Source organism: Phocoena sinus, chromosome 1 (genome assembly GCF_008692025.1).
Source record: "Phocoena sinus isolate mPhoSin1 chromosome 1, mPhoSin1.pri, whole genome shotgun sequence".
Classification (NCBI taxonomy): Eukaryota; Metazoa; Chordata; class Mammalia; order Artiodactyla; family Phocoenidae; genus Phocoena; species Phocoena sinus.
In genome coordinates this window covers 32,557,860-32,614,220 of record NC_045763.1, presented here as the reverse complement: position 1 = coordinate 32,614,220, position 56,361 = coordinate 32,557,860, and the positions used below count along the sequence as shown (strand labels likewise).

General features: G+C 45.7%; 1 protein-coding gene and 1 pseudogene across 8 annotated transcripts; one reads left to right on the top strand and one right to left on the bottom strand.

Annotated features, from left to right (window-relative positions):
* Nucleotides 1–25,952: 25,952 nt before the first annotated feature.
* LOC116756105 lies at nucleotides 25,953–28,016 on the top strand (annotated as a pseudogene).
* A 15,797-nt stretch (nucleotides 28,017–43,813) lies between these two features.
* Nucleotides 43,814–55,411, bottom strand: MFSD2A (major facilitator superfamily domain containing 2A). 8 transcript variants are annotated; one of them, XR_004346983.1, is made up of 15 exons: nucleotides 55,153–55,374; nucleotides 53,593–53,724; nucleotides 52,253–52,377; nucleotides 48,566–48,689; nucleotides 48,377–48,455; nucleotides 47,854–48,011; nucleotides 47,309–47,399; nucleotides 47,069–47,190; nucleotides 46,762–46,845; nucleotides 46,134–46,217; nucleotides 45,928–46,040; nucleotides 45,341–45,484; nucleotides 45,074–45,250; nucleotides 44,564–44,689; nucleotides 43,825–44,291 (listed from the first exon to the last, which is right to left on the bottom strand). XR_004346983.1 is itself a non-coding variant. In XM_032613599.1 (14 exons), the coding sequence occupies exons 1-14, from the start codon at nucleotides 55,243–55,245 to the stop codon at nucleotides 44,228–44,230; spliced, it is 1,590 nt and encodes a 529-aa protein (XP_032469490.1). In that variant the 5' UTR covers nucleotides 55,246–55,411; the 3' UTR covers nucleotides 43,814–44,227. The 8 variants fall into 8 exon arrangements, 7 of the variants coding, with proteins under 7 accessions (XP_032469490.1, XP_032469511.1, XP_032469500.1 ...); XM_032613599.1 differs by lacking the exon at nucleotides 44,564–44,689 and having other exon boundaries at nucleotides 43,814–44,291; nucleotides 55,153–55,411; XM_032613620.1 differs by lacking the exon at nucleotides 44,564–44,689 and having other exon boundaries at nucleotides 43,814–44,291; nucleotides 55,159–55,411.
* Between the last annotated feature and the right edge of the window lie 950 nt (nucleotides 55,412–56,361).

Here is a 56,361-nt window from a genome sequence, read left to right as displayed (position 1 = left end):
TTTCTGGGAAAGGACCCCCTTTCCTCTCTTTCCTTTGTGTCCCCCAACAACCCCCTTCAGGCCCTTTAGGTTTCAGCTCACACTCTTACTGAAGCTCTTTGAAAGCCTCTTCCCTCAAGGCCCTTCCAGCCTCTCTGCCAGGCAGTTCCAAAGCCAATAGTTTAGGCTTTTGTTATGGCAGCACCCACACCAAGCTGTTTCATTATCTATTGTTGTACAATGACTCACCCCAAACTAAATCTGAGTCCTCTAGCAAGCAGATGCCGAAGATGGAATTAGAAGTTCCATGAAAGGAGGAATGAGTAAGAAGAGCCTCAGAAGGCCGTGTAGACAGCTCTGAGAAAGCCTTGGCCAGGCTGATTTCCCATTAGAGGGGCCCTACATGAGGCAGAAATGGCCCAGCTTCAGGCCCACTGGACTCAGTCATGGACTGGGACTAATCCAGGGAGAGTGTGCCTTGGCATGAATATGTGGCACATCCCAGCAGTATATTAGCTGGAAGCTGTCAGCCACCTACACTCCTCACAGCACTTCTCTTTTTGAATGTAGATCTGAGAGGTCATGCACACAGTCCACCTCTTACTGACACAGTCCATTCCTTGTACGGTTCGGGGATCCACTCTTCCACACAGGTTTGGAAAGCAGCTCCTCCTCTGCGCTTCTCACAGGCCCCTCCTACTGAGGGCAAACTTAGAAGAGGGGGGTTAATGGGAAGAAATGTAGCCCCCATTGCTGCAGAGGGTTGACTTGCCTTTTTTAAAACAATTAATTTATAGACTCTCATTGTATACTGCAGGTATTAATCCATTTTCAATTCCATGCATTGCAAACATTTTTCCAATCTATATTTTGGCTTTGTTATCTTTTCCCATTAAAAAAAAAGAATTTTTATGAGTTCAAATAAACCTAATTTTTTCTTGATCTGAATTTTTCTCTTGTTTAAAAGGTTTTTCTACTCACAGTCATAGAGAATAGATTTGTGGTTGCCAAGGCGGCATGGGGAGGGAGGGATTGGGAGTTTGGGATTAGCAGATGCAAACTATTACATATAGGGTGGATAAACAACAAGGTCCTACTGTATAGCACAGGGAATTATATTCAATATCCTGTGATAAACCATAATGGAAAAGAATATGAAAAAGAATATATATATGTATAACTGAATCACTTTGCTGTACAGCAAAAATTAACACATTTTAAATCAACTATACTTCAATAAAATAAATAAATAAATGGTCTTTCTAAATCTTAAATTATATGTTTAGACTCCAAAATATTATTTAAAAAATTTTTTTCTTACCTTTGTTTCATGTATCCAGAATTTATTTCTGAATGTAGTGAGTTTGGGAGTCCGATTATATTTTTTTTCTGATGGATGGCTAATTGTGCCAGTGCCATTTATTAAATAAACTATACCTTCCTCCCTGAGGAAGGATGACCATTTTGTGATTCCTAAAATTCCCATGTACACTGAAATGTACATCCGAATTCAGTCTATTTCTATGCTACTGTATACTTTTTTATAACCAATTTTTTATTATTTTTGTTTGATGATCAGAACATAGACACTATGACTGGTTTGCACATAATTCTTTTTTTTTTAAATAAATTTATTTATTTATTTTTGGCTGCGTTGGGTCCTCATTGCTGCATGCAGGCTTTCCTCTAGTTGCAGCGAGCAGGGACTACTCCTCGTTGCGGTGCACCGGCTTCTCATTGCAGTGGCTTCTCTTGTTGCAGAGCATAGGCTCTAGGCACACAGGCTTCAGTAGTTGTGGCTCACGGGCTCTAGAGCGCAGGCTCAGTAGTTGCGGCATGGGCTTAGTTGCTCCGCAGCATGTGGGATCCTCCCCAACCAGGGCTCGAACCCATGACCCCTGCATTGGCAGGCGGACTCTCAACCACTGCACCACCAGGGAAGCCCCTGCACATAACTCTAAATCTAAATATTGAAAAGTGCTATAAGTTACATGGTTGTAATATTTTTTGTACAATTTTGCAATGACTTTCCAGCTTAAAATTTGGAATCAACTTTTTCATATAAAGGGGATATCAGGGGAATACCCTAGTGGTCAGTGGTTAGGACTCCAGGCTTCCACAGCAGGGGACCCAGGTTTGATCCCTAGTCGGGGAAAGAAGATCCTGCAAGTCGCGCAGTGCAGCCAAAAAAAAAAAGATATCAAATACCAGTATCTTAAAATATTAACAAACTATTAAGTGTAAAACTCCATAAATTCATAGTTTAATATCAAGCATACTGCCTACACCATAAATTTTTGAAATATTTTATATCGCATTAACAAAAAAAGGAAAACTGGATTACCCCCTGAAAAAGATGTCACAAATGGCATACAATCATGACAGGGGACCCAAGACTAAGACACAGTTCTTTTTTAAGGTGTGATTTAATAGATTTTATTTAGAAAACGTACCCAATATTAGAGAGTATATATTTTCATTGATCATTTCCATGGAACTTCTGTAAATATTGACCATACTCTAGGCCATGCTCTAGCCTTGTTGAAAAACAAATCTCAAATACCAAAGAATAAGTATTATACTTACCACATTGTGTGTCTAAATCATAATTAGAGGACAATAACAGCAGCTACTAAAAATGCCCTGTATGTTTGGAAAATTTTAAACATACTGCTTAGCTGATCACGGAAGACATCGGGCAGGAAATCAGAAAACACTTAGAATGAAATGACTTTGAAACTTGTAGGATGTACTTCATGCAAAGCCTTGAGTGCTTATATTAGAAAAGAAGATAAGCTAAAATTTAAAGAGCTAAATGTTAAAGTCAAGAAGTTAGACAAAGAGGGAGCTCCCTGGTGGCCTAGTGGTTAGGATTCGGGGCTTTCACTGATGTGGCCTGGGTTCAATCCATGGTGGGGGAACTGAGGTCCTGCAAGCCTCGGGGCATGGCCGAGAGAAAGAGAGAGAGAGAGAGAGAGAGAGAGAGAGAGAAGTTAGGCAAAGAACAACAGAACTAACCCAAAGAAAATGGAAGTAATGAGTTAATAAAAGAGGAGAAACTAAATAAGCAAGAAACAAACACATGTGAATTTTAAAAGATTGACATAAACGAAAGTTGATTCTTTGAGAAGAATAATGAAATAGATAAATCTCTGGTGAAATGATGAAGAAAAGTCACACAAAATTTTTGGAGTAAAAAAGAAGCTACAGGAGAGACTGATGGTGTAACATATGTAAAGACTACCTACCACAGCCCACCCTCTGGACAACACAATTCACGTCCATTGAATGTGCAAAATACACTCACCCTTCTCCCACAACTCCCAAAATCTCATTTGATTATAGCATCAGCTCAAAGTTCAGGATCTCATCATCTAAATGAGGTCTAGGTGTAGATGAGGCTCTTTAGATGTGGCTCTTTGGGTGTGGTTCCTCTTGATCTGAAGATCTATGAAAAAATAATCAAGTTGTCTGCAACACAAACACAACATACAATGATGTAGGGATAAGATAACTGCAATAAATACTTCTGTTCAAAAGGGAGAAACAGGGCACACATAACAGTCAGTGTTCCACAGCAATTCTGAAACCCCAGCCAGGTACATGTTTCCATTTCTTTGATTGGGACTCAGTCCTGCTCCCAGGGAGTGATTCTCTGTGACTTTGAGCTCTGCCTTCTAGACTCTTGGTTCTTCACATTAAGTCATCCTTCCTTTCCCATCAAAAGTGGCTTCTATTTCCTGCTGTGTAGCTTTTTTTTTTTTTTTTTTTTTTGCTGTATGCGGGCCTCTCACTGTTGAGGCCTCTCCCGTTGTGGAGCGCAGGCTCAGTGGCCATGGCTCACGGGCCTAGCCACTCCGCAGCATGTGGGATCCTCCCAGACCAGGGCACAAACCCGTGTCCCCTGCATCGGCAGGCGGACTCTCAACCACTGTGTCACCAGAGAAGCCCACTGTGTAGCTTTTACAGCCTGCTTCCTGCCCATAGGAATTTGGGTGTTCCAAGGGCTCTTTTCATTTTGAACCGTCCTTTTTACTTGAAGCTGGTGGTACTTCTAAAAATGCAGTTCTCCTGAACATTGTGTTTTCTGGGAATTTTATTTAGGTTCTCAAAAGTCACATCCACAAATATCTTCAAGATATGCCCTTCTCTACCTTGGTCTGAGATTCAGTATGCTACAGGAAACACCCTTAAGATTCTTAAAAGCTCTCTTGTCTAGTAAAAAAAAAGTCTAAGAGGCATTCTACCATTCTTAGAAGCCACTTCATGTACTTGAGAGAACCTATAAAACATGCACTTAAAACTTTCTAAGGTCTTAACAAAAAGTCTTACAAACGCACTCTTGACCTCTTCTTTATTTGAACAGTATTCTTCCTTTGAGAAACTTTTAATGGCTGGAAAAACTGTCCTGAGCCCTTCATATAGCCTCTAAATTTTTCTAAAAAGCCGACTAGTTCCCTTTTAACGTATCTCTCTCTTTCAGTACCTTATCATTGACAGCTAAAAGAAGCCAGTTGGCACTTGGAACAGTCTACCTAGCAATCTCCTTAGCCAAATTCACCTATGCATTAACTACATTTTCTATTTTGTGTTTTACCACAGGTGACGTTCTTCTGAACTTTTTGCTACTACCTAACAGGAGTTATCTTTTCTCTGGCCTCCAATAACAATTTCCTTTCTCTCCTTCAAGTCTTCACTAACGGTTTCCCTGAGGCCCTTCCAGCTTCCAAACACTCCTTGGCCCCAAGCCATTGCCACATGTTTTAGGTTTTTGTCACAGCAGGATAACACTTCTGGTATCAATTTCTTTTCCAGTTATCTATTACTGCATAACAAATCACACTAAAACTTAGTAAATTAAAACAATAATTTATTAGCTCTCATGCTCCAGTGAGTTGCCTGGGCCCAGCTGGGCATTCCTCACTTGGGCGGTCTCTCATGTGATTACTGTCAGATGATGGCTGGGGCTGGAGCCATCTGAAGACTTGACTGGGCTGGATATCCAAGATGGCTCGTTCACATAACTGGGAATTCATGTTGACTCTCTACTGGGAGCTTAGTTGGGGCTGTTAATCAAAGTGCCTACAAGTGACCTATCTGTGTGGCTTGGGATTCTCACACCATGGTGTCTGGGTTCTAAGGGGGAGTGTCTGAAGAGAAAACATTCCAAGAGATCCCCATGGATGCTGCAGTATTTCTTATGATCTAACTTTGGAAGTCCCAGAATGATACTTTCTCTGCATTCTATTGATTAAGCAAGTCAGCATTCCATTCTTTTGATTAAATGACTCCTTAAGTCCAGTCCAGGTTTAAGGGGAGAGATAACTCTGCATCATCAAGGGAAGGAATTGATCACATTCATCTCTGGAGACTGTCTACAAAATCAGGTTAAAAATTATTTTGTCCATTTCAAAAAAATATTGTTTATAATTCTAACTGTATTAAATGTATCAATTTTGACAGACTGGACATTTCAAGTCTTCCCTTCCAAGAACAGGAGATGTTTTTCTGTTTGTTTAGATTTTGTCTTATAACTCAGTCGTATTTAACTGGTGAGAGAAACTTTCTTTTTGGAACAAGAATGTAAAAGAAACAAAGCATTGTGTATACTTGGAATACATTATATTCATCCGAGTTCCTATATGAGGCTACATTGTACAGATTTATAATTATTATGTTTAAGAAATTTTTTAAATTATAGAATAAATCTATCAGTATCCTTGTGGGAATAAATGTCTGCATGAATTGAAATTATGGCTGATGGCTAAAGCAGTGGCTTAAAGTCAGAAAAATCCAGTGACTTCTAGATTTTCATTCATTCATAAGTTGACTGAACTGAGAAATAGTCCACTCTCCTCTACTCGACCTGACTTCCTTTTTTCAGCCCATAAAATTAAACCAAAGTCAGATTATTGGTCTTTGAGGGCAAAGATAGGCAGTCTCTACCATAATCAATATCGTTTAATGAGTACCTACTATATGATAGGTAATGGCTAGATACTTTGCACCTATTTTCTCACTTAAGATTAAATTAGGCCAGTAGGCCAAATAGAACAAAAGAGAGATCTCAGAGATAGACCTATGTATAAATATGGGAATTTAATATATGATAAAAGTATAGCACAAATAAATGAGAATATGACTGTATCAGTCAGGGTCCAAGCAAGAGACAGACACCATACAGTAATATGAACAGGAAAATTTTAACATAGAGAACTATTAACTATAACACGGGATGAAATAACAGGAGATTGAGTAGTAAGAAATAAAAAGAGAACCTAAAGAATACAAGAATCTCAGATGTAAGGAACAGATACTACCTCTAGGACAATGCCCACAGAAGAGTGGGCAGCCTGAGACCCAGAATGGGTTGACAAAGGAGTGTCCTCTTCACCGGACGATGAAGTTGCACCAGTGAATTTTTCTGGAAATCTACCCAAGAGGGTGCCAGGGGAAGCTGCTGCATACTGGGCACTGCAGGCCACTGCACAATCTAGGACCCAGGTGCTGGAGAAGTTATGTGCTGCAAGCCCAGTGTCACAGAAACTGCATACTGCAAGAGCCTGATGAGAGAAGGAATCAGGAAAAATCTTTTTCCTCAGTGTTCCTCCAGCATCCTCTACTGACTAGCTTAACATTATGCCAAATGCTAATAGAGAATGGAGAAATATTTAAAGGGATCATCTTAAGTTTTGCTGAGCAGGCAATGACGGGTAGATTTGGAACTGTGAGGCAGTACATTGAAAACTGGCACAGAGGCCAGCTGGATTGTTTAGTAGAGAGTTTTTGATAAATTGGCTCACTATATGGAGAAAAATACTAGATCTCTATTTAACACCCTGTATAAAGGTGAGTTCCAAATGGGTTAAACACCTAAACATAAAAGGTAAAGTTATGGGGCTTCCCTGGTGGCGCAGTGGTTGAGTCCGCCTGCCGATGCAGGGGACACCGGTTCGTGCCCCGGTCCGGGAAGATCCCACATGCCACGGAGTGGCTGGGCCCGCGAGCCATGGCCGCTGAGCCTGCGCATCCGGAGCCTGTGTTCCGCAACGGGAGAGGCCACAGCAGTGAGGGGCCCACGTACCGCAAAAAAAAAAAAGGTAAAGTTATGAATTTACTAAGAAAAACAGTAGGAAGATATTTTGTAACCTAGAGGCAGAACAGAAATTGTTTTTTAAACTTCAGAAAAGTGTAACTTGAGGTAAAAAAGAAAAATCAATGGATTTGATTACATTAAATCAAGATTCTTTTTGGTTCAATAAAGGACTGTATAAACAAAGTCAAAAGAGAGATGACAAAATGGGAAAAGATATTTGTCTTGTCTCACACCAGTAAGAGATTATTAACTAGAACAGGATTTGGCAAACTCTTTCTGTAAAAGACCAAATACTGAAAATTTAAGCTGGCTTTGTCGTCCAGATGATCTTTGACACAACTATTCACCTCTACTGTTGTAGTAGGAAAGCAGCCATACACAGTAAGTGAATGGGTGTGACTGTGTTCTAATAAAACTTTATTTACGAAAACCAAAGGTGTGCCACATTTGGTCTATGGGCTATAGTTTACTGGTCCTTAATCTAGAAAAGACAAGGAACTCCTGCATACTAACAAAAAAAATACAGCAATTTTTTTCAACGTTTAAAATGGAAAGGGGACTTCCCTGGCGGCACAGTGTTTAAGAATCCGCCTGCCAATCCAGGGGACACAAGTTCGAGCCCTGGTCTGGGAAGATGCCACATGCTGCGGAGCAACTATGCCTGTGCACCACAACTACTGAGCCTGCGTGCTGCAACTACTGAAGCCCAAGTGCCTAGAGCCTGTGCTCTGCAACAAGAGAAGCCACCACAATGAGAAGCCCGCGCACAGCAAGGAAGAGTAGCCCCCGCTCGCCACAACTAGAGAAAGCCCACGCGAGCAATGAAGACCCAACGCACCAAAAATAAATAAATAAATAAACTTTTATTTTATTAGACTTGAGATGTCAGGATGTGTTAAACTACCACCATACATTAGCTCATAAAATAGGATTTAGGAGACTTTAACTTTCTACGTTATGCATTTAGGTATTGTTTATATTTTGTAGAATTTTATATGGCATTTATAATTAGCCTTGTATACAGTATAAATCTTTTTTAAATTAATATTCTGTAGCTTATAACCAATTCTTTCTCCTTATTCTCTGAGTAATTCCTTCTTGCGTTTTGGTAGAAAATGCAAAGTTGGATGGTGTTACCAAATGGCTGACTGTCCAAGATCTATAAGTATAGAAGTCAGCTTGCTATCCTTTCTGGTTTTCTTTATAGAGATATAATTCACATAGTATAAAATTCACCCTTCTAAGTGTACAATTCAGTCATTTTTAGTATATTTAAGAGAGTTTGCAGCCATCACTACTATCTAATTCCAGAACATTTTCATCACCCCAAGTAGAAACCCCATACTGGGACTTCCCTGGCGGTCCAATGGTTAAGACTCCACGCAGGGGGGAACGGGTTCGATCCTGGTTGGGGAACTAGATCCCGCATGCTGTGCGGCCAAAAAAAAGAAAAAGCCCCACACCTCTTAGCAGTCATCCCCCATGACTCCCACCCAGCATCTGACAACCACTAAGCTACTTCCTGTCTATGAATTTGCTTATTCTGATTTTTTTTTTTTTGGCCACACTCAGCGTGGCATGCAGGATGTCATTTTCCTGACCAGGGATCGAACCCACATCCACTGCAGTGGAAGAACAGAGTTTTCACCTCTGGATCGCCAGGGAAGTCCCTGAGCATTTCATACAAATGGAATCATACAACATGTGGCCTTTTGCATCTGGCTTCTTTCACTAAGCAGAATGTTTTTGAAGTTTATCCATGTTGCAGCATATATCAGTAGTTCATTCTTTTTTGTAGCTGAATATTATTGCATTTATGGATGTACCATATTTTGTTCATTCATTCATCAGTTAATGGACATTTGTTTTTTTTTCCCACTTTTTGGTTATTATGAATAATGCTGCTATATCTTTTAAAAAATTTTTTTTAATTATTATTATTACTAAAACAAAAATTATTATTATTACTGACTCTTGGCTGTGTTGGGTCTTCGTTGCTACACACGGGCTTTCTCTAGTTGTGGCAAGTGGGGGCTACTCTTCATTGTAGTGCATGGGCTTCTCATTGCAGTGGCTTGTTGTGGAGAACAGGCTTTAGGCATGTGGGCTTCAGTAGTTGTGGCGCATGGGCTTAGTTTCTCTGTGGCATGTGGGATCTCCCCAGACCAGGGATCGAACCCATGTTCCCTGAATTGAAAGGCTGATTCTTAACCGCTGCCCCACCAGGGAAGTCCCAATAGTGTTGCTATGAACATTTGTGTACAAGTTGCAGTATGAACATATGTTTTCAACTTTCTTGGGTATACCTAGGAGTAAAATTGCTGGATCACTTGGCAACTCTGTGTTTAACTTTTTGAAAAACTGCTAAAGTATTTTCCACAGCAGCTTCACCATTTTACATTCCCACCAGCAATGGATCAGTGTTCCAATTTCTCAATATTCTCTCTAAAACTTGTCACTGTCTGTCTTTTTTATTATAACCATCTTAGTGGGTGTGAAGTGGTATTTCATTGTTGTTTTGATTTGCACCTCCCTGATGATTAATACAATTTCTGTTCTAATGCTTATGTGTGTGTGATTGTGGTGGTAGTCATGGTATAATAATTACTTTGCTATAGTGACAAGGTATTTATGGATTGTATGTTGAAGAAAATATAAAACATAAAAAAATTTGATTCTATTCTCTCCCACATTTTCCATTCATCTGTCCTCCCCCACAACAAACAAAAAGACACCCAATCAACTCATTTTATCTTCTTCATGTAGCAAAGCGGCTAGATTGGACACAGTTTGGGAGTCAGTATTTCTGATAAGTGAAAGTCATTAATGCTCTTCTCTCCACCTCCACATACCTATTTAAATCTGTCTTAGTCGGCTTGAGTTGCCATAACAAAATACCACAGACTTGGGTGACTTAAAAAACAGAAATTAATTTTCTCACAAGTCTAGAGGCTGGAAAGTCTAAGATCAAGGTGCCAGCCAATTCAGTTTCTAGTGAAGATCAAGGAGCCAGCTAATTCACTTTCTTGTGAGGACTCTCTTCCTGGCTTGCAGACAACCACCTTCTTGCTACCTCCTCACATGGCCTTTCCTCAGTGTATGTGTGTGGAGAGAGAGAGAATGAGAGTTCTCTGGTATCTCTTCTTAAAAGGACACTAATCCTATTGGATCATGAACCCACTTTCATGATCTCATTTAACTTTAATGACTTCTTTAGAGGCCCCATCATCAAATACAGCCATACCTGAGTTTAGGGCTTCAGTATATGAATTTCAGGGGGATATAAATAGTCAGTGTATCCTCTGATTTCCTAGGAACCTCCTGAGAATCAGTCTTGATCTATGTCCACTATTTGATTCGTACACATGCAAACTCATCTGATGGATTGGTTTAGCCCTGACTGGTTGGAAGGAAATTTAACTGTGCACTTGGGGGAAAATTCAAGAGGAGGAGACCGTATGGGGCTTACGCAAAAAGCCAAATCCAGCAACAGGGACTATGAGAGGAGAGTAATAGGTCACTGCACTACACAACATCAAGGGCACCGTTCACATCATAATCTACGTGAATGGCACTCCCTGGAATTTTTTGTACTGCAAAACCTATAAGGCCATATCCTAAGTAGTGGTTCTGAATATAACGTATCAGCAAGTACTGGTACTCTTCCTGAAATCTTTTTCAGTCCAGACACTATGGAGGTATGCCCGGGGAGGAAATTGCTATATGCATGTGTTGAAAGAGCTGGATCTCTAAGTATCAGCTTATTTGGGGGTCCTCTTTGCTACAAAACCATTCTAACTGAATTTAGTGTTCTTTTTTAGTGGGATTCTTCTAACTGAGCTTAACACTCAGGAATCAACTACCAAATAAAGTTCTTTGGCTACAAGCAGCAGAAACCAACTCTGGCTAACTTAAGGGGGAACATCAAAGGATTTGTCAAAAGAAAATGTGAAAATTCACAAAATCAAAAGACGGTCTGAACAGTTAAGTATCAAGATAATCGGGAATCCGGGCAGTTCTGCATAGGTAGGTAATAGAAACAATCAGAAAGGCCCTTCAGGATACTGCCCCAGAATGAATCAACTTGAAGAGTTTTTTGTTCTCTTGTCTCCCTCTAAAATATTCTTCCAGAGAAAGCACTTCCAAGTGGCCTAGTCGGGATTAGGCGCCATCCCTGACTAAGGAAGGGCAGAGAACCATGACTGACAGCCCCACCAAGCCAGCATATAGCGGGGGAGGAGGCATTCTCCGAAAGAAGGAGATAGAGGAAAACAACAGATGTCCTCTGCATTCCAACCATGGTTGCCAAGCAACGTCCTCCCACTTTTTTTCATACCATATACAATTTTTAAATGCCTCTGCCTAACATAATGTAATTATCTCACATGCAAACAAAGAATACACTCAACTCCTTCCAAAAGGTGATAACCCATGTCCAGTTACAGCATCCATTTCTCCCCTGGTTCCATCATGATTGCCCTCCATATTTTGCAACTTGTGGACAAAATGACAAATTTAACCATCACAATTCACATCATACATGAGTCTAGGGGAAGGGAAAAGGAAAGAGAAGGATAATTACTTTCTAAATATATCTGACTTTCTGCATATTACTCTATGTCAGCTTGAGAAGGAAAAACCCAGTTTTCCTCCTGTGTTTCTCCTTTACTTTCATACCACTACCACACTCAAAACATTTCTGACACCAGATGTGTGGGGTTTATCCCCACAACAAGCAATTCTCTGTGATGCTAGCTGGACATCCTACAGTCTAACTCAATCCTGACACTATCTACCTGGAGTCAGCTTCAGATTCCATAGGTTAAGGGCTCAGTCCTACAAGACTTCTCCTCCCCCCATAATTCATCTGCCAATTGCAAGTCCAGGTTGTCACCTGTGCTTCTGGCCAGCTGGCTGTCAGTTGGAGGTTCCCATGACCTCCTCATCGGGTTTGATTAATTTACTAGAGTGGCTCACAGGACTCAGGAAAACTGTTCGCTTACTGTTTACCAGTTTATTATAAAAGGTATGATAAAGGACACAGATGAACATCCAGATAGAAGAGATGCACAGAACAAAGCACCAGGGAAGAGGCACAGAGCTTCCACGCCCCCTTTGGGCATGCCCCTCTCCCTATATCTCCACATGTTCACCAACCTGGAAGCACTCAGAACCTCATACTATTGGGATTTTTATGGAGGCTTCATCACATAGACGTGATCAATTATTGACTCCATTTCAAGCCCCTCTTTCCTCTCTAGAGAGTGGAAGGTAAACTGAAAATACCAAGATTCTAATCACGGCTTGGTCTTTCTGGTGATCAGCCCCCATCCAGGAGCCCACTGAGTCACCTCATTAGAACAAAGGCATTGCTATCTCTCAGGAAATTCCAAGGAACTCTTTGTCAGGATCTGGGGTCAAAGACCAAATATTAGAATGAAAGATGCTCCTGGTGCTCTTATTAATTAGGAATTAATTAATTCCTTGAGATTAGGAAATTACAAGGGTTTTAGAGCTCGGTATCAAGAACCAGGGGCAAAGAACAGTATATATATTTTCTGTTATCTCACAAAGTTATATCTAAATAAAAGAGAAAAAATATCCATGGCACAGCAAGGAAGGAAACGTAAGTAGAGGCAGCAGTCCTCACTTAATGGAGCTGATTGTGGTATTTATGACTTCTCTCCTCTCCCACCAATCCAGATTGTCTTGTCACTGGCCAGCACCTTGGTTGGACTAGTGCTTTGCCAGATGGGTTGTGGTAGTCAGCCTTCAAGGTAGCACCCAGTGATTCTCACCTCTGGGGTTCATGTCCTTGTTTAGTCCTTTCTCACATTGAATAGATCCTAGAATATTTTAGATTATTGCGATTGAGCCTTCCCCCAGGGTAGCTACATCATCTGCTCTCATGCTTACCACTCTGGTTTTCAGCTCTCTCTTTACTTTGGACCCTGGAAACTACTCTTTCTTCTTACCAGTTCAGTTATGCATTTCCTTAAATTTTAGTCAGCATTTCTAAGTGTTTATCATCTGACCACTTTCAGGTTATCTAGTATTCCAGATTGCTGAAGTTGAAAGTTGCCATGTGTTTACATTTCTATCTCCCCAACTAGACTACAAGCTCCACAGAGACAAGGAAGATGTTTTCTTCATAATTATGTTCGATAACTTTACAATGTGCCTGGTACATAATAGACATTCATTACATGTTTGTTAAATGAGCACATGTAACCCGGGAAGGAATGGATGCCATAACTGGACATGGATTGTCTCCTTTTGGAAGGAGTTGAATGCATTTTTTGTTTGCATGTGAGATTATTAATAATTTATTAATCAATCAATTAATGAGAAGACATATAAAAAACTTTCCCCATTAAAAAAAATTATTTATTTAATTTAGTTTTGGCTGCGTTGGGTCTTCGTTGCTACGCATGGGCTTTCTCTAGTTGCGGCAAGCGGGGGCTAATCTTCGTTGCAGTGTGCAGGCTTCTCATTGCAGTGGCTTCTCTTGTTGAAGAGCACAGGCTCTAGGCAAACGGGCTTCAGTAGTTGCAGCGCACCGGCTTCAGTAGTTGTGGCGCACAGGCTTAGTTGCTCCGCAGCATGTGGGATCCTCCCAGGCCAGGGATCGAACCCATGTCCCCTGCATTGGCAGGTGGATTCTTAACCACTGTGCCACCAGGGAAGTCCCAAGACTTTCCCCATTTAACAAAATTCTCTTTCAGAATTCTCTGTTGTTGATAATTAAACCTTGAGACTTGCCTTTTAGATATTATTGTTTGGCCTGCAAACATGGTGGTCATTTGAGTTTTACTTCTTTTTTTAAAAATTTTATTTCATGAAGTATAGTTGATTTACAGTGTTGTGTTAATTTCTCCTGTAGTTTTACTTCTTCTTATACTTATTATTTTTTTAACCTTGAAAGTCTCCAGAGGATGTGGAATTTGGTTATGTTGACCTAGTTATAACACTGACAGGACATGAACTTCTCTGTGTCAGAGTAAAAGAAACAAAATTTATTCATATAAATATGGTATTTGCATTGTTTTTTTTGTTTTTTTTGGCTGTGTGTGCCTTCGTTTCTGCGCGAGGGCTTTCTCCAGTTGCAGCAAGCGGGGGCCACTCTTCATCGCGGTGCATGGACCTCTCACTATCGTAGCCACTCTTGTTGCAGAGCACAGGCTCCAGACACGCAGGCTCAGTAGTTGTGGCTCACGGGCCCAGTTGCTCCGTGGCATGTGGGATCTTCCCAGACCAGGGCTCGAACCCGTGTCCCCTGCATTGGCAGGCAGATTCTCAACACTGCGCCACCAAGGAAGCCCCTGCATTGGTTTTTGTAGAGCTTGCTCTTTAATGGATGGATATTTTAGTGAATGACTTGAAATTTTTCATCGTTTAGAATGAAAAATTCCATAGTCTGTGGATCAATTTCATGATCAAAAGAGAATTCTTGATTCTTTTTTTCTACACTTGCCCCCATCTTCCCCTTTTCCGAAATCTTATCTAGTAGTTCAGGCCAAAACCTTAGGAAGCAATTGCGAATCCTCTTTTCCTTCCCATCCTACAGCCCTCACCCCACATCCGATTCATTAGCAATCCTGTTGACTCTCCTTTTTCAAGACTCTAACTTCTTCTCTGAAGTCCCACCTATCAAGTCTAAACCCCCATCATTTCTTGCCTAGACTACTGCAGAGCCCCCAACTCACCTGCCTGCTATCACTCATGTCCCCGCTATCAGTTCTCCACACAACAGCCAGAGAGAACTTTTCAAAATATAAATCAGATCACATCAGATATACAGTCATGGACTAATTTAAAAGACAACTGGAAAACATATCCTCTTGTGTCATCCCTGGCTATGTTGTAGGAAGCCAGGGGCCATCTCAAAAAAATGGTGTGACTTTCCATCCCTAACAAATAGAAAAAAAAAAGAGGGAAGTGATTGCAGAGCTTGGCCTGATCATCTTGGCTGTCCTCTATCCATTGTGCAGCTAGCGCAAACAACCTCTGAGCAATCAGCACGAGAATGCTAAAAAGATAGTCACAATAACCTGATGTTTTCCAGATACATCCCTGCTGTTCTACTTGCTTCTCTCATTACAAAGCTGACCTTTGATGAGCTAGAGAAAGGCTAGTTTCGATGATGGCCCAGGGTTGCTGCTCTGATGTTACGCCATCACTCGGCAGCAATGAACATGATGGATTTTGATCCTTTTCTATGATGCCTTCCAGAAGGACCAATGGCCAGAAATACAGTGGGCAGAAAAATGTTCTCTGACTCAGGTCAAAATAGATACACATTTAACATAAAATTAGTGAAGCTTAAGATTTAGAACCCCTTCCTAGTGTGAGAGCCTTCCAAAATCCTGTACCCAATTTTACGTTCATACATATGTATTCTTTTGCTCCCCGCCATTTGCAACCAAGTTTATGTTCACAAAACCTTATTCCCAGGTTTTGTGACAGCTACCAGGAAAAGGAGATTCAGGTATGATATGAGCTCATATCATATGATGATATGAGCTGGGGGAAAAGAGCAGCAAATACTGTGTCCCTGGGACCTTCTATTTTGCTGACACCCCGAGAGAACTTCTGTCCCAACCATTCCAAGCCACTCAACATCCACACCCTTAACTCAGCAATCACCACTTTTTGTCATTCCCAAGAATCCTGGCAGATTGCCAGCTGTGTGGTTATCCGTGAGACCCCATTGAAAAAAAAATGATCCTAAATATCTTTATTAGGAATTTCTATGTCAGCTTGACTATCTCTTCTCCACAGAACAGAGAGAGACCAGTTTGTAATAGGTAGTTCCACTTAGCCCTCTCTCTCTACCATCTAAGATACGAATTGTGATGAACTGAAGTCTGGGCAGGATGTATCAATATTTGAACTTCTTGGAGCACAGCAGACTCTCTGACTTATTAAACTTAACTAGAAGTAAGATTTTTTCTTTGATCTCTGTCCCCAAGTCATGGACAATCAAAATACTCTGGATTTGCATTGACTTCGATAGCTCCATCTTTAGGCAAAATTGCACAAAGTGAGTTAACTTGTGTCAGTCAGCACTTCCCCACTTCCCCTCTCCTTCATCATCTCCAACGCAGGACATTGAAGTCTCACTGAGTTATATTTATACTAATAATTTTTTAATGTTTAAGAACCACCATTTAAAAAAGCACCCAGGGCTTCCCTGGTGGCACAGTGGTTGAGAGTCCGCCTGCCGATGCAGGGGACGCGGGCTCGTGGCCCGGTCCGGGAGGATCCCACATGCCGCGGAGCGGCTGGGCCCGTGAGCCATGGCTGCTGAGGCTGCGCGTCCGGAGCCTGTGCTCCGCAACGGGAGAGGCCACAACAGTGAGAGGCCCGCGTACCGCAAAAAAAAAAAAAGTACCCAGTAAAACTATATAATCCTCAGGGCCCACAAAACCGATCTTTGTCTTCAGGGAGTGGCAATTTGAAGGCTTCATTATTGAGAGACCTTAATTTCTATTTAAAGATCGAGTTAATAGAAGATCAGTATATTTCTGACTAAGCTAGATATGCAGAATATTTCACATTTCCCAGCAATGTGGAGGTCCAGGTAACAACTCAAGTTTTCAGTCTGGCTTAAAAAAAAAAGAAAAAATCACTCTACTTCAACTTTACCTGATATTCTATGCCTCCTATTTACTAAGCATCACATTACCCAGGAGGTTCACCAGCATTTCATGGTAAATGAAGCTAACATTTTTTCCCCCTTAGGTTCTCACAACTGTATCACATGTATGGTGTTATACGAAGGGTGGATTCCATTAAATATAAGACCCCCCACTTGATGAGTTTAGATATCCATGTTGCAGATTCAGAGTTGGGGAGAGCTGAATTGGTCTGCATAATAGAGGAAGGCAAATTGGAGTACAGAAGGTAATTCTAGAGGGAAGGATATATGGGAAAGGGAGAGTGAGGGGAGCCAGCAAAATTCTGGAAGACTGGAGTACATGGGGTTAAATGTCAGTGAGAAACCCATAGAATGGCAGGATAACTGAAAAGAATTTTAAGACTGGGGGACTCCCCAGGCTTCCCTGGTGGCGCAGTTAAGAATCCGCCTGCCAATGCAGGGGACACGGGTTCAAGCCCTGGTCTGGGAAGATCCCACATGCCACAGAGCAACTAAGCCCATGAGCCACAACGATTGAGCCTGTGCTCTAGAGCCTGCGAGCCACAACTACTGAGCCCGCATGCCACAACTACTGAAGCCACGCACCTACAGCCCCTACTCCACAACGAGAAGCCACCACAATGGGAAGCCAGCACACCACAACAAAGAGTAGGCCCCGATCACCACAACTAGAGAAAGCCCGTGTGCGTCAACAAAGACCCAACACAGCCAAAAATAAATAAATAAATAAAAAAGATCGGGGGACTTCCGTTGTGGCCCAGTGGCTAAGACTCTGAGCTCCCAATTCAGGGGGCCCAGGTTTGATCCCTGGTCAGGGAACTAGATCCCGTGTGCCACAACTAAGACCCGGCACAGCCAAATAAATAAATATTTAAGATTGGAGCTTTCCCTTCTTCAATGTAAATACTTCCCTGCCTGCCTCTAATCTTATACCTACTACTCAAATTAATGTTTAGTATGAGTAGTTTTTGTAAAACTTGGAGAAAGAAGTGAGGTCATACATGCAGAAGGGATCAGAAATCCAGTGGGATAACCTGAGAATGTAATCCCTAGGGATTCACAGGATTCTTAGGAAGGCTGTGGATTTCCTTCACAGGGTTTGGGATTGGAGGCTAGAGGCAATTGCTGGTTTGTTTGTTTTGTTTTTTACTTTTATTTTTTTATTTTTATTTTTTTTGCAGTACGCGGGCCTCTCACTGTTGTGGCCTCTCCCGTTGCAGAGCACAGGCTCTGGACGCACAGGCTCAGCGGCCATGGCTCACAGGCCCAGCCGCTCCACGGCATGTGGGATCTTCCCAGACCGGGGCACGAACCCGCGTCCCCTGCATCGGCAGGCGGACTCTCAACCACTGCGCCACCAGGGAAGCCCTGTTTTTTACTTTTTAAAAATGTTTGTTTATTTATTTGTTTGTTTATTTTTGTAGAGGCAATTTTACGTAATCTCAGAGGGTAGGGAGCTGGGCTGCATGCTTGGCCTCTCCTTTTCTCATCCCACCAGGTGTGTCTTGAGATGAGGGGAGAGCTCTGGGCATCACCCTTGTTCGGGCTCGTCTGTCCTCTCAGCTGACCTTCCTTGCAGCTCACTAGTCTACATTGAGGAATGGCACTCAGGGTTGCTGAGTGTAGCCTTGGAGACCATGAACGCGTGTAAGGTGTGCAGCTCACACTCCACTCACCGAACCCTGCACCCTGGCACAGAGCTGCATCCACTCAGAGAGGGGGCGCCCTTTACTAATTTCCTCTAAGGGGCTCTTTTAGATTAGATTAGAGGTGGCCTGCTGCCACTGACTGGGTCAGAACAGGAAGGGGAAACCTACCCCTCCCATACTTGTCCTAGTGGCCTACCTTTCCTTAGAGGTTTATACAATTCTCTGCTCTTGGGTTTCACTAATTGTCCCTGACTTAGCTACCTCACCTCCTCTACCCCCGCAATTTGCAAGGCCACCTCTCTCACAATGGGTAGGACTTCTATCTGCAATGCAGAACAGTTTTATTTTCCTTCTTTGATCCTTGGCCTCCCAAACTGTGTTCACTCAGGCCACTGGGAATAGTGAGCAAGGCTATTGAAGAGCCAGGTACTTCTTAATGGCTTTTCCTTTTTCTACAAAGACACAAAGGCCCTGCCAAAGCTTTGAAACTAAACCCTTAGACTCCTCCCATCTGTGCCTGTGTGTGTTACATCAAAAGGAGCCTAGTAAAAGGGAGAAAGAAGGGGACAAAGAGGGTGGTTTTCTTTTTCTAGTTATAACTGTTTGCATTTTCTGATTTTTCTGAAATGAGTACACAGAGGCTCAGGGAGCTTATATAACTTGTCTGAGGTCACATAGTCAGTAAGCGGTGACCTGGATGTCGATCCCATCCCAGGACTTCAGGTTGCATGGAAGGCTCTTTCCACTATAACTGAGCTGTCCCTGGAAGATTGAGGCTGGCTGCCAGGCTTGGAGAAGGAAGAGATTTTTCCGTAAGGACAGAGACATATTACTGTCCTTGAGCTGGTGAAAAAGGACCTAAATATCTCTATAGTCCAGCAAGTGAACGTACCACCTCCAAGTGATTGGAGAGCAGTCATTTCCAGATTCTAGCTGGGCTAATAGGGTCTCTCTCTCTCTCTCTCTCTCTCTCTCTCTCTCTCTCTCTCTCTCTCTCTCTTTCTCTCTCTCTCTCTCTCAGGGAAATCCATAATTAGAATCAGGAGTGTCCAACTCAATCAGCAGAGGTCACTTGAACAGAGAAATACGCTTCAGAGCTATGGGTTGGTCGTCTTCTACCTGCCAGTGGAACAAAACACTGAGCAAAGAAAGTTATGCAGAGTCACACGAGAGGAAGACACAGGACAATTCCTAATGTCTTTAGTTCCTGGATCCAGTGAATTCCTACTTTGTTTGGGAGGCCAAAGAACTTGGGACAAAGGCCAGTACATCCCAAACTAGTCATTTCCAAACTGTAAATCGATTGCCATTTATCACACATTTTCATGAAACAAGAGGCCAAATAGCTTAATGGCTCAAAGCCCCAACAAGGACACAGACTTCCTGGGTAAGTTTCTTAGTATCTGTTTCCCCAAATGTAAGATATAAATGGTACCTTTCTCATATGATTTTTATGATGATTCAATGAGTGGCTATATGAAAAGTCTTCAGAATAATGACTGGAACATAGAAAGTACTGTGTAAATGTTAACTATGACTCAAATTTGTTTTCTTCTTCTTTCTCCCATTTTATAAATGGGGAAAGTAAGACCCCAAAAGTCAAGGGTTTTGTCCAAGGCCATGTAGTAATCCCATAGTTAGGCTAGGCCTAGAACTAAAGTCTTCCAATCCTATGTGCAATGTTTAATTCATCACCCTAAATGTCCTGCAACCAACCACCAGTGCAGAGTTTCCCTGGGAAAAATGTTAGAACCCAAGCCTTGAGGGTATTATGAAAGCTGATGAGAAACAGCTCTCTTCCTCTGCTCCCAGTTGGAGAACTAGGCTACTGCAACTTGGCCTGCCCAGCTGGGCCTCCATGCCTGTATAATCGAGGGAGAAGAAGAGGGCTTGGTAATGATAATACATGATTTTGAGAAGTATCTTGCAAAGAATCCTGCAGCCAAAAATATGTCTGCTAATGTTTAGGCAATCAGGAAGTGCAGAAATCATAAGGAACCAACACCAATGATCTCAGTTACCAGAGACACAAAGTGGGTCATTCACAGGAGGATGCCTGAAGCTACACTCCAAACCTCCACCTGCCGCCTGCAGAAGCCCTAGCCTGGTCACCACTGACAGAGTAATAATGGTCTCTCCTTTCCTCTGCTTTGAAAATCTCACACGTGCACCTCTCATTTGCAGGACACAACCCAGAACTGTGCTGTCGAGGGAATCTGGGAAACATAGTCTTGAGGCTTCCAGCCTCCAAAATATAGGGGAAGTAAGGATGAATCTTAGAAGGAAGTGAGAATGGTGCTGAGATGCCAACAATCTGATACGGACTACCCCTTTACCTAGTCAGTGAAATTCATATACATTCTTCTGTCCATATTTAACTTTCAAAGAACAGTAATGTTTTCCTTAATACAATGCAACTATCCCTCATATGAATAGGGATGTTGTTATAGGCTGAATTGTGTTTCTCCAAAATTCATATGTTGAAGCTCAATCCCCAGTACCTCAGAATGGACTACTTTGAAAGAGGTGTTTAAGTTAAAAGAGACTGTTCGGATGGGCCCTAATCCAATCTGACTGGCCTCCTTACAGGAAGAAGGAATTTGGAGACACAGAGATACCAGAGGTTCCCATTTCACTTAGAACTTTGCATGGTTTTGAGTAGAGGTGGGAGCTGATCTAACTCACATTTTTTTTTTTTTTTTTTTTTAACTCACATTTTTTAAGTGATCTCACTGGCTGCCATGTTGCAGATAGAAAGTAGAGGCCAGGGTGGAAACAGGGAGACCCTTTTGGAGGCTGTTGTAACAGTTTTGGGAGATGACAATGGCTTGGACCAAAGTGGTGGTGGGGATGGTAAAATTGATCAGATTGGAATGTATTTCGGAGGTGGACCCAACTGAATTGATGATGGATCCCATGTGGAGCATGAGAAAAAGAGAGGTGTTGGGAATGATTCTAATATTTTTGGCCTGAACAACTAGAAGAACTAAATTGTTACTAAACTAAAATAAATCTTGGGACTTCTCTGGTGGCGTAGTGGTTAAGAATCCGCCTGCCAGTGCAGGGGACATAGGTTCAAGCCCTGGTCTGGGAAGATCCCACATGCCTCGGAGCAACTAAGCCCATGCGCCACAACTGCTGAACCTGCGCTCTAGAGCCCACGAACCGTAACTATTGAGCCCGTGTGCCACAACTATTAAAGCCCGCACGCCTAGAGCCCGTGCTCTGCAGCAAGAGAAGCCACTGCAATGAGAAGCCCGCGCACCGCAATGAAGAGAAAGCCCATGCGCAGCAACGAAGACACAACGCAGCAAAAAAAAAAAAAATCTGGGGGAGGAGAAGGTTGGAGGTGCCTGCGTTCAGGAGTAGGTTCAAGGTTTTGGTTGTAACATGTAAACTCTGAGGTGCCAGTTAGTGATGTAAACAGAGACATGAAGTAGAAATTTAATCTACAAGTGTACACTCAGGAGAGAGGATGAGACAATGAATAATTTGGAAGCCGTCAGTGTACTTAAATCCATGAGACCAGAGGAGATCACTTAAGCCAATGATTCTCCAACAGGATGATCCACCCACTAGAAAAAATTTTGGAAAATTGCCAGGACGTTTTTGCTGGGGGAGGTTATGTATTCATGATTAGGGTGGGGCACACTATGAGGCTTTAGTGGGTGGGGCCGGGGCTCCTCGGCATCCTGCAATGCACGGGACAGTCCTGCATAACAGAAATTGTCCCGCATTCCATATGATCTTCAAATGTTCTATCAGGGGCTTCCCTGGTGGCGCAGTGGTTGAGAGTCCGCCTGCCGATACAGGGGACACGGGTTCGTGCCCCGGTCCGGGAACATCCCACATGCTGCGGAGCAGCTGGACCCGTGAGCCATGGCTGCTGGGCCTTCGCGCCTGGAGCCTGTGCTCCACAACGGGAGAGGCCACAACAGTGAGAGGCTCGCGTACCACAAATAAATTAATTAATTAACTTAAAATGTTCTATCAGACATTCATTTGGTAAAAAATATGTTTATTATTTATCTCAGCATAGAGCCTAAATCTATTCTCCACATAAACACCGAGTATTCGGGGTATTGTTTTTTTTTTTGTTTGTTTGTTTGTTTGTTTGCGGTACGCGGGCCTCTCACTGTTGTGGCCTCTCCCGTTGCGGAGCACAGGCTCCGGACGCGCAGGCTCAGCGGCCATGGCTCACGGGCCCAGCCGCTCTGCGGCATGTGGGATCTTCCCGGACCGGGGCACGAACCTGTGTCCCCTGCTTCGGCAGGCGGACTCTCAACCACTGCGCCACCAGGGAAGCCCCCGGGGTATTGTTTTAATATACACCAAGTTTCCCAGGAACGCCATTTCCCTGTAATTGATGCAAGAGGGTGCTTGGTCTTGATTCGAAAATCAACAACATGGCTTCTCTCTGTATTTGAGATGCCACTCCAGTTCTCCTGGATCAGTCTGCATGTGCAGCTTTGGCAGACACAGTGATTCTAGGAACGGCTGCAAGCATCTGAGGATTCCATTAGGGCTTCTGGTGAAGTTGTGCAAAATTTTTGCATATTCAAATATATAATACTTTATACATTAGTTTCCTCTTCTTTTTCCTTGTAATACAGGAAATTCAATTCATTATTTTGAAATTATGTGTGTAGACTGCTTTGAGGGATATACTTCATTTGTCCCTCTCGACCCAATCTACTCTCTGCTCTACTGCACCCTGCTACCTGCCCCAGGAGGCCAACTTTCATAAATGACATCAACCAGCTCCCTTGCCCAGTGGCTTCCTGTGGGGTTCAGCCAAAGGGAGATACCACTCCCTCCTCTTGGTCCTTCAGGCCCAGGGATGGCAGACACATCCTCTAGTGCTTCCTCATTTCTTGTTGGTTCCCTTAACTTTGCCCAATCTTTGTCAATAATCCCTTCATAAAACTGGCCTTGATTGGACTCGGCTTGAGTGTGCCATCTGTTTCCTGCCAGACCCTAACTAATACAGTAGCTACATTATTTCTCAATTTCATTTCAGGACAGTAAAGGGCAAATTACAAAAGATTTGTTATAAAAAAGGAATAAATCCAGAATGTGGAACATTCTACAGGACAATTGAGCTGGTTTCTGCAATAAGTCAATGATATGAAAAATAAAGGGAAGAGGAGGACTGCTGGCAATGAATAAAGTTGAAAGGATAGGGAGCAAAATATAATGAGACATGTTTGGATCCAAGTTTGAACAAATCCACTGTAATAACACGTATCTGAGACATTAAGGAAAGTGTAATTATGGACTGGATATTAAATGATACCAAAGAACTATTTTAAATGCTGTTAGGTATGGTCATGGCATTGTGGTTTTGCAAGACAATGGCCCATGTCTTTAAGAAATGCATACCAGGGGCTTCCCTGGTGGCGCAGTGGTTGGGGGTCCGCCTGCCGATGCGGGGGACACGAGTTCGTGCCCTGGTCCAGGAGGATCCCGCGTGCCGCAGAGTGGCTGGGCCCATGAGCCATGGCTGCTGAGCCTGCGCGTCTGGAGCCTGTGCTCCACAGCGGGAGAGGCTGCAGCGGTGAGAGGCCCACGTACAGCAAAAAAAAAAAAAAGAAAAAAAAGAAATGCATACCGATCTTGCTTGAATTACAAAAGAAAGAGAGAAAAAGAAAAAAAGAAATGCATACTGAAGTAGGTAGGAGTGAAATGACTGGTGTCTGGGGATTTGTTTTCAAATCCCAGACTTCTGCAAAGAAAAATAGAAAAAGGGATAGATAAAGCAAATGGGGAGAAGTATTGTTAAATACTGAACCCAGGTAATAGATATATGGGAATACATTGTACTATTCTCTCCACTTTTGTTTGTATGTTTGACATTATTTATGATAAAACATTTAAAAAATAAATTAAATTAAATTAAAAGGGAGTATTGGATCTGATAGGGTTGAGAGCCATCAACCAAGTGTAGACAAGAGAAGAGGTCTGAGACTGGGTCCTGGGCACTTCAGGTAGAGGTTGGGAAGATGGGAGGAAAGCCCCAGAAGGGAAAAGAGAACAAAGAGAGAAGAGTGTCCCTGTGAGGTCAAATGAGTTTCAAGGAGGAAATGATCATCTGGGCTGTAGATAAGCAAGTAAGAGGGCAACTGACCACTGGACTTAGCAACATGGAGGTCATTTGTGACCTTGACAAGAGCAGTTTTGGTGTAATAGTTGGGGCAAAGGCTGACCGGATTAGAGTCCAATCATCCCTCTCTCCAGATACTGCTCTTTTCTCTGCTCCCTGTTACAGCACTCCCTGCGGCTAGGGTAAGTGGACTGGAGTGGGTTCAAGAGAGAATGGGAGTAGACAAAGTAGAGAGAGAGGATAAAGGCAATCTTTTGAGATGTGTTGCTATAAAGTAGATTAGAAAAATGAGACGGTACCTAGAAAAAAGCGTGCTGTCAGAGGAGGGATTTGGTTTGATTTTATTTTCTTTATTTCCTTTTTTTGGCTGTGTTGGGTCTTCATTGCTGTGCGTGGGCTTTCTCCAGTTGTGGCGAGCGGGGGCTTCTCATTGCGGTGGCTTCTCTTGTTGCGGATCATGGTTTCTAGGCACGTGGGTTTCAGTAGTTGTGGATCACAGGCTCCCGAGCACAGGCTCTGTAGTTGTGGCGCATGGGCTTAGTCGCTCCGCCGCATGTGAGATCTTCCCAGACCAGGGATCGAACCCATATCCTCTGCATCGGCAGGCAGATTCTTATCCACTGCGCCACCAGGGAAGCCCTGATTTGGTTTTTAAGACAGGAGATAACATGGCCTGTTTGTAAGCTGCTGAGAATGAATCATTAGAGAGGGAGTAATGGAAGATGTGAGAGAGAGAGAGATAAAACTATTGTATGACGAATGCGCTGGAATAAAGGAGTGCACATACTGGTGGGTAGGTTGATGTGTTGGTCGTAGAATGTAGAGGTTCTCTTTTGATTGCTTTTCTAATGAAATAAGAAGCAAGATCACCATTTGAGAGTGAGGGTGGAGAGGAGGCTTTGGAGGTTTGAGAAGACAGAGGGTGTGAGATAGTCAGTTAAGAGTGGAAGAACAAATGGACTTGGGAAATGAGTAGCATCACAGGCCCATTTATAGTGAAACTAGACACAATATCGTTGTGTCTTTTTCTCAACAATGTTGAGCCTGGGATTTGGATTTAAACAGGAATGTATCCAAGCAAGATCTATATAGAGGAAAGAGAGCAAGAAAGTAATGATAATGATGAGACCATGGACCCCGAGAGGTAAGTAGGCAAGGTGAAGGGCAATAAAAAGGTGGTAGGGTCAATGGGCTGGAGGTCCTGAAGAGGTTAGAAAGTTAATGGATTCACGATATTTAAGAGAGTGAGCCAGAAAGATAAGCGGTGATGGTCAATAAATGGGATGCTTTAAAATAATGAAAATACCAGTTGGAACTTTAAGATCGATGAAGATGTTTTTTAAATTAAATATATGGAAGTTTCATAGAATTAATAAGTGAATTTAAAAAGGCTACTGGATACAAGATCAATATACAAAACAAATGTATTTCTGTCGATACACACTAGCAAGAAACAATTGGAAAATGAAACTTAACAAAACAATACCATTGGAGCCGGTGTCCGGGGCCACTGGTGGGACGTGTCCAGCGCTTGGCGCAGCAGGAAGCAGCGACGATCTCGGCCTGAGTTCCCGGCGCCAGCCCGGTTCCTTTCCCGCTGCCGCCACGCTCAACTTCTTCACCATTTTCTCCAAAGGCGGCTCGTGCTCTGGTGATTCCAGGGCGTGAGCGACTCATGCACCCGGCTCATTAACGCGTTGATTCGTTCGGTACCGTGTTAGGAAAGGGGAGGTAACAACTCCTTCATCCATGAGGCACTCGCGCCCAGGTATAAACTGGACAACCAGTTTGAGCTGGTGTTTGTGGTAGGTTTTCAGAAGATCCTAATACTGACATACGCAGGCAAGTTGATAGACGCTGTGCACCGGCTGTTTTGTGACAAGTACCGCACTGAGATCCAACAGCAACGTGCCTTAAGTCTATTGAATGGCACTTTCAATTGCCAGAATGACTTTCTGCGGCTCCTTCGTGAATCAGAGGAGAGCGGTAAGGTCCGTGCTCCCACAACCATGAAGAAATTGGAAGATTCTGAAAAGGCCAAGAAACCTGTGAGGTCCATGATTGAGACACGGGGTGAAAAGCCTAAGGAAAAAGCCAAGAACAGCAAAAAAAAAAAAAAAAAAAAACAAGGGGACCAAGAAGGAAGGTTCTGATGGCCCTTTGGCTACCAGCAAAAAAGTCCCTGCAGAAAAGTCAGGTCTCCCAGTGGGGCCTGAGAACGGGATAGAACTTTCCAAACAGGAATTGATCCGCAGGAAGTGAAAAGAGTTCATTCAGAAGCATGAGATGGGTATGGAGAAGTCCGGCAAGTCCAGTAAGTCAAATGCTCCCAAGGAGAAGGGCAAAAAAGTGCCCGGGGTGTGGGCACTGGGTGGCTCTGCTAACAGAGAAGTCTTGGACTATTGCACTCCCACCACCAATGGAGCCCCTGAGGTGGCCCCAGCCGAGGGCATCAACTTGATTCGAGGGACTGGGTCTGGGAGGCAGCTTTAGGATCTGGACTGCAGCAGCTCAGATGACTAAGGGACTGCTCAAAACTCCATCAAACCTAGTGCTACCAAGGGGAACGTGGGTGGCATGTTTGGGATGCTGAGGGGCCTTGAGGGTTCCAAGAGCTTGAGTCGTGAAGACGTGGAATCTGTGCTGGACAAGACGCGTGACCATCTCATCGCTAAGAACGTGGCAGCAGACATTGCAGTGCAACTCTGTGAATCTGTGGCCAACAAGCTGGAAGGGAAGGTGATGGGGACGTTCAGCACGGTGACTTCCAAAGCAAGCTCTCCAAGAGTCCCTGGTGCAGATTCCACAGCCACAGCACTGTATGGACGTGCTCCAGGATATCACAGATGCCCAGCACCATCAGCGCCCTTACGTGGTCACTTTCTGTGGTGTGAATGACATGGGGAAGTCTATTAATCTTGCCAAGATTTCCTTCTGGCTGTTAGAGAATGGCTTCAGTGTCCTCATTCCTGCCTGCAATACATTTCGTGCCGGGGCTGTGGAGCAGCTGTGGACACACACCTGGCATTTGAGTGCCCTACACACACACCCCCCCTCCCCGAGAATCACGGCAGCCACACCATGGTGCAGTTGTTTGAGAAGGGCTATGGCAAGGATGCTGCTGGCATTACCATGGAAGCCGTTGCCTTTGCACATAACCAAGGTTTTGATGTGGTGCTGGTGGACACAGCTGGCCGCATGCAAGACAATGCCCCTCTGATGACTGCCCTGGCTAAGCTCATTACTGTCAATGCACCGACTTGGTGCTGTTTGTGGGGGAGGACTTAGTAGGCAATGAGGCCGTGGACCAGCTGGTCAAGTTCAACAGAGCCTTGGCTGACCATTCTATGACCCAGACACCTCGGTGCCCTTACCAAATTTGATACCATTGATGACAAGGTGGGAGCTGCTATTTCTATGACCTACATCACAAGCAAACCCATCGTCTTTGTGGGCACTGGCCAGATCTACTGTGACCTATGCAGTCTCAAGGCCAAGGCTGTGGTCGTTGCCCTCATACAGGCTTAATGTGGCTCTTGGCCAATACCAAATCACCACTTCCCCGCAAAGCCCCCATCCCTGTATCAAGAATGTGCTCTAGAGCATGTGAGCAAATTGTCTTCAGCGTTGTTCAAAGGCAGAGTGACAGGAGCTCCGGGCGGGGGCTTGCAGCCCCTCCTAACCCCACTCCCAGTTCAGCCCAGCCTCCATCTGCAAGGAGGACCTAATCATGTTATAATCACTGCCCATTACCCGCCCCCATCCCCACGCTCCTCCCCCTTCCTACTCAGGCATCCCTTCACTCTGCCTACAGACTCGGTCTCATTACAGCTTTGACCAATGGTTAGAAGATCCAACACCAGAGCTTTGCTAGCTAAGTGTGGTCATGGGGACGTCCAAGCATCATCCCCAGCTCCATTAGATAAAGGGACTTCCACAGCCATCTCTGGGTCTTGAGTGGCACCTCTCCCTAGGATACACAGCTTTCAGGTCCCTGGGGCCAGGGACCCCCAGGGACTGTGGCACACTGTGGCAGTGTATGGCCTGTTCTTAAGTGCTGCTAATTTGAGGATGACCCCTGTCTCTGTTTACCCAAAGCATCAGCTAGGCCAGAGTGATGTGTTACAGATGAGTGAAAGAGGAGTCCCTGCTTCCCCCAGAGATAAAGGGAGCCGAGCTGCAGTGTTGCATTGGGCTTCTCAGCCTCCAAGATCTCCTCCCCCTTCAGGATTCCAGACATAACTTTGCATGTTCCCCTTCCCGGGAGAAAACCAACTGTCAGAGGCGAGACACATTGCCCCCTCCCCTTCTTCACCTGAGCTGGATCCTGGCTTTTCCTCATCCTCTTCTACAGTGCCTGGTAGACACGTGCTACGTTGAATACAGACCTTGTTAAGACTTGTCCTGTAGCTTGGTATTACAGATGTGCTATTAGTGCAATAAGGTGAAGGTTGTCTGCCCAGAGACATACATAATTTATATAAGAAAATAAATTTCATAAATAAAAAAATCAATACTATTTGTAACTGCATGAAAAATATTAAATACCTAGGAATAAATCTATTGAAAGGTGTGCAAGACCTTGACACTGAAAACTATAAAACTTATCTGGAGAAAAATTAAAGACTACCTCAGTAAATGGACAGATATTCCACGTTCATAAATTGGAAGACTCAATATTGTTACTGATTTTCTCTAAATTTGTCTATAGGTTCAATGCAATCCAATTAAAAGTCCCACAGGCCATGTGTGTAGTACGTGTGTGATTGTGTGTAAATTGACAAGGTGATAGCAAAATTTACGTGATAATTAAAGGACCTAGAATATCCAAGAACTCTTTTTTTTTGGCTGCATTGGGTCTTCGTTACTGTGCCCAGGTTTTCTGTAGTTGTATCTAGTTGTGGAGAGCCAGGGCTGCTCTTTGTTGCGACACGCGGGCTCCTCATTGCGGTGGCTTTTCTCATTGTGGAGCACAGGCTCTAGGCGTGCAGTCTTCAGTAGTTGCAGCACGAAGCCTCCGTAGTTGTGGCTCGCGGGCTCTAGAGCGCAGGCTCAGTAGTTGTGGCACACGGGCTTAGTTGCTCCGCGGCATGTGGGATCTTCCCGGACAAGGGCTCAAACCCGTGTCTCCTGCATTGACAGGCGGATTCTTAACCACTGCACCACAAGGGAAGCCCAGAATATACAAGAACTCTTGAAAAAAAGTTGGAAGACTTACGTCACCAGATTTCAAGATTTACTATAAAGCTATAGTAATTAATAGCAGGGACCTTTTGGAGCAAAAATAGACAAATACAATCACTGGAACAGAATAAAGAGTCTAGAATGGACCCACACGTGTATGCTCTCTTGATTTTCATCAAAGGTGTCATTGTAATTAAGTAGAGGAAGGATGGTGTTTTAATAAATGATATTGGAACAATTAGATGTATGTGGAGAAAAAAGAACCCTGACCCTTAAACTATACACAGAAAATAATTCTAAGGTGGATCATAGACCTAAATGTAAAAACTTCACCACTCAAACTTCTAAATAAATACATAGAGTTTTTTTGATATTGGGGTAGGTAAAGATTTCTTAGTCAGATCACAAAATGCACTTAGCTATTAAAAAATGGATAAATTGGACTTCAAAACATCTAATCATCAACAGATACCATTAAGAAAACAAATCAGCAAGGTAGAGACTGATAAATCATATCCAGAATGTAGAAAGAACCCTTACAAATCGTTAAGAAAAATACAAGCATTCAATTCAAAATGAGTAAAAGACTTGGAACAAGCATTTCACAAAGGACAAATGGCCAGTAATGTATGAAACTGCTTAAAATAATATCTCATCAAAGAATGCAAGTCAAAGCAACAATGAGATACTTGATACATTCAGAAGAAAGGATTTTTAAAAAAACCCGTCATCTAGGGTTGCTGAGGATGTGGACTAACTTGAATTTGCATATGTTATTATTTGGCAGATCCTTAAAAAGCCAGACATACATCTACACTATGACGCAACAATTCCACATGCAGACATACACCCAAGAAAGATTAGCTCATATGTCTGTCAGAAGTCTGGTACAAGAATGTTCACAGCAACTTTAGTCAACAGCCAAAATTGGACAAAATCCAAATATCCATCAACAGGAGAATAAAGCACTTGGTGATGTATTCACAAACTGAAATATTACCAGCAATAATCAAAATGAAAAAAAAATACTAGTACACAGAACAACACAGATAAATCTCAAAAACACTGTGCTAAGGCAAAGAAACCAGACACAGAAGAATACATACTATATGGTCCCATTCATAAGAAGTTCAAGAATAAGCAAAACTAACCTATGGTGACAGAAATCAGAATAGTCATTACCTCTGGTGGATTGGATATTGATTGAAAAAGGCACAAGGGAACTTCCAGGGAGATAGAAATGTTCTATATCTTGAACTGGGTGGAGGTTATGTGGGTGTATACATAGGGAAAAGTTGAGCTGTACAGTTAAGATTTGTGCATTTTCCTATATGAAATTTACCGTAATAAAAAATTTTTTTAATAAGGAGCTTCCTTTATAATTACAAAAGCAAATAAACTCATGCTCTTTACAGGAAATTAAAGCAACTAAAGGAGTGAAACCAAGCCTTGAACCCATTTCTGGGGACATGGGTCTATCTTCAACTCTCTGCAGGTTTGAGATGAGATTGAAGGAGGTTGTGTTTTGTGCAGACTCCAAAGACAGATCCAGGGTATGTGGGGGGCAAACCACAAGCACCCAGTTTCCATTTAGGATGAGGAATATCTTTTTTACACCTTTCTTTAGAAATAAAAAGACTGACTTGAACCATAATGAACCGTCTGCCAACGGCGTGTGTGAGCAAAATGCAGCCAGCCAGCCACAGGCGGAAATGTCGTTGCGGCATCCAAGCATCAGGTGGCAGTTGGGTTAGACAACCTAGTCTCTTCCCTTGTGGGCTGTGTTCATGGGTCCCTTTAAGAAATAGCAGGGAGTGGATCTGCATCTCGCCTGGGTGTTAACAGAAAAGACCAAACCCATCTGCTAGGAAACTAGCTCTGGAGTCTAGGCCCTGGTGGAAGTAAAGGGGAAGGGACTGACACAGGACAAGAGTCTTGGTCCTTCAGAAACTGACAATTCCGCTCAGAACTATAAACAATAAATTCTGGGGAACAAGACTTTAACAAGGAAAAACAAACAGGAAGCTATTGAAAAGATGAAAACCTGAACCAAGAAAACTGCAGTGGGGATGAAGGGGATGGAGATCAGTTCCTCAGCCCTGAGACACGACTGTTACTTCTTCATCCCTATGCCCATCCATGCCCCTCCGTCAGCAAGCTCTCCTCTAAACTGTTCTTGTATTCTACAAATTTACCATTTACCCCCTTTAAAAATTATGATGTATTTCAGACATACAGAGGCTATAAGGACTAATATAATAAACACCTGTGAAACCACTACCCTGTTTAGGAAATAAAGCATTAATACTGAAAAAAAAAAAGAAAGAAAGAAAGAAACTGATAATTTGGAGGGAAAACAAAATTAACTCTAAGTGTGGGAGTGAGAACTAGATTCCATTCTGCTTCTGTCTCTGGTTGGCTGTGTGACCTTGTGTGACTCCATTGCCCTCTCTGAACCTGCGGGCTGCCCTGGGTGGTTCCCCTACCTTCCCCATTACAGATGTCCTTTGAGGCTGCATGGGGGTCCTAAGGGAAAGGTACTGGGTTGAGTGACTGCGGTGACTGCCGTGGGAGACAGAGAGACTTCAGGCCTCATCTCTCATCTCTGATGAACCACTATAAGGGCAGACAGTCCTGCCCCCTCCTTGCTTCTCTGACCCAGGTCACCCCCAAGATATCCCAGACTCCCTCCAAGCTATCCAGGCCATATTGGATCACCTTGGAGTGGGGACTCACTCCACCCACCCCAGGTCATTTTCAACAAGATCTCTGCCAGACAGAAGGTAATTTCCTGGATGGGTGAGCAATCAGAACTTACTCATGGCTGGGCCACTTTAGGGCTTAGGCCTCACCCCGGAAAATGGAAAGCACTTTAGGCCATAGCAATCGGGCACTTCCTTGATTGCCCTGGAGATGTGAGCCCCACCCTGCCTCTCACAGCTGCCCTGGAGAAAAAGAGGGAGGACCTAGAAAGCCACAGGAGCAGAAACAAGGGAAGCCAGAGGCCAGGGACGCTGGTACAAATTGTTGGACTGCTTGCCTACTGTCTAGAACTTGTCTCAGTGGATCTGGAACATCGATGGCCATTCTGATCGCCTCGACCACCTTTGAGAGAACCCCCTTGCTCGTATCAAAACGGTCCCTTTTGGTCCTTTGCCCTGGACCTTTGACATTCTGGACTAGTTCTGTTCTCACTTGTGGCTGAATGTAACATGTGTACAATAAATCATCTCTTTTGCTGTCTTAGCTGAAGAAAAAAAAAAAAGAGGGAGGCTCTGGATCTCATCCAAAACACCCAGTCCTAAACCTTCCCTGGTTCTCTACCGCCTCTGTCATTGCTGCTGCTTTCTTCTCCCCTCTCCTGCCCCGCTTCTTGGGGTTACAAATGAATTTTAGCAAGTAGGAAATTTGCAGACACGGAATCTGCAAATAATGAGAATCAACTGTATGTTGCACTGGCGGGTACTGGAGTGACCTCTGAGTCAGCCTGGAAAAGTCAGGGAAGATTCCCAAAGAGATGAGACTTTGGCTGTGACCTGAAATACAGAGCGGTCTAGACAGGGGGTCTGTGACCAAATAGGTCATGTGGTGTAACAGAGAGCTATTTTTTTCCTATTCCTAGGTAACTTGTTGCTCTCATAAGTGTGGTCTTCTCTTTCCCCTTATCTTCTAACTTAGCACTGGACAATAGAACTTTGTGCAATGATGGATATGTTCTATAATTACATGAATACAATAGCCACTAAGCACACGTGGCTATTGAGAACTTAAAATGTAACCAGTAGGACTGAGAAACCGAATCTTTTTTCATTTAATTTTAATTATTTTGCATTTAAATTCAAATAGCCACACATGGTAGTGGTTATCATGTCAAACGATGCAGTTGTTTTGTTTTTTTAACATTTTTATTGGAGTATAATTGCTTTACAATTGTGTGTTAGTTTCTGCTTTATAACAAAGTGAATCAGTTATACATATACATATATCCCCATATCTCCTCCCCCTTTTGTCTCCCTCCCGCCCACCCTATCCCACCCTTCTAGCTGGTCACAAAGCACTGAGCTGATCTCCCTGTGCTATGCGACTGCTTCCCACTAACTATCTATTTCACATTTGGTAGTGTATATATGTCCATATATACACTAGCACTCTCTTACTTTGTCCCAGCTTACCCTTCCCCCTCCCCACGTCCTCAAGTCCATTCTCTAGTAGGTCTGCATCTTTATTCCCATCTTGCCCCTAGGTTTTTCATGACCTTCTTTTTTTTTTTAGATTACATATATATGTGTTAGCATACGGTACTTGTTTTTCTCTTTCTGACTTACTTCACTCTGTATGACAGACGCTAGGTCCATCCACCTCACTACAAATAACTCAATTTTGTTTCTTTTTATGGCTGAGTAATATTCCATTGTATACATGTGCCACATCTTCTTTACCCATTCATCTGCTGATGGACACTTAAGGTTGCTTCCATGTCCTGGCTATGGTAAATAGAGCTGCAACGAACATTCTGGTACATGACCCATTTTTTTTTTTTAATAAATTTATTTATTTTATTTATTTATTTTTGGCTGTGTTGGGTGTTCGTTGCTGTGCGCGGGCTTTCTCTAGTTGTGGAGAGCGGGGGCTACTCTTCGTTGCAGTGCACAGGTTTCTCATTGCAGTGGCTTCTCTCGTTGTGGAGCACGGGCTGTAGGCACATGGGCTTCCATAGTTGCGGCACATGGGCTCAGTAGTTGTGGCTCACAGGCTCTAGAACACAGGCTCAGTAGTTGTGGCACACGGGCTTAGTTGCTCTGTGGCATGTGGGATCTTCCCAGACCAGGGCTCAAACCCATGCCCCCTGCACTGGCAGGCGGATTCTCAACCACTACGCCACCAGGGAAGCCCACATGACCCTTTTTGAATTATGGTTTTCTCAGGGTATATGCCCAGTAGTGGGACTGCTGGGTCGTATGGTAGTTCTATTTCTGTTTTTTTAAGGAACCTCCATACTGTTCTCCATAGTGGCTGTATCAATTTACATTCCCACCAACAGTGCAAGAGGGTTCCCTTTTCTCCACACCTTCTCCAGCATTTATTGTTTGTAGATTTTTTAATGATAGCCATTCTGACTGGTGTGATATGATATCGCATTGTAGTTTTGATTTGCATTTCTCTAACGATTAATGATGTTGAGCATTCTTTCATGTGTTTGTTGGCAACCTGTATATCTTCTTTGGAGAAATGTCTATTTAGGTCTTCTGCCCATTTTTGGATTGGGTTGTTTGTTTTCTTGGTCTTGAGCTGGCTGAGCTGTTTATATATTTTGGAGATTAATCTTTTGTCTGTTGATTCGTTTGCAAATATTTTCTCCCATCCCGAGGGTTGCCTTTTTGTCTTGTTTGCAGTTTCATTTGCTTTGCAAAAGCTTTTAAGTTTCATTAGGTCCCATTTGTTTATTTTTGTTTTTATTTCCCTTACTCTAGGAGGTGGATCAAAAAAGATCTTGCTGTGATTTATGTCAAAGAGTGCTCTTCCTATGTTTTCCTCTAAGAGTTTTATAGTGTCCAGTCTTACATTAAGTCTCTAATCCATTTTTAGTTTATTTTTGTGTATGGTGTTAGGAAGTGTTCTAATTTCATTCTTTTATATGTAGCTAACCAGTTTTCTGAGCAACACTTATTGAAAAGACTGTCTTTTCTCCACTGTATATCTGTGCCTCCTTTGTCATAGATTAGTTGACCACAGGTGTGTGGGTTTATCTCTGGGCTTTCTATCCTGTTCCACTGATCTATATTTCTGTTTTTGTGCCAATACCATATTGTCTTGATTACTGTAGCTTTGTAGTATAGTCTGAAGTCAGGGAGTCTGATTTCTCCAGCTCCATTTTTTGCCCTCAAGGCTGCTTTGGCTATTCGGGGTCTTTAGTGTCTCCATACAAATTTTAAGATGTTTTGTTCTAGTTCTGTAAAAAAGGCCACTGGTAGTTTAATAGGGATTACGTTGAATCTGTAGATTGCTTTGGGTAGTATAGTCATTTTCACAATATTGATTCTTCCAATCCAAGAACATGGTATATCTCTCCATTTGTTTGTTTCATCTTTGATTTCTTTCATCAGGGTCTTACAGTTTTCTGAGTACAGGTCTTTTACCTCCTTAGGTAGGTTTATTCCTAGGTATTTTATTCTTTTTGTTGCAATGGTGAATGGGATTGTTTCCTTAATTTCTCCTTCTGATCTTTCATTGTTAGTGTATAGGAATGCAAGAGATTTCTGTGCATTAGTTTTGTATCCTGCAACTTTACCAAATTCACTGATTAGCTCTAGTAGTTTGCTGGTGGCATCCTTAGGATTCTCTATGTATAGTATCATGTCACCTGCAAACAGTGACAGTTTTACTTCTTCTTTTCCAATTTGGATTCCTTTTATTTCTTTTTCTTCTCTGATTGCTGTGGCTAGGACTTCCAAATCTATGTTGAATAATAGTGGCGAGAGTGGACATCCTTGTCTTGTTCCTGATCTTAGAGGAAATGCTTTCAGTTTATCACCATTGAGAATGATGTTTGCTGTGGGTTTTTCATATATGGCCTTTATTATGTTGAGGTAGGGTCCCTCTATGTCCACTTTCTGGAGAGTTTTTATCATACATGGGTGTTGAATTTTGTCAAAAGTTTTTTCTGCATCTATTGAGATGATTATATGGTTTTTATTCTTCAGTTTGTTAACATGGTGTATCACACTGATTTGCATATATTGAAGAATCCTTGCATCCCTGGGATAAATCCCACTTGATCATAGTGTATGATCCTTTTAATGTGTTGTTGGATTCTGTTTGCTAGTATTTTGTTGAGGGTTTTTGCGTCTATATTCATCCATGATACTGGTCTGTAATTTTCTTTTTTTGTAGTATCTTTGTCTGGTTTTGGTATCAGGGTGATGGTGGCCTCATAGAATGAGTTTGGGAGTGTTCCTTCCTCGGCAGTTTTTGGAAGAGTTGAGAAGGATGGGTGTTAGCTCTTCTCTAAATATTTGATAGAATTCACCTGTGAAGCCATCGGGTCCTGGACTTTTGTTTGTTGGAAGATTTTTAATCACAGTTTCAATTTCAGTGCTTGTCATTGGTCTGTTCATATTTTCTATTGCTTCCTGGTTCAGTCTTGGTAGGTTATACATTTCTAAGAATTTGTCCATTTCTTCCAGGTTGTCCATTTTATTGGCATAGAGTTGCTTGTAGTAGTCTCTTAAGATGCTTTGTATTTCTGTGGTGTCTGCTGTAACTTCTCCTTTTTCATCTCCAATTTTATTGATTTGAGTCCTCTCCCTCTTTTTCTTGATGAGTCTGGCTAAGGTTTATCAATTTTGTTTACATTCTCAAAGAACTAGCTTTTAGTTTGATTGATCTTTGCTGTTGTTTTCTTTGTTTCTATTTCATTTATTTCTGCTCTGATCATTACAAACTTTGGGTTTTGTTTTTTCTTCTTTCTCTAGTTCCTTTCTCTAACTTTCCTTTAAGGTTGGATTGTTTATTTGAGATTTTTCTTGTTTCTTGAGGTAGGCTTGTATTGCTATAAACTTCCCTCTTAGAACTGCTTTTGCTGCATCCCATAGGTTTTGGATCGTCATGTTTTCATTGTCATTTGTCTCTAGGTATTTTTGATTTCCTCTTTGATTTCTTCAGTGATCTCTTGATTATTTGGTAAGTGATTGTTTAGCCTCCATGTGTTTGTGTTTTTTACGTTTTTTTCCCTGTAATTTATTTCTAATCTCGTAGCATTGTGGTCAGAAAAGATGCTTGATATGATTTCAATTTTCTTAAATTTACCGAGGCTTGATTTGCTACCCAAGATGTGATCTATCCTGGAGGATGTTCTGTGTGCACTTGAGAAGAAAGTGTAATCTGCTGTTTTTTGGATGGAATGTCCTATAAATGTCAATTAAATCTATCTGGTCTATTGTGTCATTTAAAGCTTGTGTTTCTTTATTAATTTTCTGTCTGGATGATCTGTCCATTGGTGTAAGTGAGGTGTTGAAGTCCCCCACTATTATTTCCTCTTTTATAGCTGTTAGCAGTTGCCTTATGTATTGAGGTGCTCCTATGCTAGGTGCATATATATTTATAATTGTTATATCTTCTTCTTGGATTGATCCCTTGATCATTACCTAGTGTCCTTCTTTGTCTCTTGTAACATTCTTTATTTTAAAATCTATTTTATCTGATATGAGTATTGCTACTCTAGCTTTCTTTTGATTTCCATTTGCATGGAATATCTTTTTCCATCCCCTCACTTTCAGTCTGTATGTCCCCAGGTCTGAAGTGGGTCTCTTGTAGACAGTGTATATATGGTTCTTGCTTTTGTATCCATTCAGCGAGCCTGTGTCTTTTGGTTGGAGCATTTAATCCATTCATGTTTAAGGTAATTATTGATACGTATGTTCCTATTACCATTTTCTTAGTTGTTATGAGTTTGTTTGTGTAGGTCCTTTTCTTCTCTTGTGTTTCAAACTTAGAGAAGTTCCTATAGCATTTGTTGTAGAGCTGGTTTGGTGGTGCTGAATTCTCTTAGCTTTTGTTTGTCGGTAAAGCTTTTGATTTCTCCATCGAATCTGAATGAGATCCTTGCCAGGTAGAGTAATCTTGGTTGTAGGGTCTTCCCTTTCATCACTTTAAGTATATTGTGCCACTCCCTTCTGGCTTGTAGAGTTGCTGCTGAGAAATCAGCTGTTAACCTTCTGGGAGTTCCCTTGTATGTTACTTGTTGTTTTTCCCTTGTTGCTTTCAATAAGTTTTCTTTGTCTTTAATTTTTGTCAGTTTGATTACTATGTGTCTCACCGTGTTTCTCCTTGGTTTTATCCTGCCTGGGACTCTCTGCACTTCCTGCACTTGGGTAGCTATTTCCTTTCCCATGTTTGCAATGTTTTTGACAATAATCTCTTCAAATATTTTCTCTGGTCCTTTCTCTCTCACTTCTCCTTCTGGGACACCTATAATGCAAATGTTGTTGCATTTAATGTTGTCCCAGAGGTCTCTTGGGGTGTTTTCATTTCTTTTCATTCTTTTTTCTTTATTCTGTTCCATGGCAGTGAATTCCACCATTCTGTATTCTGGGTCACTTATCCGTTCTTCTGCCTCAGTTATTCTGATGTTGATTCCTCCTAGTGTATTTTTCATTTCAGTTATTTTATTGTTCATCTCTGTTTGTTTGTTCTCTAATTCTTCTAGGTGTTTGTTCTTTAATTCTTCTAGGTCTTTGTTAAACATTTCTTGCATCTTCTCGATCTTTGCCTCCATTCTTTTTCTGAGGTCCTGGATCATCTTCACTATCATTATTCTGAATTCTTTTTCTGGAAGGTTGCCTATCTCCACTTCATTTAGTTGTTTTTCTTGGGTTTTATCTTGTTCCTTCATCTGGTACAAAGTCCTCTGTCTTTTCATTTTGTCTCTTTCTGTGAATGTGGTTTTCCCTCCACACACTGCAGAATTGTAATTCTTCTTGCTTCTGCTGTCTGCCCTCTCTGTATTGATTTTTGTATGTTAATTTTATATCCCATATCCTTATGGACTTTTCTTGTTTAGAGGAGTTTTTCAGTTGATTCACTTGGGTTCTCTTGGAATACAATCATTGGCAAATAAATATAATTTTACCTACTTTCCAATTTTATTTCTTTTTTTATCTAATTGCATTGGCTAATATCTCCAATGAAAGGTTACATAGTAATAGTGGTGATAGTTCATATCTTTGTTTCTGATTTAGTCGAATTTCTAAGTGTGATTTCTTCCTTTTTTTATATGAAAATGATACAAACAGGTGACAAATGAATTGTTTTGTCCCCCAAGCTTGCTCCTCCTCCAGTGCTCCCTCTATTACGGAGGGAGCTCCTCTATTGCTCCCTCTCTGTTCCCCAAATTAGAAATCTAGGCATTGGACTTCCCTGGTGGTACAGTGGTTAAGAATCTGGCTGCCAATGCAGGGGACGTGTGCTCGAGCCCTGGTCCAGGAAGATCCCACAGGCTGTGGAGCAACTAAGCCCGTGCACCACAACTACTGAGCCTGTGTGCCACAACTAGTGAAGCCTGCATGCCTAGAGTCCATGCTATGCAACAAGAGAAGCCACCACAATGAGGAGCCCTCTCATCACAACGAAGAGTAGCACCCCTTGCCTCAACTACAGACACCCCATGCACAGCAATGAAGACCCAATGCAGCCAAAAATAAATAAATAAAATTATTAAGAAAGAAAGAAATCTAGACATCACCTTCATTTCTCTCTTTCCCTCTCCCTCTCTCACCCTTTCTCTGTCAACTATCCAGGCCAAACAGCTGCCAAATCTCTCTTCTTTCTGTTTCCACTACCACCACCTCTGTCTGGTACTCTTCATTACCCAGGAACATTTCAAGAGCAGCCTCTTCATTAGTCATCCTGCTTCCACTTCCACTTCCTTCAATCCTTTCTCCACAAAGCAGATGATACAGTCTTTCTAAACTCTTAATCATCATATGGTTCCCCTACTTAAAACTTGTCAATGGCTTCTGTCTGCTCTTAGGATAAAGAGAAAAATCCTTTTGGTTCACAAAGCCCTGTGCCATCTGCCTCTGCCTACACTTTTTTAGAAATGTAAATCAATTTTGTAGAAATGTAAATCAATTTTTAAACCTCTTCAGTGGCTTTGGCTGCTCTCAAAATAGAACTGAAACTCTCACTGTGGGCTGCAGGGCCCTGGGTGAGCTGGTTCCCACATAGCTCTCCAAATCCATGTCACACCATCTACCCTCTCCTTCACGACTCTCTGGCTGCACAGTGCTCTTTCAGTACCTCAAATACACTAGGTTCTTTCCTACCTCTGGGTTTTTATGCTAGCTGTCACTTCTACCTGCAATACTTTCCCCCAATCTCTTCAAATGTCTGTCTAATTCTCCTCCTTTGTGATCTGATTCAAACATCACTTTCTCAGAACATTCTTTCCTGAGCACCTGATTTAAAATAACCTCCAGATAAAATAAATAAAGTAACCTCCACACCATTTCCCTCTATTAGTGCACCCTGCTTATTTCTTTTATGGTGCTTATTGCAATCCGAAATTATCTTATGTGCATGTCCATTTATTTGTCATTGGTCCCCACTAAGAAGGTAAGCTCTGTTTTGTTCACCACTCTATCCTCAGAGCCTAATCGATGCATGACGCATAATAGGCCCATTATAAATATTTGTTGCGTAAATGGATAACCAGGGTCCTAGAGCCAGTCAAGGACAGATCCGGAAATCCTTCTTTGCAGTGTTAAAAGGTGTTTCCCCTTTCTGCCAGCAGGTGGAGTCAAAGGCACATCTGGTCCTCAGCAGGGGTGGAGTGGAGGGGTACGTGCTTTGCCTGGCTGAGGGCAGGACAGTGAAGAGGGAGAGGCAGGGTTTGTTGTAGTGTTGCTGGATCCAAGCGTAGAGGAAGTCAAGGTGGCAGCGTCTCCCGAAGGACAGGAAAGTATGAGCTGTCCAGAGGCACCTGGAGCAGCCAATGATCCAAGGAGTCCCTGGGATCCCAGATCGCTTTCCCACTTCCCCCACCTATCCAGCCTCCTAAATCACACCCCCAAGAGTCAGCAAACGGTCTTTGAGGAGAACCACTTTCTGTGAACATGAAACTGGAGAAGCAAGGGTTTTCAATTCTAAATCCCCAAGGTACAATGGAGGGAAACTGAGACCGGGGAAGCCTCCTAGTGGGTCAGTGGGAGTTGGGTCTGGCTGACAAAGCCCTCTCTAGTCTTAGCTCATTCATTCAGCTCCACACGCCCCACCCCTCCCCTCCATGCCTGGCCCTGGGCACCGTGTGGGCGACCATGACGAGGGCATGGATTCCCAGAGCTGCCCCAAAGACGCAAGGGACAGGCATAGCTTTCGAGAGGCATGCTGGAGCAAAGGCACACTGGACCAGTGTCTACCAAGGGGACCAAGGGCCGGAGGTGTGTTCCAGGGCCAGGCAGGTGACCTGCAAAAAGGGCTGCATCTAAATCTAGAGCTGGGGAAGTCGGCAGGGGTCTTGGATTTCCTCCTGAAGACAATGGGGACTCAAAGGAGTTTCTAAACAGGAAATCTACTAGGTTATCTTGGATAGCTTGCGGAAGGAATCAAATCTGATTTGAGATCAAATCAGTCAGCCAGTGAGGATGCTGGTATAATCATCCAAGGTGAGAGAAGATAAGACCTGAGAAGTAATTGCAGGAATGGGAAAGAAGTAAGCTTGGGTGGTTTAGGAAATTTCTCTTTTAAAGATGGGATTTGGTGGTTATTGATCAGAGTGGAGGGAGAAGGGAGGTGTGAGTGGAGGGAGATGGGAGGTGTGAGTGGACCTCTGCAAATGTCATCTTGGAGTCCTTGAACGCTCCAGCTACGGAAGTCAGACCAGAGCAGCCTCTGACCCTGAGGGCAGCTCCAAAGGCAGCAGCAGGACCTGGCTTGGTGGTGGCAAAACTACTGAATGGAAATGTACCTACCTCACTCAGAGGGAAGTTAGGAGGACTAATTAAATTGATATTTACTAAGTATGTGTAACAGTGCCTGTTATTAACACTATAAATTTTAAAAAGTGGTTGAGGGCTTCCCTGGTGGCGCAGTGGTTAAGAATCTGCCTGCCAATGCAGGGGACACGGGTTTGAGCCCTGGTCCGGGAAGATCCCACATGCCGCGGAGCAACTAAGCTTGTGCTCCGCAACTACTGAGCCTGTGCGCCACAGCTACTGAGCCCGCGTGCTGCAACTACTGAAGCCCATGCACCTTAGAGCCTGCACTCCGCGACAAGAGAAGCCACCGCAACGAGAAGGCCACACACTGCAACAAAGAGTAGCCCCCGCTCGCCACAACTAGAGAAAGCCTGCAGGCAGCAAGGAAGACCCAACGCAGCCAAAAATAAGTAAATAAAATTTTTTTAAAAAGTGGTTAAGTAGAACTTCATCCAAAAAATGGAGCTCCAACTCAAAAAAAAAAAAAAAAAAAGCCCCAAACCCAAAGTAAAAACCAAGCCTAAAGAGTCTAAGCATGCCTCTTCTCTGGGCCTCATTTATCCATCTATATAAAAAAAAGAGGTTGGATTGGTAGCCTCTTGATCCTGCCAGTGTTGCTTTCTTCATTTTTTGGAGTTTCATCTAAGTGTGTAAAACGCAATGACTTGGGGCTTCCCTGGTGGCACAGTGGTTGAGAGTCCGCCTGCCGATGCAGGGGACATGGGTTCGTGCCCCGGTGTGGGAAGATCCCACATGCCGCGGAGCGGCTGGGTCCGTGAGCCATGGCCGCTGAGCCTGCGCGTCCGGAGCCTGTGCTCCGCAACGGGAGAGGCCACAACAGTGAGAGGCCCGCGTACCGCAAAAAAAAAAAAAAAAAAAAAAAAAACCCAATGACTTGCTGAGGCAAGTTCCTACCAGCGTGTGAGGGCAAATTATTAAATTTTCAGGAATTTTGCAGGACAGAACAACTGCTAGTAACTTGAAATTGGCTATAGTGAGAATATTTACAGCTTGGAAATAGGCAAATGCTACAAACTAGGCCTTCCCCACCATCCTCCTCCCCGCCACCAGTGGTGAGACCCCCCTCCCCTCAACCAACACATACACCCAGCTGGGTACATTCCCGCCTTCCAACACTGTCATTATCAGTGGTGGAGGAAGAATCACAGGCCTCTGGAGACCCCACAGGGGCCCAGTCACAGAGTCTGCCCCAGCACAGCCAGCACCACATGCTCAGGCCAGCCTAGCGTGGGAAGCAGAGCATGCGGGCCTGAGCAGAGCAAACTGGCCGCTCTCAGACACAGGGGAGCAGTGGATAGTGGTTAAGGCACTAGTCTCGAAGACCTGGGATGTTACTCCAGTTAGGTCTCTTCTGGCTGTGTGAGTTTAGCTAAGTCCCTCTCAACACTGGGGCTCAGTTTCATCATCTTTAAAATGGGGACAGTCCTGACCTAGCAGGATGGTTCCCAGGATTAAGTGAGAACATCGGCAAAGTGAGAGGAAAGCTTCCACACCTGGGCCTGGTACAGACAGGTGTTTAGTAAATGTTAGCTGATGCTGTTATCACACCTCCACACACATTCTCGCCCCCCAGGGCACCTGCGGCTGAACACTCCCTCACTCTCTGCACCTTGGCGCAGAACGGCTCAGTGTCAGGACAAAGACAGAAAACAGGCAGCTCCGTTTCCCAGCTTTTATGAAAATTAATAACATTAATAGCTCACAGACATATACAAACACAGACTGCTATGTACATGGTCATTAAGTTATTAATTAGTCTCTGTATAAAACGTTTCTACATTAGTGTCCCGGGCTAGGCCCGATCAGTCCTCGTGGTATATTCACAGTAGCAGCCCCTGGGCTTGGCCCCTGTGGGGGGCAGAGGGAGGCTGGTGGCTGTATAAACAGCCCGCCTCACGATGGGCACAGGAGGCGTCCTGAGTCGCTCACTCTTGAGTCTTTGGCTCCCTTCCTGGCATCTGGAGACCAGCTGTTCAGTGAGCAGGCAAGCAGGCCCAGATTCCTCATCTGGCCCGGTGACCCAGGCCCTGTGCATGGTGGCTTCGGGCCACCCAGCAGGCCCTAGAGGATTCTGGCTAGTTCTGTAGAGTCTGTGTCAGAGCAGCCCGAGCTGCTGGCCTCTTCCCTGCAAAAGCCAGAGGAGATGGGCTGGAGGAAGCACCCTTACCCACCTGCTTGTTCCCCGCAGGATCTTGGCTCTGAGGTCTTAGCTCACTGCCAGGCTGGTCTAAATCACAGGACGTAGTTTGCTCACTCCCACTCTCAGCCCAGAAACTGCTGGTAGGTTTGTTCGCTGTTCTTGCAGCCCACAAGGCACCCCAAGCCCCAGTACCACGCCCTGGCCTGGGCGAGCTGAGCTGGCACAACTCACTCCACCCTGCCCTCTGGTCTCCGCACCTGAGGTCCTGCACACCAGGAGAGCCGTGAAGAGTGTGGGCTCTGGAGTCAGAACACCAGGGCTCAAACCCCAGCTCTGCCCCTTATCACTTGTCACTCTTCCTGGTTAAGCCTCAGTGTCTTCATCTGCGGAGTGGGAATCATAGGAATCTCTGACACCCAAGGTTGTTGGACGACCATAGGAGATCACGAGTACATTCTCTAAAATGTAAACTCCTTGAGGGCAGGGATTTATCTGTTTCATTCACTAGAGCAATGCCTGGCACATAGGCGTCCCATTAAGTACTTGTTGAATGAATAAATGTAAAACCACTCAGCCCGGGCAGGCAGCCTGTGTTCAAGAAATGTTAACTGCCACGGTGATGAATCAGCTGGGGGAAAGGGCAGAGGAGGAGCTGTCCAGGGAAGATGTGTGGAAGGCAGATCTGGCTTTGGCCCCAGGAGGCACTAGCCGAGGGCTTAGACTGGATGATGTCCCCTCGTCCACCTCCCTGTCCCTTCCCCACTCACCTCAGGGCCTGCAGGGCCTTCTTGTTCTGCCGCCGCTTCTCCTCGTCAATGGGGTACAGCTTAAAGAGCAGCAGGCCTACGAGGATGAGGACTATGGGAGCCATGGTCACCAGCATCTTCAGTGTGAACTTGACACGTGCTGGCTGGGAGCAGCCACGGGTCTGGTACCCAGTAAAGCTGTGGGACCCAGTGGTTAGGGGAGTGGTGAGGATGGGGCACCTGGGACCCACCCCTGCCCAGCACTGCCCAGACTCCCACCCCACTCACTCCAGACTGAGGGTGGAGATGCCCAGGGAGACTCCGGAGGCAAACTTGGTGAAGAAGACATAGAAGGAGAAGAAGATGGGCTCGGTCCCATGGATATGGGGCTGCTTCAAGTGGAAGTCATCAATGACGTCAGGCAGCATGGACCTGTACACAGTGGTGGCAGCCGTGAGCACCCTTCCACCTAGCAACCCCAGACCTCCACTAGCCCATGTGGTCCGTGTCAATAAGAGTAGTCCTCTGAGAGTTTGCAGTCTCACAGCTCACACACAGTTCAATGAGGAGTGGGCAGCTTCATGTGAATAAAAAAAGACGGCCCCTTCCTCCAAGATGAAGTAGCCCCAGATCTAGTTGCTCAGCTAGGCAGGTATAGAGTGCAAAGATCTAAGCCCCCATTTCCCACCCTGACTAGATGTGGTTGTGCAGTTCACAACCTGTACAACTGTACTGGGAAGACCTGCCCCACCCCCAACCTGGACCCACAGAATGGCCTGCAGGGAGACAAGCCCCACAGGATTCTCCCTAAGGAGCTTCAGAACTGGGGGGTAGGAGGCTGGGAAACATACCCAGCTGGGCCTATATATACTTACCAGGGTAGTAAGAAGGCAGCTGCTACACTGATGCCAGCTGCCACAGCTACCACATATGTGACAATCAGGTTACTCTCCATGAGGGCCACCAAGATGAGAAATGGCACTGCTGACTAGGGGAGCGGGCACAGGAATACGAGTCAGCTGGGAAGCTCCCGTCAGTAGCCCCCAAGTCAGCCCAGGCCCTGTCCTTCAGCCCCACTCACTGAGATCCCAATGTACACAGCCATCTTCTTGCCAAACCGGGTTAGGAACCACTGCCAGATGGGGATGGTGACTGTGGCCGAGAACTGTGGATGGGCAAAGGGGGAGGAGAGGGAAGTGGGTTAGAGCCATGGAATACCCCCTGCTCTTTCCAGGACTCTAAAGGTGCTCCCAGCCCTGCTCAAGAGACAGATGACATCATCTGGACAGTTGAGGACAGGCACCCGATGGCTCTTCAGGGGAGCTGAGAGCGAGTCCCAATCTCGTCTCCTGCCTTCTCTGAGCACAGAGCTCCGGAAGTTCTGGCTTCCAACACCTTTGCTTTTGCTATGCTCTCTACTTGAACATCTAACCCCAAACCCTTTCTTCTTTTTCCCCCAGTGTAATTGAGATATAATTGACATATAACATTGTACTAGTTCAAGGTGTACAACATAAAGATTTGATATATGTACCCAAACTCTTTCTTTCATCGTCCTACCTAAGCAGTGGTAGGTCAGATCCAAAGGTTCTGAGAAGCCTCCCTCATCCCTCATGACCTTGGGCCAGTCTGGGAAACGTCCTCTGGCTATCCAAAGAACCATCTCGCAGCCTAAGCCACTTCGGCCACCCTCGGGGCCCCACACGCACCATGATGGCCAGGAGCAGATTCTGGAATTCGTTACGAAAACCCAAGGTGTAGGTGCAAAACAGAGCGAAGTTCCCCTCCACCAGCTGGGGGACAGGAGAGCGTGGTGGGAAGGAAAGGTAAGGAAACAGGTGATGTAGTTGGGGCTGAGCCTCCATGACATTCCCCTTCCTCCAGGGACCCCTGCTCACTCCGCCTCCATTCCACCTGTCCCTCGGGCTTTGTCCCATCCTGAGTCCGAGGCCTACCCCACCCCTCGTTCCACATACCCCCTCCCGCCCGGGCTGAGCATATCAGGGCCCGACTCACCATGAAAGCCAAGGAGGTGAAGAGGAAGCCGGCAATAAGCTTGATGTACGGGCCATGGCTCATGACCAGCCGGAGGCCCCGAAAGAAGGGCATCGGCTTGGCCTGCTGAGTCTCGTAGGGTTCTGGGGGCCAGAGGGGACGGTGAGGCAGGAGCAGAGGCCCCTCCCCAAGCCTGAGGCCCAGGCAAAGGGACAAAACCACCCCACGCTGGGGCCTGCACCCCTCCCCAGGACCCCTCACCTCTCTGCTCCCGCACGCCCAGGGTCAGGATGACAGCACAGATGACATAGATGGAGGCAATGACCCCTGCCGCCAGTAGGTATGCGTTTTGCTGTAAAGAGGGGAAAGGTGACATAGAGAAACAGTCAGTCTGATTTCATCCCAGCTCCCAGCAGCTCTACTCAATGACCTTGGATCAGTCCCTTCTCTGGGGGCCTCACTGTCTCTATCCGCGAAATGGGGAAATCAGCCTGCACCTGCTGTTGCTTCCCAAGGCCAAGTCCAGATGAACAAAAGGTTAAGAAGGCCAGGCTGTGGAGTCTGAGAGCCCACAGTTCAAATCTCCCCAAATCTAGTTTCCGCAACTCACTAGCTCGATTACCGTGGACAAATTATTTAGCCTCCCTGTGCTTCAGTTTCCTTATCTGCAAAGTGGGCACATTAACACTTTGTATAACAGATGCCCAACATTTACAAACACTAGCCTTTATTAATATTTTGAGGATAATGGCAAAATCACCCCATCGTTCCTCACCTCCCCCACCCCTGCCCTGCCAGGGCCTTACCGTTTCTCTGAGTGAGGTGGCGCTCTGCGTGCGATTGACACCTTCCAAGGCTACTGTAGAGGCATTGGCGTCCTGGACACAAGGTGTATGTGCTTGGCCCACAATCTGCCCCTGGATTGCTGTGCCCAGCACTGTACCTAATACCTCCACGGTCATCCCTGAGCAGGAAAAAGCAAGTCCTTTTGAGGGGCCGCACGGCTTGTGGGCCCCCAGGGAGGAAGGTCGGATGGATATAAGCCCAGCTCTAGCCACAGGTGATAGTAGCAGCTCCAGATAGGACGGTTACTGGGTACTGGGGTAGATGGCACCTTGGCCTAAACTCATGGCCTCGCTACGTGAGGACCTCTCCCTGGTCCTTCCACCTCCCTGGTCTCACCAGAGCAATAAGTTATTTTTAAGATGGTTTCACACCCACTCCCAAGAGCAGGGAGCTGGGCCCACAAGGGAAGAAACATGGTAGGAGGGTCAGGGAGTGGAGACCCTGGGTCCCTGGTGGGGGGCTCAGTGGGCTGGGGAGACTTACGATACGCAGTGGCAGAATCCCGCTCACTCTGTTCCGTGCTGATAAACATGGTGAGAGCTGAGTAGGGAACGTGGAAACACTGGCATGGAAGAGAGGCCCTCGGCCAGTCAGACGATGGACAGACAGATGTGGCTTCGGGCACCAACCCCGGAGGCCCCAGGGACTTCCCGCACCCCTGCCCATACTCACCGTGACCAGCGTCTCAAAGAGGCAGTAGAAAAGCAAGTACCACAGGGTCTGGCCCTGTTGGAAGTCAGGCACGAACCAGATGAGGAAGTAGGCGATGATGGCCAGGGGCGTGGAGAAGATGATCCTGAGGAAGGGGAGGGTTTGAGTGGAGGCAGGATGCCAAAACCCCAGGATCAGGGCCCAGGCTGGACTGCTCTGCAGCCTCACAGGGTGCCCGGCAGGAAGGAAATTCCTCCCCCTGGATGTACCCGCCCCAGGGTCTCTGGGAAGGGACTGATGGCCCAGCCCAGAAGGGCACACTGAGGCAGGGCCCCCAGCCTACAATCCTGAGCATGGGGTATGAGGTCAGACCCTCCTGAGTCTTGCCTGCATCTCCCCAGGTGTGAAGGCTCCAAAGACAGGGGCTTTCTATGGGCTGAGGGGCTGAGAATGCAGGCCAAGACCTCAGATGGTGGGGCAGGGAGGCAGTGGGGGAGGAGAAATCCCAGTGGGATCTCACCCATGTGTGCATACACAGGAGCGGGGGAGGCCAACTCCAGGTGAAGGTGTTGCTTCTGGAGCAGCCAGAGGGGAGGACTGGGCCCAGTGCCTCCCCACATGTGAGTCCCACACCATCCTAGTTAGATCTCAGGATGGTCCAACTTCACGGCATCAGTATAGAAAGGAAGCAGAGAACCATGGTGAAAAGGCCTTTGGAGCCGCACTTCCGGGATCCAGTTCTGGCTCTACAAGTAACTATAAATAACTTGGTCTTGGGCACGTTATTTAACTTTTGAGGTTCATTTTACCAAATTATCGTTTACAAACGATGATAGTAATAGCACCTACCTTACCTTCAACATTTACTCAAGAAATATTCAAGTGCCAACTCTGCGCTGAGCGCTATTCTAATGACTTGGGACGTATCAGTAAACAAAACAGACAAGTCATTGCCCTTGTGGAATTTACATTCTAGTTGGCAAACAAAAAATAAACGTAAGATATATACTATCCAGCCTTAAAAAGGAATGAAATTCTGACACTTGCTACAACATAAAACTTGAAGACCTTATGCTAAGCGAAATCAGCCTGACACAGAAAGACAAATCTGGCATGATCCCACTGAGATGAGTCAAATTCACAGACAGAAAGTAGTTGGTTGCCAGGGGCTGGAGGGGAGCAAGGAATGGGGGGTGTTAGTGTTTAACGGGTACAGAGTTTCCGTTTGGAACAAGTTCTGGAGATGGTCGCAAAACAGTGTGACTATACTTAATGTCACTGAATTGTACACTTGAAAATGGCTAAAATGGTAAATTAAAAAATTTTTAAATAGTGTATTCTACCACACACCAAAAAAGCTACATAACATAGTAGACGGTGATTAAGTGCTGTAGAAAAAAGAAGGAAAGCAGGCTAAAGGGGATTGGGAGTATGTGGGTACAATTCACAACCAGGTGGCCAAGGTAGCCCTCACTGAGAAGGTGACCTCTGTGCCAGGCCTCGAATGAGAGGAGGGAGTTGGCCTGGCAGAGCTCGCGGGGCAACAGTGCTCAGGTGGGAAATGTGCCCCAGCAGGCCTGGGGAGTAGGAAGGAGGCCAGGGGGCCAGAGAGAGTGGCGTGAGCATGGGAGATGGAATTAGGAAATGAGGCTGGACAGGAAATGGGGTGCCAGGTCATGCAGGGCCCAGTAGGCCATTGTAAGGACTTTGGCTCTATTTCACAGGGTTGAAGTAGTTTTGAGACTTAAGTTGATATTAAAATGTAGAACAGTTCTTGGGACACAACAAGTGTTTGCTGTGATTATCACACCAGGAAAGCTCAGCGGGAGACTTCAGGGAGCTGCCGAGAGCACTGGGCTGGGAATCAGACCTCAGATCCATCCCTGCTGCATCTCCCATGTGACCCTGCTGACACTCTGCCTCTCAATGGGTGGCCGGGAACTCCAGGAAAGTGTTCCGTCAGAGTCTTCCTCGTCTGAAACGGAGGATTTAAATGCTGGCTGAGGGCAGGGACTGGTCTGAGGCCTGGGAGAGGGGGCCCCAGGGCTCAGGAGCCCTGGAAGGCCCAGCCTCTTTCTACACCGAAAGGAGAAGGGGTGCCAGGTCCCAGGTCCTAACGGGGGTGGATGAAGAGGAGGGCCATGTACATTACACGGCAGCCCTCAGCATGTGCTCAGACAGGGGTGGGGGTACCACTCAGAGGTATCACCAGGAGTTCTCACCCTGCCAGCTGAGGCCATGTGCTGAATCACAAACCAGCCTGAAGGGCCCTCAGCTACTTCACCAAGCTGGTTGCCGCACGTGCCTGCGTGGGCGAGACGTCCCCAGACCTCACCTCCCAAAGGGAGGGCTTCCTCTGCTCTCCCGCCCTTGCTCTACCCCACCCCTCCCAAATCCTCAGAGAACCAGGGCTCCTCTGGCAGCCTTCACCAAACACTCCATCCGAGCAGCCGGGGCTGTGGAACCAAATGTGCTGGGAGTAACCCGGGCTGCTGCTGTTACTGCTGCTGCTGCTTCAGGCTGGCCGGGGCAGCTGCCTGCCATTGGCTGTGTCTTATGAGGAGATGTGGCAGCTCAGCCCCGCCCGAGTGGCTGCCAGGGAGGCGGGTACAAGGCCCAGTCTCAGGGGCTGGCTCACCGGGAACCCCAGCAGCCTGTGCAGGTAAGGCAGACTCTCCTGCCCACTGGCCCTGAAGCATGGATCAAAGGCCCCAAGCTGGGCCTTTGCCAGGGGCTGGCGGGATTTCAGTGGGAGGGGGACCTCGTGGGAAAGGAAGCTGTGCTGGGGGGCAGGGACTGTGGGAAGAGCTTTGAAGGCCTTGAAGGCCGGAGACCAGGTATGGGCGCCCCTGGGGCAGGAAGGCGCCCACTCGAGCCTGGATGGGCTAGAGATGAAAGGGGCATGTCCCCCCCCCCCCCCCAACCACCAAGCAGGATGTCCTGGAGGGAACCAGAGCTCTGGACTGTCAGCCTGTCCCTTGCGCCTGCCTTTGCCATCTGATCTGTAGCACCACCCCCCTCCCAGCCTTGCCTCAAAGCCTGAGGCTGAGGCGTGTAGGCTCTGTGTCAAAGGAAAAGGTAGTTCTCACGGTCCAAGGAGCCAGAGGTTATGCTGTCCCTTCTGGGTTGTACCTTCCATGCTTACCCCTCCACCAGGAGCCACTCTGCAGGGGTGCCAAATTACACTTAATAAGTGCCAGAAATGGTTCTAAGCACGTTACGTATTAAAAAATTTAATTCTCACCACAACCCTGTGAGACAGGCATAATCATTATCCCCACTTTGCAGGTGAAGAAACTTGAGGCTGAGATGTTAAATGTCTTGCCTAAGGTCGTACAGCTCTAAGTGGCGAAGTCGGTATTCAAAATGAGGCAGGCCGGCTCCAGAGTGTAACCTTTCAACGATTATGGGAAGTGATGGAGCGGGAGAAGTTAGAATTCCAGCTTCATGGAAGGGAAAAGGACCTTGGGGAGGAATGGGGCCTGGGCCAGGGGAAGCTGCTCAGTCTAGCAATTCGGCCAGCCTGGGTATGAACTGGCAGGAGTTCCAATGCCCATGCCTGGGGCAGCTGAGACCTTGCTGGGGTTTTTGCATCATTCCTTCTCCTCACCCCCCAGCCTGTGACAAACCATGTGGAAGGACCACGGGGTAGCAGACATGTCAGAAGCCCCGCCTTCTACCACCTCAGAAGGAGCATTTTCTACTCACCAGGGCATAAGGCGGCCTAGACGGGTCCAGGGGGATTTGCTAATGCAGAAGCCCACCAGGGGGTCTGTGATGGCATCCCAAGCTCGGCCCACAAACAGGATGATGGAAGCAGAGAAAGGATCCACCTGGGATGGGAAACAGGCAAAAGATGACTTCCTCATCCTTCAACTGATGGGCAACATCCACCCTCACTGATGGGCAAAGGCAGGGCTCCCTCCCCACTTCAGCCTGGCCAGTAGGACCCTGTACTGCTCCCACCCAGGCCTTAAGCATCATCACTTGCCTTGTTAATAATGACAACAACAGTTTCCCAACAGAAGTAGCACTGTGTGTCTCCTTGGAAACTTTCCCAGATATTTCCCCCTAGGTCCTCCCCTTCGCTGCCCTTGAAAAACACTCCCATCAATTAGAATGAATCCAGAATTCAGTTCCTTGCCTCCCTCTCACAAGCCCCAACCACCTGATATCAGAAATAGCATTTGCTAAAAAAAAAAAAAAAGAAAGAAATAGCATTTGCTGGGTCACCGCAGTGGCCCTCAATTTCCCCATCTGTATAATGGGGTTATGATCCCTATCTTACAGGGTCAAGCTCTATCTTGGATGTGAAAAAGAAATCAATAGAAAAAATGTTGAAAAAGTAGACTGTTACTATCACTACCCATTCAAGCTATCCTCCTCCCCCCAAACCTTCTAGGCCTAAATAGACAGGTTTTCTGGACTCTTCCTCATCCATCAAGGCTCTACTATTACTATCACTCCAGGAAGCTGGAGAGGCCTCTCCCACACTGCAGTTTCCCCAGTCTGACTTTTCTAACTTTTTACATTTTGACAGCAGGTTTCCCATATTTGCATCCCATTTTGGGCCTGGTCCATGGGAGTTGCTCAAAAACTAGCTGCTTAAATTAAGTCATTTGTCTTTTCTGGGGCTTAGGGTTCCCCATCTATTAAGTGAATACAAGATACCTTTCTTGCAAAGTCACCAACCCCTGAGCCAAGCCAGCTACTGCTGTCCAGCTGGGGGTATTGTGTGCCAGTCTCTTCTAAGAACATCACAGCGGGCTCCATTCTATCACACCACCGCCTACCCCTCCAGGCTCTGTTGCTCTTGCCAGGCAAGGAGGAGTGAGCTGACCTTGCCAGCTAAGACTCCTGGGGCAGAGACTCCCCTTCTGGATACTCTCCAAAGCCTTCTTGTTTCTCATCCGCTGTGACTCTGAGAGGCAGGAGACTAGGGATTCCCAGTCCCATTTCACAGATGGGGAAACTGACCCTACCCTGGAGTCCGTAGTCTCTCCCACCTTGGGGTGATGGAGGAGCCCTAGCGGGCTCAGCTCACTCACCTGAGCTACATCCAACAGGTAGATCTGCAGGAAGAACCCCAGGGCACAACCTGTCACCTGGTAGGGGGTCCCCCCAACTGCATAGCAAAGTTTGTTGCAAATGGACAACTGGTTTTTCTTCTTCGACTCCTTCTGGGAAGAAGAGGAAAGAATGAAAAGAGATCCACAATCCTGGCCTTCATCCTGGAAGTTTCCAGAGACAGGAAACTCTGGAACTTTGCCAGGAGGAACAAGTCTGCCTTGCCCTATTCCCACCCAGGGAGAGCTCACTTCCCACAAGAAATGAAAGGTATTCTCTGTTCTTAAAAATCTGGAAAAGGGGAATCCATACTGAGGAAGTAGCCCCTAAGCCACCCCACCCCAGACCCAGATCCTTATCAGCTCGTCTTCACTTAGTGACTCCCCCCAAGGCCTCAGTTCTGTTTGTTTCCAAGTTGGAGAGGGAGCACGCTCCAGCAATGGACCTGTCCCCACCTGGCACCTGCTGCCACAACCTGAAAATCCTCTTGCCGCCAAGAGCTGTCTTCTGGCTTCTGCCCTGGTTCAGAGGCTAGTGAACATGCCTACTGGGTGAGGGTTCTAGAGATCCCTAAGGGCCCAACCCAGCTGGCTCTAGGCCCAGCTGTTCCTTCCATCTGTCACAGAGCCTCCCTGGCCCCTGGAGGCAGCCAGACCTTCAGGCAAACCCAGGAGCTGTCCTACCCTCCCTCTCTCCCTGTGCCCCTCCCCCAGTTCCCAGAGGATCTTGGAGAGGGGAGGAAAGGCCTCTAGGTGCAGGGCTGGACCCTCTCTGGGTGGGGCACTAGGGAGGTTAAGGTTGCCCAGGGAAAGTAGATTACTCAAACATGGGAGCAGCATAATTGCTTTCCCAGGCTTCTTCCAAGGATCGGTTAATAAAATTAAAACGAAAAGGCAGTCACCTCCTAGGCAGATATCTTTTGCCTGGGATCCCTCCCTGGGGCCGCCTGATGTCACTGGGCCCTTCATTATGTCCAGAGAGCTGGGAATGGGGCCGAAGGTCAAGACGCGCAAAGCGCCGCGCGCGGGCCCACAGCTACACTGACACAAACGCCTGCGGAATGCGGCTCCTTTAAGAGCAGAGCCCTTGCTCTTATGAATGAACTTGAGCGGCCCTCACTGCGGAGTTGAGAAGCAGGCGTAGCATGTGGGGGTGGAGAGCAGGGGGATGAGAGATTTGGGACCAAGTTGGGTTTCCCAGATTTCTGGGGTCTCTCTGGCGTCTAGGGCAGCAAAATTAAGCGTCCGGTCACAGAGGAACGGAAACCGACTAGGCAGAGCGGAGCCGGGCACAACGTGGAGCCACCGGTGGGGCCGCTCCCCAGAGACACCCAGAGTGGGGGGTGGGCAAAAGGGGGCCAGCGCTTACAAACCTTCTCCATCACTGCCTGCCTCCAGGGCACCCCAGGGCCCTCTCCTGCCTCTGGGTCCTCCTGTTCCCGGCTTAGCCCAAGGTGTCCCAGAACCAGGTTTATCCCGTGACGCCCCAACCTCAGCCTGCCGCCCACCCTTGACCCTCCACCCGGAGTGCCCGGCCCTCACCTTCACCTGGACCGGGCGTTCACCGGCTTGGAGGATGCCCGTGGGCAGCAGCCCCGCGGCGGAGCCGCTCTCGGCGCCCTCTCCTTTGGCCATGAGCCGCGGGCCACGCCGCCCCGGGCCGGGAAGCCGGGATGTTCCTCTGCTCCGCGATGTTCTTCTGCTCCGCGGGCCTCCGCTCCGCCCGGGCTCGCGTGGTAGTTGTAGCCGCCGCCGCCGCTACGAACGCCGCTGACTCGCTCACTGCACTCCCCACGCGCCTCTTAAAAGGTTGGGCCCTGCCCTCTCTAACTGGCCAATCCTGGAGCTCTGCTACACCGCCGCCAGCCAATCCTGGAGCCCGTCGGTCCTCCCGCCGGCCCAAACCCCTCTGCAGCTTGTGCCACCAAGCCACGTTCTCCAGCCTGGAGCCCGCATCCGGCTGCGCGTCTCCGCGCGACCCCGGGGTTAAAGCCGGAGACCCACTTGACAAGCACGAGGAACTGAGGTCCGAGGCTACAAGTGACCTGCCCGAGGTCCCCCAGAGTGAGTTCTACCTGAGTGAGATCTACACCCCAAGACTTCCCACCCCCAGGCCTAGGAAAGGCAGAGGCTTGGAAACCTACAGCCCCCTTTAACGTCTGGAGTCAGTTCGAGTCTCCCTCTGCTCCAAACCTGGAGCATATAGCGCTGACACTTTCCTAACCGACACCCCTCACCCCTCCTCCAAGACGGACCATTTCTTCTTCCCGACATTGGCATCTGTGGGGCCCTCGCGATGGGAGAGAAAGACGAGGCAACGCAGTCGCAGTCGCTGCTGGCAGGAAGCTCCTAAGTTGTGGAGAGGAGTCGGGACCACAGCCATCAGCACACAATGATGATAACAGCGGCATTTTACGGAGAGCTCCCTCCATGCTTAACATGATCTAATTCAACCCTCATAACCACCGCGTGAGGGTGGTGCTATTATTATCCCCATTTTACAACTGATGGAAGGAAAACTCAGAGAAATGAAACAGCGCTCATGTGGCAGAGGCAGGCCTATAAGGTTTTGCCCCATTTCACATCCTTCCCTCTCCACAGCCCTGTGCTATCCCTCTCAGCAAAAATTATGAGAAGGCTAAACCAGTCTCCCCAAGAAGAAGCCCTGGGAGAAGGAATTCCCTGGCGGTCCAGTGGTTGGGACTCCGTGCCTTCACTGCCGAGGACCAGAATTCAATCCCTGGATCCCTG

Excerpts from the sequence above, each read along its gene's own strand:
- MFSD2A (XM_032613599.1), bottom strand. The coding sequence starts at position 55,245 with ATGGCCAAAGGAGAGGGCGCCGAGAGCGGCTCCGCCGCGGGGCTGCTG. Across the intron at positions 53,725-55,152 it reads AACGCCCGGTCCAGGTGAAG|AAGGAGTCGAAGAAGAAAAA; the intron begins GTGAGGGCCGGG and ends TCTTCTTCCCAG. Across the intron at positions 48,690-52,252 it reads CTAGGCCGCCTTATGCCCTG|GATCATCTTCTCCACGCCCC; the intron begins GTGAGTAGAAAA and ends CCCCTTCCTCAG.